The following is a 71,821-nucleotide window of genomic DNA, read 5'->3' as shown; positions in this document are numbered from 1 at the left end:
CGGTGAAAGAGTCTCTTTGGCGTAAATCACCACGCCTCTCTTCTTGACTCTGTCTGATGAGATGAATTCTTGGCCTAATCTTTTATTTGTTAACACCTTCCTGTGTACCCTTGTCACATGGGTTTCTTGCAAACAAATTATATCCAAATTCTCTTTCTTTAGGATATGGAAGATCCGTTTGCGTTTTTCTGGGGAATTCGCGCCATTAATGTTCCAACTATACAGCTGCAGAGACATCTTGTATCAATCTGTTGTTACTCTTGTGGGGTGTCCTCTTTTTTGTCCGAGTCCGAAGGTGGTAACTCTTTCCCTAACTCTGGTGGTGGCCAAATAGCTGCTCCTTTCTGTAGGTCTTCTCCGTGATCGTGTAGGAACTTCTGGCAATCCTCTTTCGTTTTGATTTTTATCTTCTTTCCTTTGTATTTAAATAAGACACCTTGTGGGAACTCCCACCTGTAAGGTATTCCGTTACCTCTCAAAAGTCCAGTTAGGTCAGTGTAGTTGGCTCTTAGATCCAGTAATTGTTTAGGGATATCTTTGTAAATTTGTGCTCTTCTATCCTGGATCACAAGTGCTTTATTGAAGTGTAGATCAAGTAGCTTGTCTCTCTCCTGTTTAGTCCTTAAAATAATCAAACAGTCTCTAGGCCTGTCCTTCCCAACGACTCTTCCCAATCTAAATGCAGTCGTTATTTTGAAATCTGTGTCTTGGTTTATACCCCAGAATTTGGAAAATTCTGCCGTTAAAAAGCCGGTCAAATCCTCTTTCTCAATCTCTGGGATAGAGCGTAATCTCAGGTTATTTTCCCTGTTTCGCAGTTCCACCAAAGACAGGTAGGCCTGCTGGTCTGTAATATGTTTGTGGAGCGGTCTTACCTCTCCTTTCAGTTCCTCCACTCCTTTGGCTGCAGCCTCTGCTTTTCCAATCGCAGCCTCCGCCAATTTTCGATTTTCAGATGTTGCGTCGTTTAAGTTTCCAATATCTTGTGAATGCTTGGCCACCTGTTCCGAAAGTTTGGTAATTGAAGATGTGGCTAAGTCAATTTTTGCAGTTTGATCATCCACTTTTTTGTTCAAAATTGCGAATTGTTGTAACATTTCCTCTAAAAGAGTGTTAGATCCTCCAGATGCCATATCCTCACCTATTGGTTGTTCAGCTTCTTCAGCTGGTGTTGTTGGCGAGGGTGCAGTCTGTAAAACAGCAGGGACTGAAGATCTACGTCCCTGAGAAAACAGGGTTGTTTGTGTCAGTTTGCCTTTCCCTGCCTTCGACGCAGCTCTTGTTTTTACCCTGTCGCTCATTCCACACCTGTCTTTGGATTCAAGGTCAGACTGTCAAAAGTTTCATGAGAAAGGCAGGCGCAAGCGTAAACAATCTAACCACAGAAAGACAAAGCAAAGTTGGTTCTCAGGAAATTGTAAGTCCCAAGTTCCACTAGAGGGAGTAATGTTGCAATTCAGGGAAGAAGAAACAAAATTTCAGACGCCATTAAAGTTCCTTAAGTTAAGTAAATTAACGATGATCCTTGGAAAAGACCTTTTCCCTCTAGCAGAGCTCTCACAATATTGCCATAAGTTTCTTAAAAGGTGCAAAGTACAGTTGTTTAATTGTATCCAACAGTAATGCCTCTAAGTGTCCATTTCAAATTTATAAATGTATCCGCAAAGTAGCCTTTTGTCCCACTGCAAGTCCGGGACTGGGGGTTTTAAAGTCTTTAGAATTTAGAAAAGTCCAGTAGAGGAGAAAGTCCCCAAATAAGGTACAGAAAATAGCAAGGAAATAAAAGTAACTTGCCTGCTTCAGTTTCCGACTTTTCCGAACGTATGATGTCTCACTTTAAAATCTCTCCGCACTGCTTCCAGCTTGTCAAATCTTTGCTTTTGATCACTAGCATCCTCGGGAGACGGACTTCCTTTTTCTCGCCTCCCGCTTTCAGCCAAATTCATAAATTTGTAATCCAATTTTGAGTAAATCTTACTCACGAGTAGTTGGTTTGTAATCCAATGTAAAAGGAAGAAAGGTCGGCGCTCATCCGCAACAGCCGCGCGGCTTCACTCCCGCAGAAAGAGCGATGAATCCACAGCACCGCTTCCCCTCCGCGCTTCCGGAGCCCCTTACGGGGTCCCTTCTTCGTTTTGGGGGTCGCTCTAGGTGCCCGCCGGATCCCACGGCCACGAGCTCACTCTGCTCGTGGTTTTTCTTAGTGGGTCGTCGCTTTGCCGCAGCGAACGACCCTTTTCTGCGGAGCCCCTCTTCGCAGCGCAAAGAGGACCGCCATTGCTTGCTTCGCGCCGCCTCCGGAAGTCTGTTTTTGTGGGTTTTTAAAGCATGATGAAATCCTAAGAACTCTGATCCCAATGATGGTGGGATAAATCAATGAATAAATTCACCACGAGCAACAATGGCTTGCCACATAGCTTTCAGTTGTAAACAGAGCTATAACCTGCCTTACAACATCTGATCTAAGTAAATCACATTTTATTTTTACAATACCCTTTATTGCTAGGCCTGATTGCTTTCAGACAGAGAGGAAAGCATGGCTTTTAAACTAGACACTGACATTATATAACAATGGTAATAAACCTATGTTTGTTTATTTACAGGAATAAGTCCCATTTGAATAAATGGAAGTTACGTTTGAGTAAACATGAATAACATTGTGCTATGAATTTGTAAAACCCAGATTATGCTAGAGAAAGAATAACGGTTGCATGACCTGCTTGTCAGAAGTAGTTAATGCAAAATAATCATGGGTCTTGAATATGTATTCCTATCCAAACTTTCAACTGTATGTGCAATGTCAAGGGCAAAAAACACAGGACTTAGCAGCTGTTTAAAAGAAACACTGCCTAGCATTGGTTAAGCTTGCCTAGGCCATGGGCAGTGTTAAAGATGACTGACTCTGGAAAGGAGTCTATGTAAGGTGGAACTGGAGCTAATTCAAATGGTCTGAATCCTTTTCCAACTTGTTCTATGGCGAGTGACATATTCATTCTATAAAATAGTGAAAAGGAAACTGAAGACCTTTTTGTATTTCATTCTAATGTGACATCTTAATGCAACTGAGAACAGATGCTTCTGAAAAGGAACCGAATGTGCACAGTGTAGCCCAGGCTTCACTGTTCTGCCAAAGTGCCACAACAGTGACTTGGAGAAACTTCCTCCAGGGAAATTAAGGAGTAGCTTGTTCTCATCCTCAATCACTTGTTCTTCTGAGATTTCAGAGGTGCAGTAGAACAGAAATAGGGAGGAGTGCAGATCTGGGAGCAGAAGTGGTGAAGCCATCTGCCACTGATAGAGCAACTAACTGAGGGACTTTCCTTACTCTGGAAAGTGAATGAGGTGATAATGGTGCTTTTAATTTTTGCTATTTGTTGTGAAATATTTGCATCTTTGTACTCTAAGGGCAGATTCACACCATGCACTTAAATGGCTTTCCCCAAAGTATCATGGGAAGGTTACACAAATAGATTGTTAAAATCAGCTATATACTCTCTAAGCAGCCAAAATTACAACAGGAGGAGCTTTGGTCTCAAAGGAAGTTTGTACCTAGTAGCTGGGCTGGGTTGTGGGGGAATTTGGCTTGAGTGGAGTTTTATTGAATTTGGCCTGACTTATAAGCCTCTTAGAAGACAAGACCTTAGAAACTGCTATCAAGCATGTCTAAGATCTTAATATGAATATCAGTATTCCCATCTTAATGTATAAAATATTCCTTTAATAAACAACCTTAGTTCATAGTTCATTATGCTTGCTGTTAGTGCCCATCTAGTGCCTAACATACCAAGCTACTAGGAAGTTTCTAGAACATTGTCAGGAAATGGGCAGCTGCAGGAAAAGGGTCACATGAAGAAACTCTTGAGTTACTCTGGCTGGGAATTCTAGGTATAGAAATTAATGAAGTTCAAAGATCTAGACTCGTGTTTATAAGAACTGGGGCTGAGAAACCATTTCCCTATACCACCTTAGTCTATGATTATATTTTCTTATTAAATATTCAAGGCAGGGGTGAAACTAGGCTTTATTTCACCCAGGTCAAAGACCCAGTTTGGCACACATCCCATGCACATTTGCGTGTGTGTGTGTGTGTGTGTGTGTGCGCGCACACACACACACACACACACACATGCTGGGAGCCTCAATGGCGCTCCTCTGGAGGCTTCACCTGGGGCAACCCCCCGGCTAAACCCCCCCCCCATCATAGCAGTGGAGAAGGGGAACACCAACAGTCCAATCATTACTAGCAGATGGAAGACCTGGGGGAGAACTTTCAAAAAGCACACCAACTTTTTCTAAATGTTTGCTGAGAAAACTCATAAACAATGATTGAACTCATTATTTCTGAAGCAAGCTAAAGAGAATTCATTGGCTGCTGATATAATCCCACTTTGGCTGAGATCTAGTAATCTAGAGTTCACAAGTGGCCTATTACTCCTAACTAGCACAAACTTGAGATAATTTGTTTTTCACACTAATTGTGGTAATGAATTGACAGTAAAACCATTTATAGCCCCTGGCAAAGGCCATAATCCAGTCACTGTGGTGCTAGTTTATCTTATGTTCCTTTCTGTCACAAAGCATAAAATAAGTTTTGCCAGGAAATAAAAGATCTTGGATACGGACGCGGGTGGCGCTGTGGGTTAAAGCCTCAGCGCCTAGGGCTTGCCGATCGAAAGGTCGGCAGTTCGAATCCCCGCGGCGGGGTGCGCTCCCGTCGTTCGGTCCCAGCGCCTGCCAACCTAGCAGTTCGAAAGCACCCCTGGGTGCAAGTAGATAAATAGGTACCGCTTACCAGCGGGAAGGTAAACGGCGTTCCGTGTGCGGCTCTGGCTCGCCAGAGCAGCGTTGTCACGCTGGCCACGTGACCCGGAAGTGTCTCCGGACAGCGCTGGCCCCCGGCCAATAGATGTGAGATGGGCGCACAAACCCCAGAGTCTGTCAAGACTGGCCCGTTCGGGCAGGGGTACCTTTACCTTTACCTTTACCCATAAGAACAACAAAAAGGGGTGGGGGTGGGGAAAACCAGCCGCATGACCTCAGCTCCATCTAATGGAATTTTATTGTGAGGCTTGTTAAACTTTTCCAAGCAGAAATACTGACAAAACAAAAGCTTCTACAGCCACCTACACAAATCTCTTTGCTTTCGAAAAAGAACACTTCTTCAATCATCTTTGCTCAAGAAAAAAAGAAAAAGAAATTATTCTTACAAGTTCTCAAGCCAAACGTCCCCCACCACACTGTTTTCTAAGTGACTGGGAGTTCCATGCTTAAACAAATGGATCTGTTGCCATCACTGTTAGTTTTGCTCTCAGACTCAGAACTAGAATTGACAACAAGTTTGATCAATGTATCAAGATTCATGGTTCATCAAAGCACTCTTATTGTGGATGGAAATAGTTTTATATTTGCTGGTGAGAGTCTGCTCTGGTATAAAACTGGACCCCTCTCATGTGAGAGTAGTATTATTAGACAGTCTAGTGCAGGGGTGAGCAAACTTTTTCAGCAGGGGACCGGTCCACTGTCCCTCAGACCTTGTGGGGGGCTGGACTATATTTTTTTTTGGGGGGGGGATGAACGAATTCCTATGCCCCACAAATAACCCAGAGATGCATTTTAAATAAAAGCACACATTCTACTCATGTAAAAACACGCTGTGAAGGTAAGCTTTGCTTCTGCACATGACTGTGGCATGATGGGAAGCTTTGCTTCTGCACATGATGCTACACAAACTGTTCTAATACTAAGACATTCCCTCATCATCCCAGAATGTTCAGTTCATATTGAGTTCATGAAAACATTACACTCTGACCTGTTCTTAATGCATAGTTGACCACATCTATCGGAATGTAATTGTTTAAGCTTTGCTATAACAATCACTAGTTATAATTTAATTAGGAGGTTTCATGCCTGTCTAGTTCTGTGCTCCCTTTCCCAGCCTTTAATCTATTGGTGGTTAATGCCTATATGTAACCTTTACTTTGTACTTGCGTTAACCAATCAGCAATGAGCACATACGTGGCAATTGCTGTAATATTCAATAAAAGGGACTCCTCGAGACTTGCTCAAGAAATGCCTCTCACATGACACTTGCTACTCGTCTGTCGGTTATTTCAACCCAACACGCTGATTCCCAGACCATCTGTGGGCCAGATTTAGAAGGCGATTGGGCCGGATCAGGCCCCCAGGCCTTAGTTTGCCTACCCATGGTCTAGTGGGTGTGAGACATGAGCCCAATAGTGCTTCAGAGGCTGGGATAGTATTTTATACATGTAGGCACTCACTGAACCTATTTCTGAGTTAATGTTGGTAGGGCTGCACTGGAAATTATTTAGCCATTTGGGAATGTGAGGTTATATAATCATATTTGTACTCCAATGTCATGTTTACTGGATTTATCTTCCTCATTCTTTACAAGATGATGGAAGCTACTAGCCCTGTAACCTGAGCTGCATTTGGAATTAACTGAGTTTTAAATCATGGGCATAGCAAATAAGATAATGAAAATAAGAGTGAAAAAGATAAGCAGAATGAGGAGTCAGTCTTGCTGAAGCCACAGGTACTGTAATTGCTCACACAAATCTCTCACTGACATAGCCTCTCCAACTTCTAGTGACTTCATAAATTGTTTATAATTGTAGCAAGGTCAGAAGAATCTCTCTTACCAGTGACTTGACTCTACAGATGTCTGGTAATGGAGTCCCTGTATTAATGGATGTTTTGCTGAAATGATGGACAAAATGTCTTGAAAGGCTAGAACTCCTATGCTTATTCTTCAAATACACAACTGGGAAAGAACTCCAAACTTAATCTCAGGAAAGTGAGATGATGCACTGTTAACACTGCTGAGCATTATCTGCTCAAATAAATTAGCCAGCTAAATCAGAGCTCTTGGATTTGAGGCAGTGAGCTGTCCCATGTGCTCCTGTAGCTGCATGTTTCAAGTATTTTCCTGTGGAATTCTAGCCCTGCTGCCTCTTCCTTTTCAATTTAAGCGTAATTATTGTTGTTGAAAGACTTGAGTTAGGATCATGATCTTTGGACTGGTGGTAGACAATAATATTGTTAACATTGCGGCAGGTAGTCCTCAAGCTGATGGTCTTGTGACGTTACATTACTGCTTTTGTGCCGCAAATCAGACTTTACTTTCCAGTGGGTTTATTGCTATTCTAAATATAGGGACAAAGGGTTGTAGCCAACAAAGTCATCCCATTAGCACAAGGACTTCTACTTGCCCTGTGCCAACCCCCCCCCCAATGTGCTCTGGAGGGTTGAAGAACGCCCAGAACAAATTGTGAGAGAGGAGCACATGGAGAAAGGACTGCAGAAGGAGAAGTCTCATGGCACAGGTAGAAGTCATTGCACGAACAGAATGACTTCACTGGATACAGCCCTATTAGTCTAAGATGTCATCCCCCCCCCCACAAAATTTGCTTTCCAATCTTCGTATTTATTTTCCTTGTTCTAGATCCAAAGCACTGTGTGTCCATGTGCCCAAGAGTGGTATGAAATTAAAGCAGCACAACAGATCTCTTTTGAAACTGAGGGAGTTTCATAATCAGTTTTGTAATATAGCATGGGGGTCTGTTATTCAAAGACCAAGATAGAATTAACTGAGCATTCCCTGGTCACCGGCAGGACACTGCCTAACACCATTCTTTAGATCTTATTCCTTTAAATAGTCTAAATTTTCTGTAAAATTGTCATCCATTTTCTATAAATCAATTAGCCCTAAATTACTGAACAATTTGTAACCCAATCCTAAACTATGTGAAGCTCAGAATATGATCCTAGGGGTAACAGGAAGAAACTAACCCAATCTGAGTTTTCCATAAAATAGGGGTCTAATAGAAGGAGATTCAGCTTTAATTCCTCCTTTGGTTCCTAAGATGCAGCCAATTAACCCAGTGAATGGTAAACAAATCAAAGTTTGAAATGAGTTTAGAGGCTGTTGTACATATAAAGAGCCGCAGGGGAGTGTTTCAAACTGGCTAGAAAATTATGCTTCTAATCCAAATAATCAATATTGCAAATAAAATAATGCCTGCTAAAAACAACTTCAGTTCAAGATCACTGCAGCACCAGATGGCACTACCAGATCACTACATGTTCATTTGGGAGGCAATCATAGTTAACTGGAAAAACAAAATAAAGCTTTGTGTGGCCATAGAGATCAGAGGCAAATAGCATGATGGGGGAGGTGCTCACTTGGTTGAATTGTAGAGTTGGAAGGGACCACAAGAGCCATCTTGACAAATCCCCTGCAATGCAAGAATCTTTTGCCCAGCATGGGGCTCAAAGCCATGACCCAGAGATTAAGAGTTGCTGCTGCTTACTGGCAATGGGGAGTGGGGGAGGCAATAGGGAGGTTGGTGTGATGAAAATGGACTGGCGAAGCTAATCTGGAGCCCGTCTCAGTTTCTTTCCTGGGAAGCAGCAGTGACTCAGCTTTCAGAAGGCCAGGGGAGTGCCATCAAGCTGTCCACTTCGGGTTACATTTTCATATCTCATTGTGTTGGGAGGGTTGTGTGCCCACATTTATTCTAGGGCAGTGATTCCCAAATGCCTTCTCTCCCCCCCCCCCACTACCGCCCAGAAATTGCCAAGGGCCTTGGTGAATCACTCCATCATTTTTCTGCCTGCTGGAGAAATTGTATTGTGCTGTGCCAGATACACTGTGATTTATAAATATTGTTATTATTCCTGCTTTTATTTCTTACATATTGTATTCTATTGCACGACAAATGGTATTCCATAGAAATTCAAATATTTTGAATATATAGCAGTAACAAGTAAGAATGGGAAGCCTGAAGTCCATGTGTCCTAATAATTGACCACCAACAAGCTGTCCCTTCAGAAGTCTCAGACAATTCCATTTTCTTATTCTCCTGACCTAGGTTCACTGTGCAGTATCAAATCAAGAAGAAGGCTTGCCATAAAAATGCAAAATGAGCTCATTAGCTGGTTTTCAGCTGCAGTTTTTCACTCTTAACTAGATGCTAGAAAGACAGTTATCCATTACAGTCCTGAAAGAAGCTCAAGTTGGCTGATAAATTTATCATGCAGTTCAATACTGAAGCTTCCTAACATTAAAAACTATTAGGGTCTTCATTGGATGGTTACATAATAAGGCTCTCAAAAGCAAAACAACAACTTATGCTGCTGAAAACATTTGGTTTGTATCTTCTTTTTAAAGAGAGATTTACTAAATGCTGTGATAAAAGAACAAATATGCTGCCTACCAGAATAGACCTACCACAGTGATGAGTGGCAGGCCTGTGCAATTACGCAAATTGCCTACAATACTCAGAGCTTTAGGCCAATGTAATTATCATCTTTCCTAAAACACACACACAAAAAAACAAAATTCCCATCAAGACTTAAATATATTTTTGTCTTGCCAAAGTTATAGTGACTGTACATATCATTTTCTGTAACTGTGCAACTCTCAATGTGTCTTCTCAAATGTAAATCACATAGCATTTGGTGGCATTACTCCCAAGAAACTTGGTACAGAATTGCAGCCTGTGAGCCACATAAACATTGAAAGCATGCAATTGCAGAAACTACAACTGCCTTCCAGCATCCTAAATCCATGAGGTCAAAAGATCACATCTCCATATGCCTGAGATCTCTTGATCACATGGGTGCATCCTTGAACTGTAGTTTAACCCCTCATGGAGTTACAATTCCAGTAAAATTTCAGATAAGGATCTTTAACAGGAAACCAGAAGGCTGGGTAGAAAAGGCTGCGGGCAGCTTTAAAAATTATAATAGTGAGCTTGTGCTGGACATCAATGAGATGGTGAGCCAGTTTTGGGAACTGAATTATGAAGCAGGTTAATTATTTTCATAGTGGAATTTTGGATAAAGGTGAGTAGGCTGAGCAAAGCAAGGCCAGAGAGGATAACATTATAGAGGTTATGGAGGGAGAAAGGCAGAGCATGAACTAGAATTTTAGGGATGGGACAGAAGTGAATGGGCAGGATTTTACCATTTTGTGCAGAGAGAATCAATTTGAAGCAGGCGTAGATAAGCTGCTTAACAAAGAATAGGGAGCTTTTCATGGGGAACAACAATAACAAAAAATATAAGCACTGGAGAGAGAGAGACAAAGGGAAATTAATCTGTGAAGAAGCAGTGGGAGTAAGAAGTTAAGGGAATATAAAGGCAATGCTTAATTTACAACAAAACCCCAAAAAACTGAGAAAACGTCCTGAAATAAGGTTTCCAGAGCATGGTGCCATATTTTATCGTGGAAAGGTTTTGTCTGGTTTTCTGGGCTGTATGTTGGGCACATGAGTTGCCATATTGCATATAATTAACTTTCAGTTGTCTAATAATATATAACAAATCTCCTCCTAGTCACAATTCTTAAAAAGTGACCAAGAGACAACCATTTATTGCACACCTTGAAGTAAGGATTGTATGTTCACTCTCTTTTTTTAAAAAAAAACCACACACATTACTATCAGTAGAGAGTGAGGTAACTGGAATCGGTAAGACCAATGTTAACTATCAGCTATGTGGCCTGTCAGATAGTATCAGTTAGAAATGCAAAAGGATCAAACTTTGTGTCCAGTCTTGATCACAGATGATACCAAAGGCAGCAAGTATAGGGAGAGGAATGAGCTGACTTAGGTGAGTCATAGAGATAAATAGGTCAGAGACCGTAATCACATCCATCTGATGAGTTATGTGGCATCAGAATAATTTTTACTTACCATTTTAAATGGTTCTTCTTTAAACATTTTTTTTTCTGGAGCCATGACATTATAAAAAATGTAATCAATCTGCAACTACCTTGCAAGAGAAATCGAGGAAGCAGATGCATTACTGCTGTAGCCAAGCTATAAATTGGGTTGTTATGCCCCATGACTTTCTGTAGTTTGCTTAAGTACATTGGTCTGAAGTGCAGAATTGCAAAATATTCCACAAATGTATTTTTCCTTTTCCCCTCACTTTGCAATGATGGACTTTATATTGTGCCCCTCCTTCGGTGTTACTTTCTGGTTTAGCTATGTGGAAATTCGGAGCACCAGGCTCTTAAATAAGGTATGTATTATGTTTGCTCCTGATTTGATAAATGATTTAAAGCAGCAACTCCACAACAACTTGGAGTGCGTTTCTCAGATTAGTATAGAGTTAGTAACGCAATGAGTTTCCACAGCTCTGCTTCATTAAAATGAGATACAAAAGCATAGCATGTACTTACAGTCAAAATTTCAATGGATTAATAGCTCAACAAGTGTTGTGAGACAAAACAAAATCTTCTATCGGAGAGACAGTTTGATTCGGGGTAAAAGAAAAAATAATTAGGAGCAAAGTCTCCTAGGCTTCTTTTCATTAAAATGTTAGACATGTACTCTTTTGTCATGTTCCAGATTTACAAAGCATGGTTATTTTCAGGGTCTGTGCACACATACTCCAGACCTCCCCCTTTGCCTAAAGCAGAAACAAAACAATGTAGAACTTGAAAATTCATTTTCTTTTACTTTCCAACAGATACATTGATTCAGTAAAGGGTATATAGTAATTAACCCTAGCTTTTGTTTTGTAGGATCATGAAAGCAATAACATCCAAATCTAATAACACCCAAAGATTGGCAAACCTTGTTGGATAGTGGATTTTCAATATTAGTCTGTGCATTAAAAGAAACTGCAAAACTAAAGTGATAGGATTGTGTTGTTGTTGTTGTTGTTGTTGTTGTTGTTGTTGTTTATACTCCACCCATCTAGCTAGGTTTCCCCAGCCACATTAGGCAGAGTGAGGTAACTGTCTCAGGTGGCAAATGGTGGAGGACGGGGCAGTCACAGTAGCCCCCCAGTTGTTTGCCAATACTGAAATAAGATATAAATTGTCACTCTAGGTATGTGGAAAGGGTGTGTGTGTGGCATACCACTCTTCACCCCAAGGAACAAACTATCTTGGTCCAGCTGTGAGTGTAAAAAGCTTTTAAATGTACCGTAAACTAGTGGTTTTGCACAAAAAGCTATCCAGAAATGTCTACAAGTACATCCATGAATCAAGGCAAGACAGCTGGGAGACGGCATCGAGGTCATAGATTTGCTACAGGCTCTTGTGTTGTTGTTTAGGCCAAAGCAAGTGGCAGCCTGAGGACATTTAATAGGAATTATGCACAGTAGTGAGCCAATCAAGAAAAAAGAGCTCACTGTAAATATGTCATCCGAATAAGACATCTGCCACTGGGTTGTGGCAGGGAAATGTGCCCTTATTTCTTGCTCTCTCTGTGACTAGGAGAGCCACTGATAATTTCTGATCTTATTCTTTCTTTTTAAGGTTCACACTAAAATATTTCAGTCACAGTAGATCTTTATAACCCAAAGAATCCATAAATGAAGCAGCCATCACCTAAAATGAACATCCAGTTTAAATTATAGCCCTTCTGATGTTTCTACACACCAGAACAGATGCTTTATTTTGACAGGGTTCAGATTTCCTGAAGGACTTTGTGTTTGGCTAACTGACTTCCACTACTAACTGTAAATCATAGTATACAGCCCTACGAACAGTGTTTGCATAGGTGACAAGGTGAAGGGACATTCACTCTCCCCACTCATTGAGCAGCCCCTATGAAGTCTGAGAGCAAGGCATAATAGATCGACTGAGGTGGTCATACCTTTGCTATGGTCATTTGGAGACACATCAAAATGTGCTCAACCATTCAAAGTACAAGGGTAATTCTTCCCAGACCAAGCAACAGTACAGCTCCATTTGCTCAGCACACATTAATTCTCAGACTCCTGCTTTAATAAAAGTAGTAAGGCTTCAGGCAATGCTTCTCTAAGAAATAAAAGCAGTTACCAAACGCAGGTAAAGAACAGTCTTTCTGCAGAAGTGTTTCAAATTTAAAGGCTAATTAAATGGAATCTGCAGGTTAGCAGAATCAACTATATTGCAAACAAGGAATCACCATACCGGCTGCAAAGGCACCTGAAGGTCATACATTCTAAACAGATTTACTGTTCCAGCATACACCATATGTCACATTCTTAAAATGTGTGCAAGCCAAAGCCCAGTCTACTCAGAAGTAAACCACATTGGATTAATGGTGCTTCCTCTTAGGTAAAGGCCTACTGAACTAGCCAATTTATTTATTTTTATTTTTATTTTAAATGGCTCTTTAGGACAAGGACCATTTCTAATTACATCAATAGCCTATTATGTAAATCACTCAATGAATTTCTACTGAAGAATAATATAGGAATGTTTAGATATTATACAAGCGGTGGCCATTTTGCATGCATTCAATTGACGTGTGTCCAACGCGTTGGTCATTTTGGACCTGGAAGAGGGCAGAACGGGGACAGGACAGAACAAGTAGGGGCGGGTTGTAAATAAATATTACCAGTGGCCAGCTTCCATATTAAAAACAGATTAAAGCTTAAAATTACAAAAATAAATAAATGGTGGGTCCTAAAAATACACATTTCAGCTCGCTGAAAGCTGTATAATGAAAGTACCAGACCCATGCCTGTGAGGACTTCCACAACTTAGGGGAGGCCACAAATAGCCCCTCCTGGGCTGCTACCCTGAGCTTCTGAGGGCAAGAAGAGGGCATCCTCTGCAGATCTTAGCACCCAAAAGGGTCTGTAGGGAATCAGACACTCTTTCAGGTATTTGAGCTTTGAATCATTTAGGGCTTTAAACACTAATATGATCACCTTGAATGGGCCTGGAAACGAAATGGCAAAACAGGGGTTATATGTGCTCTGAAATGAACCCCATCCAGCAATTCTGTCTGCTGCATTTTGGAGCAATTGAAGCTGAAGCATTTGCTGATGATCATGCTCCTCTGAAAGGTCTTCTCTTTGTTAGTAAGTTCCACTCCTGGGCTCACTTACCTGGGAGGAAGCCCCATTAAAGTCACGCTGACCTACATTTTATCCTCTTCTCATTAAATCTGTAACCCGCCTGTAACCAGTCCAGCAGGTCCTAGGCCTAAAAAGTGCATGAAAGCAGATGGTGCCATCTGGCCTCGTTTATTTACTTCTAAGTAGATGTGTAAAAGTTTGTGCTGTTAGATGCTTTTTGTACAACTATCTCTCTGTTTTTCACAGCCCCCTGGAGGGTAGGAGGAATTTGGGCAAGATAATTGCTTCCTCCCCCAGCTTTTCCCACCACAGCAATTTATTGAGAAAGCATTAGCATGAAGGCTACAAAATGAAAAGTGCTTTCTTCCACTGTGCTGGAGCCTTAAATATGAATAGATCATGCATTGGGGTGCTGGAAGTAGAACAAGACTAGGAATGGGGGGTTTCTTTGGTGGAGAAGGATTGTGAGCCCACCTGTGATTATGAAAATGTGTCTTTTGTAACAGAGCCTCTCCTATGAATGGCCTTACTATGCCATTAAAATATGGGGAGGGAGAAGGAGAAGCTGTTCATAGTCAAACTGCTACTGAAACCAATGTGTCTGGGGAAGCAGGAGACGGAAAAGAAAGGAAATACATAGCTGTCAAGTGTCCCTTATTTGAAGGGACAGTTCCTTATTCCAGCGCCATGTCCCGCTGCTGTCCCTTATTGATGGATGTCCCTTAAATGTCCCTTAAATGATGTCCCTTAAATTTCAAAGGAAGCAGCTCCTCTCCCTCCCTCCCTGCTGGCCAGGGAGGAGGGAGGCTCCAACTGTGTTGCTTGGCTGCGTTGCTCACCCAATAAGAAGTCTAAGAATGACTGGGGGTGCAGCTTGCATGCCTTGTGTGTGGTTAGTTAATGCAAGCTGAGGGTGTTTTTGAATGCTGGACGGCATTTTGTTGCACGTGCTGCTGCAAACTTTGCAGTGCAAAGCCAGGCTGGGGAGCCATCTTAAGTTGAGGCTGCATAGGCCTTGTGGTGCATGTGATTCAGATTCTATTCAGTTGAACCTCTGGTTACAAAGTTGGTTGGACAGTGTTCTCGAAGCTACCAGCATGAGTTTGACCAGACTGCAGGACAGGAAGACTGGAGTGCCTGGAACAGGTGAGGCTGCAGGTCCCTTATTTTGTTTTTGTTTTTTTAATATTTATTGAATTTTCACAAATTATAAAAACACACACAATACACAATACAAACATACACACACAAAAACAAACATGTATAATTTCAAATCCTTTTTTTCTTGAAACTTACTTCACCGACTTCCCCATACCTCCCCTTTCTGCATTCCAATTCCCAAATTTATTTCAGCAAATCCTCCCCCTTAATTTTATCTAATTTTTTCCTTTCCTTTACTTTTACTTAAACTTTTACAGCTATAATCCCATACTTTCTATAACCACAACATTTTAACACTCATTAATTTTGCAATATTTCTTAAGATAAATTTTAAATTTCTTCCAATCTTCTTCCGCCGTCTCCTTCCCCTGGTCTCGGATTCTGCCAGTCATTTCAGCCAGTCCCATGTAGTCTATCACCTTCATCTGCCATTCTTCCAGAGTGGGTATGCAGGTCCCTTATTTTCAAGGCTGCTGGTCCCTTATTTTCAAGGCTGCAGGACCCTTATTTTCAAATCTGTAAGCTGACAGCTATGGAAATATCACTTGTTCAGTGGTGAGAGGAAAGCATATACAGTAAGCCCTCAAATTACATAGGGGTAATATTTCAGGGTTCATGCCTAAAGCCAAAATCGCATATAGTCAGAACCCATTGGGTGCAGTGGTGGGTAGGATTACCAAAGTCTTTTTTGCCTGGTTGCCTGCTTATTTTCTGCCCCCTTTATATATTTATGTATATACTTTTGCCAAGCGCTCAAAGCTGAATGAGCATGAGTCAATTGTGTGTAAGTTGCAGGCTAGCTGTACTCTGAGAAATTATTTTATTACTCAGCTGTTATTCTAGTGCCGTAGATTTACTGACTGATCTTGGGCTGGCCATGTATTTCTAGCCTCAGTATTCATTGGCTGTAAAGTGGGACTAATGTAGTCTAAATGGTGTATATACAATACAGTGCATATATGTTATCATGACAACAAAAACTAGCAACACCAATCCAGCACAAAAAGGGTGTTTTCAATGGAATCACAAATAACCTTAAAAGCAACAGTAGGGTTTTGAAAAATTTATGATAGTTTTGAGAAAAGAGGACATCAAGTGGTAGTTGTTTGCAATTGCAGCTGGATGCATATAGCATACAGTACTTATTATTGGAATAGTTCCCTACCTCTGTGAATTTAGCCCAAGGATAAAACTCTGTTGTTATTACACACACACACACACACACACACACACACACCATTTTTGTTCTCTATGCTAAGGAGTGGGAAATGGGTATTATATTCTTGGGAAAGTATTCTTGCCAGTTTTGAGATTCACATTTAGTCACATATGCTTTATATTGAGGTAGAAGTGTAAGAGATTAATACTGCATTACATTGTTTAAACTACATGCTATGCAACCCTCAGAGCAATTCACCATCACAGTCTGCATATGAGTGAATGGAAATCATATTATGGAATGTGCTATTGGAAAGCCTCTGATTTCAGAAACTACAGACTTGATCCACATAGGTTTGGATTTTATGTGCTGGTCATAATACTTGAATCTTGATTCACACAAGCCTGCATTCTATATGCTGTTCAGCTAAATAATGTCCATGGTGCATTTTCAACTTCAGCACACACCATTTACAAGTGCTGCTGCTTATCTTTAAGGCCCCGCACAGCTTGGGATCCAGGAACTAATGAAACCTATGGTCTCCAGAGTGATACCTGTGGGTTCAATGACACTCTTGAGAACTTCCTCTTATGCCCACGAAGTCTCCAACCCTCCTGTTGCATCCTGTGTTATGTTTTGCCTAATACCCTTTCTTCAGATTTCAAAGTAGAACCTGGGTACTGCCCATGGGCATAGCCAAAGGGGGGCAGCTGCCACCCCCCCAATCAAGTAAAAGAACAGATACTTAACTGACCAATCACATTGGTTCTGCTCCCTCTAACAAAAGTCCTGCCCCTCAGCCAAGTCCTGTCCCCCCCCCCAACAAAAATCCTGGCTATTCCCATGGTGCTGCCCTGAAGTTTTTTTTAATCAACTAAATTTATGATTAATTAGTATCACACTGTGCCTTAATAACAGAATGAAAACACAGGACACAAAGGTAGAAAAGCTACAAACTCATTTCTTAATATAAACTTGACCAACCTGATTATGGGCCATGAATTACCAGTCTGAGTTGATATGCTGGGGAATTAAATATCTGCCTGAAACAGCTACTGAATACTCTGGGTCTGCTCATTTAAATGTTTCAAAAATCTGAGATGAAAACAGAAATTATATATTCATAATTGCAAAGCCCTCATGTGGGGGCTTTGGCCTACTGTTACATAATTACAAGAGCCGGTGTGATGTAACAACTATGAAAACAGCAGATAATGACAATTACAGGGTGTTGAAAGCAAACAAGATGGTCGTGAAGAAAAGAATTAATGTGTTGCTATAGACACAGAAAGCACAAAGGATTCAGCCCAGTGGTGTTAACTGCTGATTGAATAAAGAGGAAGGTGGTCCAGCAGCTAAAGTAACATTGCTAGTTTGCTGGAAACTCTCATTCATATTCACCCAGATGGACCAAAAATTGAAAGGCCATATTTTTCCCCAGAAATTACTGACTGAATGAAAACAACAATATATCCCAGAATCCTCTGCAACATCATGGAGTTCCAGACACATTATTGGTTTATGTGGGGCTGTCTAAACCTCACCTAGAGCAGTGTTTCCCAAACGTTTTTGGGCAACGGCACACCTGTTTACCGGAAAAAAATCTCGCGGCACACCACCATTAAAGCCCCGCCCCGTGACGTCAGCGCGCAGCGTCACGCCGGGAGGGACACACAAAAGTGAACGTTTTTTCCCTTCCCCTTGCCGGGGTGGGAGGAGGCAGCAGAGCGAGGGACTGAGGGACGGCGGCAGCTGAGGCGGCGGCGGCTGTTGTGGTGGTGGCGGCGATAGCGGGCGGAGGAGGAGCCGTCGCCGGGAGTTGCTGCTGCTGCTGTTGCTGCTGCTGCCCGGACATGCCGGCCTCCTCCTCCTCCGCTGTCTCGCGCTCCTCCCTTTTGCGCGCGCTGCCCCGCCGCTCGGCACCACCACCGCGGAGCCGCCCCCGGCTCGACGCGGATCCTCGCCGCCGCCTCTCGCCGCCCGACTCGCCCGCCTCCCTCCCACGGCACACCAGCCGGTGTCTCACGGCACACTAGTGTGCCGCGGAACACCGGTTGGGAAACACTGACCTAGAGATGTATAAAACTCTGAGCTGTTTGCACTTGTCCCTCCATCTGAACAAAGAGGGCCAACAGGGACGGCTTCACCCTTTCCTTCAAAGCACTGCTGTTGTCAGCAGCAGCTTGGATGAAGGAACGTGATGCTTATCTCTAAAACCCCAAAAGGCTCAGGACCCAGGTATCCATTAGAGTCCTCCAGCAGTTCTCAACCTGTGGGTCCCCAGATGTTGTTGGGCTACAACTCTCATCATCCCTGAGCTCTGGCCTTGCTAGCTAGGGGTGATGGGAGTTGTAGTTCGACAACATTTGGGGACCCACAGGTTGAGAAAGGCTGCATTAGACCAAGGGTTGCCAACATGGCACCCTTCAGATGTTGCTGGACTACAGTTCTCATCAACCCTGACCATTGGCCATGCTAAATGCTGCTTGGAGTTGGAGGGCACACCATTCGCTTACCCCTATGCTAGAGCACCGCCAACCATACCATTCTGCCTGTTCAAAGATATAATAATCAGACGGTCTCTTACAGTTTTGAATGGCATCTACTGAGAGAGCATCTTCTCTAAGCTGTCGTGTCTGGACTCTTTGGCGCATGTTTCTGTAGAATCATAGGCACTCCCATCACTCTTGGGCATAGAAGAAATACCTGTACATACATGTAAATGAAAACCAGTGCATTGGGGAGAAAGCTTATAGCTTAATCTGTTCCACATGGTGCTAGTTTGCTACTCTGATGAAGTTGTTGTTTTTAATTTAAAAAAAAAAACATGCACAAGGGAAGCATTAAAAATAATGGTGTTCCAGCTGTAGTTTCTTTCAGGATTCTGCCTCTAGCCTACAGTGCCAGGCAGACACCTCTGGGAAGCCCACCAGCTTCTGCATGCTGGCAGCTAGTAATCAGTGTCCTAATGCCTCTGATCCAGCCGTAATGACAGCCATTGCTGGATCCTTTCTCAAAGAATTTGACTAAATTTCCTCAGAAGGTACTGCAGGTCCTTTGGCTCTCTAGATGAAAATGTATGCAAAAGAGCAGCCACCCCTTTAAGCTTCGCTGTACGCTTTTAATAACTTTCGTATCACACTTTGCCAACAGCAGCATACAGTAGCTGGTTGAGTAATTATCAGCTCCCTGCGTTCCCCGAGGTTCATAGCCAATCTGACATTCAGAATAATCAGATGAGATTGCTTGGTAGTTCAGAGCAAGTAGGACCATCTGTATCTACATATATTATTACTGCTTGGCAGGTCATAGAAGATTTCTGACAGCTTGAACCACAATTAAGTTAAGCAGAAATGTTCAGTGGCATTTGCTCCTAGATGCCTGGGACTGCAGCAACAGGATCAGGCTGCATGAAATCCAAACACACACCCTCAAATGATGTGTGTATTCTTTTAAAAATTTCAATATATCTAGTATGCATGCTTCGGCAGTATGTTATGTAAACTGTCGTTAGAATCCCTCTAGATCAAACGGTGGTACAGGAGTAATTTGGGCAATTCAGTCAAATTTGCTTTGTTCAGTAAGGAGGTACATAGGCAATAATTACAGTTAGGGAACATTTGCTTACCTATACAATATTATGCAATGAAATAGTACTGCAGGATTTCCACTTATGCAATGGAACCTCTCCCCGCTGCGCCCTCCAAGTCTCCTCCAGAGGGTTGAGAACCCGGGAACAGATTTGGTGCGTATGTGGGGAAAGGAGAGCAATATTCCTTGTGCAATAGAAAGTCCTTGTGCTAGCGGATCTGCCTTATGGGATATGCAATCCTAGCACGGTTACACACACATTTTTTAAACAATTGCGTTGGCAGCGTGAAGTGAACCAGGGGATCAAGCCTTTCCCCATCTTCTGAATCTGTGAGGGGGGGGGGGAATAAAAAAACAGATAAAAAATTTGATCAGGTTTCTTTAGTCCCCAAAACAGTAACTCTGCTCCAGAAAGAACCTTGAGAAAAGTTCTGCTCGCACTGCTGCCTGCCTACCGGTATATAATTTTGTTGCTGCCAGGCTGCACTCCTATCCCTGTTTATCTGGTCTCAGGCCCCAGGGTATTTTCTGCGTAAACTGGATTGCGCGCCAGAAAGCAGTGCCTCCCGAGGCAGCTCTCTACCAGAGAGGGCGCTGTGGTTTCAGAACGCCTACTTGGTTTCCTCTTGGTTCAAACCCTCTATTTCCTCAGCTACTGGCGTGGACGTTAGGCGACGTGATGCTTCCGCCCGGCGCCCTCAGCTGCTGAGTCCGCCCTGCGAAGACTCCGCGCGCGCTTAAGGCGCACGTTGTTTACTTTGGCCGCATGGCTTTGCAGAGCTCGGCGGTGAAATTCCGCAGGATCCTGGCTCATTTCCCTCAAGAGCTCAGCCTAGCTTTTGCTTATGGGTCCGGGGTCTTTCAGCAAGCGGGGGCCTCTGCCGCGGAAACGGGGGTAAGTGGGGCTGGAATAGACTCCTAGGACGGGAAGGGGCGAGTCCTATGCCTATTATTTAGCTGTAAAAACTGCGAGCGATCAAGCGGCGGCGGCCGTTTTTGAAGTTCTTCTTTCTGCAGCCTTCCTGAGCAAGGAGCTGGGATGTGTGTGTGTTTTAAGAATTACCCACCCTTCCCCGATTCTACCCTCATGAGCCCAGGAAAACAGAATAAGAGTTCCCCTCGTTTTTTCACCATATGCTTCATAGCACCATCCATGCAACACAATCTTTAATTGCAGGTAAAACCAGCACCTAGCAGCTTCTATCAATGCATGTTTATTTGAAAATAGCTGTCGCTGTCTATAACGGGATTTGCTTCCAATAAACTGTGCAGCCACAGTCTCTTAATTGAGGTTAGAGTCTGGCAGTCTTTAAGTTTAAGGCTCATTCTAAGGTTGCAATCCTATCCCTCTTAGCTTCAGCTGTTTTTAACCATTTGTTTCTTAGATGGTTCCTAATACAGCCATAGTGAATAATGAGTTATGGCCTGTGGTGTTGTATTGATTGGGTTTTTCAACCTTTTTGGGTCCACGGCTCCCTTGACCAACTGCATTCTTTCTGCAGCACCCCTGTGGGGCTCAGGAGCCCAGTTAGGTCACCCCTTCCCTGCAGAGCTGGCAGCCTCTCACCCTTTTTTGAACACCCTCCCTTGTGGAGTTTCAGCCTCCTCTCCTCTCCTTGGGAATCCTCCCCTTGTGGGAGAGGATGCAAGAGGGCATCAGAGGAGGGAGAGAAAGAGAGAGGGGCAGGGGCCCGTGGCACCCCTGACCATCATTCAAGGCACCCCAGGGTGCCACGCCACACTGGTTGAAAATCACGGTTGTAAGTGAACATCTTGGGCATAGTATCAGATTCAATTTTTCCTTTAAGTATCAAAACACTACTGAGGCTTGAATTTTATTAAGTGCCATCAGATGCTGATGCATCATGTACAGTGGTACCTCGGGTTACAGACGCTTCAGGTTACAGACTCTGCTAACCCAGAAATAGTACCTCGGGTTAAGAACTTTGCTTCAGGTTGAGAACAGAAATTGTGCAACGGCAGCACAGTGGCAGCGGGAGGCCCAATTAGCTAAAGTAGTACCTCAAGTTAAGAACAGTTTCAGGTTAAGAACAGACCTCCTGAACGAATTAAGTTCTTAACCCGAGGTACCACTGTACTCTATAGTTAGCCTGTGTCCAATCCAAAGCCTGCACTTAAATCCCATTGAATTAAAGTGGGGACTAAATTAATGACTAACTCTTCGCACTGATTTTAATGGAAACCTTAGTCTGGATTTGAATGGGACCTAATTTAATCTGGATGCAATATGGAATGGACAAACATGCTTTGTGAGCTTTTGCTTGCAGGTGTGTGTGTGTGTTATGTGTTTCTTCGTTGTTGTTGTTTTGTTTCAGATCTTTATGTTGCCTTCTGGTGTTTAACATGGTTCAGGAGTGTCTTGTGATTGTAAGCAAAAAAACCTATGCATTCTGTTGTCTTTTTTATTTTACAGAACAATATGCTGGACTTTGTGTTTGCTGTTGATGATTCTGTGACATGGCATATGATGAACCTGTTAAAGAATCGTAATCATTATTCCTTTCTAAAATATTTTGGGCCCAAGCCAATCAGTAACGTCCAGAACTATGGAGCAGGGATTTACTACAATACACTAGTGCCTTGTAATGGCAGGGTAAGTAATATAGGTGGCATCTTTGCTGTTATCTGGGTTTGTCCCCAGTGTACAAGTTTAGTTATTGACTCATTCAGGCTTTTGCTCTGTGAGAGCTTTATTACTGAGACGAAAATTCTTTTGAAAGGCAATATGTTCCATGAAAACGGGATTAATTGATTTAAATTGTGGTTATTTTAATCTTTGTTTTAGATTTTGTTAAAATAAAACAGCTTTTATGACTCTCCATCATGAAAGATAGGTTCAAAACTAGGTTAGTTTTGGGACTCCAAGTGAGGTAACTGTTTAAATATCAAGAGGCGCCTTGAAGATTAGATAAGAGACTCTGCAGAAAGGCTTATGGGGAGAACAGGGGAGATAAGTGATTTTCCCATGGAAAGTTTCTGATGAAAAAGACTTCACAGTGTGTGCCCCTCTGATGCTTCTTAGGATGGTTCTTAGCAAAAGAGAGAAAAAAAAACACTACCTCTCTCGTGCGTTGAGAATAATTTCCCCAAAAGAATTTTCAAAAGATTCCGCCTTTGTGCAAACCTATTTTGCTTTTGGCAGATGTATATTTGTCTTTTATTTACACTTAATGTGATCCAGCTCTCATTTTTGCATGTTCCAGGTTATAAAATATGGTGTTATTAGTACTGATGTTCTGATTGAAGATTTGCTTCGCTGGAAGACACTCTATGTAGCTGGACGACTGCAAAAGCCGGTACTGCTAAGACTCGTTTTCTCATTTAAAATTACCATAAACCATAACCACAGGAAAACTATTTCAAAAACATGGTGGAGGGATAAGTGGCCATAGGCTGTACTCTTACTGTGGTGTTTGGAATGTAAATTTGTGGCATAAGTAAAATGAAATGTTGATAAAGTTGTTATTGTGTTCTATCTGAGGGTTGAACTACATGTTACATTGTTCATGTTAGTGTTCAAATGGCCACTTCTGTTTTGGAGAAAAAGCAGCTGTGGGACTACAGTCTGAATTGGTCCTCCACAAATTCCTACCTCTATGTGGCAGTTTGCTCAAGGTGCTGTTTAATTTCAGTGAACAGCACATTTGAAGGCAAATAGCAGTGCTGGGTAGGTGAATTTTCAGCAGGGAGCTACCACAGGGGCCAACACAGGAACACATTCCTAATCGGGGAGCTCACCGCTACTTTTTCTTTAAAATAAGAGTCTAAACCACTGAGCCTCTTAGACTTGCCGATCAGAAGGTTGGTAGTTCGAATCCCCGTGACGGGGTGAGCTCCCGTTGCTTGGTCCCAGTTCCTGCCAGCCTAGCACACCAAAAATGCAAGTAGATAAATAGGTACTGCTCCAGCGGGAAGGTAAATGGCGTTTCCATGTGCTTCTCTGGTTTCGCCAGAAGTGGCTCAGTCATGCTGGCCACATGACCCAGAAAAACTGTCTGTGGACAAACGCCGGCTCCCTTGGCCTGTAAAGCAAGATGAGCTCCGCAACCCCAGAGTCGTCTGCGACTGGACTTAACTGTCAGGGGTCCTTTACCTTTACCTTTTAATGAATTATACCTTTTAAAAACAAAACCATGCATCATGTAGTGTCCTGGTTTGAATGTAGCATTAAACCATAGTCCGATGTGAATGAGCAGTGCGGTGGTGACTGCTGGTCAAAAGTTCCCATGGCTCTCCTCTTGGTGTGCAACTGAGTCTGCCACCGTGAGTGACAGGCAAGAGCAAGCCTTGGGAGGAAGCGCACCGTAAACTTGGGTTTGGATAGCACAGCAAGCTGGACTTTGGCTTGTTGGATCTGTGGTGTAGTAGCAGTGGAAGAGAAGTGCCTTGGGAACACTTGAGCTGCATGCGCCACCACACTGTTTATTTGTATCAAACCATAGGTTGATTTGAATTATGGTTTAATATGTGTGTGTGGAACTAATGTATGTTTGACAAGTAACTTCAGAGTTTTGGAACCAGATTGTACTGTCCTTTGCCAAGCCATTGGAAGCACATGCGAGTTACCCTGCAACAGGTACACTGGTATCCAACGGGAGTGCCGCTATCACTTGGCTCTCAGTTCCTCCATTCCCACATCTCTTCCTGTGACCTTTTTGCACTCTTGGGAAAGAATTTGGAAATGCCCGGTCTATATTTAAACATATTATTGATCATGTTTGTATGCTGCCAGGAGTTCAGGGTAGTGGAGGCAGAGTTAAGCTGAAAGATAATAATTTCCCAAAAGTATTGTGTGAATTTCATATCTGATGGAAGATCTTAACCCATTTCTTCTTAACAGTTGGTCACACCAGTTTATCGGTGTCTTTAAGTCACAGGTGGGTACTTGTGGCTCTCTAGATGTTGTTGGACTCCAATCCTACCTCTGACCATGCTGGCTGGGGCTGATTAGAGCTCAACTGCAACAATATATACAGTACCACACTCCCATACTCCGAATCTGGTGCTTTCATGATAAAGAGTAAAGGTAAAGGGACCCCCGACTGTTAATTCCAGTTGCAGACGACACTAGGATTGCGTGCTCATCTCGCTCTATAGGCCGAGGGAGCTGGTGTTTGTCCGCAGACAGCTTCCAGGTCATGTGGCCAGCACGACTAAGCCACTTCTGGCGAACCAGAGCAGCACACGGAAACGTCGTTTACCTTCCTGCCGGAGCTGTACCTATTTATCTACTTGCACTTTGAAGTGCTTTCGAACTGCTAGATTTGAACCACCAACCTTCCGATCGGCAAGCCCTAGGCTCTGTGGTTTAGGCCACAGCACCACCCACGTCCCATAGGATAAAGAGTACTGAGCTTTAAAAGTGCCTGGTGAAATGTCAGTGACAACTACACGAAGTTCATATCAAGTGTTCCAATTGACCACTAGATGGAAGCAGAGTTAAGTCAAAAGGAGAGAGAGACTCTAAATTCAACTTGGAATTCTGATGACAGAAAGGGGTGGGCGGATGGGGTTGTGAATCTGCTTTGGGTATAGTCTTAAGTGATACTTTTTAGTTGCCTACAAATTCCCAGCTGACTTCTTTTTGTATTTTAATGTTTTTAATATATATTTAATATTCTTCTGCTACAACATACGAAATCATTAGTGGGAGTTGGTGGAAATTATTCATTGGTCCTTTCCAGTAAAATTCATGGAAGATACTTTTTCTTGCCTTTGATTTTGAGAGCAAAACAAGCCCACTCTTCTTAGTTTGTCTGTGTTACAAGATCAGAAAACAAATGAGCATTCATGTTGCTATTCTTCTGGGGACTAAGTAAAACTTAAGTTTGCGATTTCATCAAATATTTAGTTTTTTAACTTCAACTGAAGTTCCTCAAGCAGTGTACAATTTTTAGTAAAAACATAGTTACATATTTGGGTGTTTGTTCTATGTCAGGGAACTGACATCGGAGGAAAGGGAAGTGGTAGGGCTCCCAGAGACTGGGAGAGAGTCAACAGCTAAAGCAGGGACCAGTAGGGGGAGCGCGGGGTCTCTGGAGGAGGATCTCAGTAATGCTGAGAGAGATGCAGCAGCCCAGGCAGGAAGCAGAAGGGGAGAGAAAGGGGTGAGAGACACTTCGAGCGAAAATAGCGGGGAGGTGTCAGAAGCAACTGCAGGGAGACCTATGCTTCGCCGGAAGCTGTCACGTCGTGAGTCCAGGAGACGCGTTTCCGTTAAGGAACTTCTTTGCTGGAAGCGCTTCCGCAGACAGCCACTGTCGGACTCTACAAGTGACTAGAGCAGACATGTCTGAGGAGCTCTGTCACACACAGAGGTTTGTGGGGTCGCACAAACTCTGAAGGGGCACTATTTTAAGCACAAGCAGCTAATCATCCCCTTGATAGCAGTCCGACAGTCTCTGTACGCTGCCTGTGCAGGAGAAGGCATCATGAGCGACCCAGCAGGAGCCGGAGCCGCAGGGGGTGGAGCTGGTCCAAGCTTGGAAGACAGATACCGAGCATTGGAAGTCCAACTTGCGCTGCAGACGGCGAGGCTCGAGGAGAGGAGGGCTCAAGATGCAGACAAGAAGGGGAGAACCACTCAGTTCCCCAGAAAGGTACCAGGATTAGTGCAGAAGTTTGGGGGGGACCCCAAGGATTACCATGCCTTTAGGACTGAAATGCAATATGCCCTGAATGTGCAGTTTGATGAGTTCCCTGATGAGGAATCCCGAGTTGCTTTCGTAATTGGGCATCTTGAGAAGGGGGCGCGGGACTGGGTTCGACCCCTGATGGCAACGCACAACGATATCCTGAAGGACGCTATGAAATTCTTTCGTGCAATGGATATCATGTTCTCCAGTGATATTGAGGAGGGGGGAGTGCGCAGACAGCTAATGGCTTGCAAGCAGGGAAGCAGATCTGTCCGTGAGTACTGGACTGAATTTACCATGCTGATTCACAGATTGGGGTGGGATTTATCGGCAGCACCCATTCAGATGCTATTTGAAGAAGGTCTTTCTTCAGCTGTGAAAGACGAGCTGGCCAGGAGCCCCAGGGCGGTGTCTATGGATCAGCTGACCAAATCTGCGCTGACCATTGGAGCGCGCCAAGAGGCAAGAGCCTTGGAGAGGCGGGAAGGGAGAGGGGAACGTTGGAAGGAGTTACGCATTCCAGACATTCCTGAGCCAGCTTTCCCGCCGGCAGAGCCAATGGAAATCGGAACAGCCCGCGCGCGCGCAGTTTCAAAGCCCAGTGAGGGGGCGAAGAAGGAGGGAAAGGGACCCCGGAAATGCTATCTCTGCCAACAGCCAGGCCACTTTGCCAGAGTCTGCCCCCAGAGGAAGGAATGGCAAGGGATGGTGGGAACTGTTGAGGGGGAAGAGCAGGGAGAAACGGAGCAGGTAAAAGCCAACGCCTGGTTGCCAGCAGGGCACTGCAGCCAGGCCAAAGAGCAGTGAAAGTGCCCCTTTCCCAAGTGCCAGTGCCAGAAGCTCCTCGACCTGCTCTAGTGATTGAAGTGTCGCTAGAGTTGCAAAATGGACACCCCCTAAAAATAAAGGCGCTGTTAGACTCAGGCAGCTCCTGCAATTTCATGAGCAAGGAGTTTGCGGCTGAACACCAGATACAGACTATCCCCTTAAGCAACCCCCTGCAGGTGACCACGATCGATGGCAGAGAACTGTTGGGAGGAGGCGTCAGCTTGCAGACCATCCCAATGATAATGAGGGTGGCAAGGCACACAGAACTGATAGCGTTTAATGTGGCCACCTTGGGAGGCGCTCCCATTATTTTGGGAATGAGCTGGCTAGCCCTACATGATCCGCTGGTGGGCTGGCATCAAAGAGTGGTTTCCTTCGGTTCCGCACATTGCTTAGAACACTGCAGGGGGGAAAAGGGGTCAGCAGGGGCCCAAGCCACCCTAGCAGGGACGGAAGTGATGGAGAAGGGGAAGGTGCCATCACAGTATGCTGATCTCAGCGACGTGTTCAGCGAGAAGGAAGCTGACCAACTACCCCCGCATAGGCCCTTTGATTGCCAGATCAATTTACTCCCTGGAGCACAGCTTCCTGTAGGCAGGTTGTATGCCATGTCAGACAGGGAGATGCAGGAGTTGCGAGCGTTCATTGACAAGAACCTGAAGAGAGGCTTCATCAGAGAGTCCAAGGCAGCGGGGGGTAGCCCAGTGTTTTTTGTGGATAAAAAGAACACGGACAAGCCGAGACTGGTATGTGACTTTCGGGCCCTAAATGCAGTGACAGAGCCGGTGGCTTTTCCTATGCCCAGGATTGATGATATTTTGACCAGGGTGCGAAAAGGAAAGATTTTTACAAAGCTGGACCTAAGGGGGGCGTACAACCTGATACGTATAAGGAAAGGGGATGAATGGAAGACCACCATGTTCACCCCTTTGGGGGCATTTGAATATCTCGTTATGCCTTTTGGATTACAAGCAGGCTCCGCGTGTTTTCAAGCCTTTATGAATCATGTACTGGGGCCTTTGCTCTACAAGAATTGCGTGGCCTTCTTAGATGACGTGTTGGTGTATTCGGAGAATGAGGAGCAACATGTGAGAGACGTCAGAGAAGTGTTGAGCAGGCTGCATGCCAACAGACTGTGGGTGAAACTGGAGAAGTGTCAGTTTCATACCAAGGAGGTGGAATTCCTGGGGTACCGCTTGTCAGACAAGGGGTTGGCCATGGACCCCGGCAAGGTTCAAGCGGTGCTGGAATGGAAAACCCCCAAGACTAAGAAGGATGTGCAGAGGTTCCTAGGGTTTGGAAACTTTTATCGTAAGTTCATCCGAAACTTCGCTCACCTGACGGCGCCCATCACGGACTGTCTCAGCAGCAAAAAGAAATTTGTTTGGACGGGGGAGGCGGAGCGAGCGTTTGAGGAACTGAAAAAGGCCTTCGCCTCTGACGAACAACTTCTACATGTGGATTTACAAAAAAAGCTGAGGGTCGAAACAGACGCTTCTGACAGAGCCATAGGGGCGGTGCTTCTTCTGCAGCCAGGGAAGGAGGGGTCCGAGTGGCGACCGTGTGCCTTCTTTTCGCGAAAGCTGAACAAATCGGAGAGAAACTACACGGTGTATGATCGGGAACTTCTTGCGATTTATGAGGCCTTCCGGAGATGGAGGCACCTACTAATTGGTGCACAACAGAAGGTGCAAGTACGCACGGACCATAAGAATCTAGAGTATTGGAGAACTGCGCGAGTGCTCAACCAACGGCAGTTGAGATGGGCCCAGGAGTTCTCCAAATTTAACTTTGAGATTTGTTACGTACCAGGCCAGGAGAACGTTAGGGCGGACGCTCTATCACGCAAACCTGAATATTTGGAGGGAGAGGGTGCACCCGAAGAGACCCATGTCATTCCCGAGGATCGCTGGGTGTGTGGGGGGGCACTGGTGGGGCTAAGGGAACTGATAGAGGGAACGGTGCAGGATGAATATGCCCAGGACAAACTCAGGGGTCTCAGGAGGGAGGGAGACAAACCCGGGGGTTTTGAGGAGAGAAACGGGGCGTTGTACTACAAGGGAGCGTTATACGTACCTGAAGGAGAATTGAGGGAAAAGGTACTCAAGCAACTGCACGATAGCCCCACAGCAGGGCATTTTGGGCAACACAAAACCATGTGGCTGGTTACCAGGGAATTCTGGTGGCCCAAGGTCAGGGAAGATGTGCGGGAGTATGTGAGAGGGTGTGACCGATGTCAACGAGCCAAGGGGGAGAGGCGGGCACCGGCAGGTTTATTAGAACCACTACCCACGCCGGAAAGACCATGGGAGGCAGTAGCAATAGATTTTATGACTGATCTGCCCAGGTCCAAAGGGAAGACAGCCATTATGGTTGTGGTAGACCTGTTAACCAAGATGGCCCACTTTATAGCCTGCTCACATGCGGTCACAGCAGAAGAAACCGCTAAATTGTTTGTGGAAAATGTGTTTAGATTGCATGGTGCCCCCTTGAGGGTGGTTTCGGACCGAGGGAAACAATTTACTTCCAGGTTCTGGAGGAAGCTCATGAGCTTATTGCATGTAGAGGTGAATTTCTCAACTGCCCGTCATCCAGAAACCAATGGGCAGGCGGAAAGAGCTAATGGTGTCCTCCAGCAATATTTGAGGTGTTATGTGAATGACAGAGAGAATGATTGGGTGGAGAAGCTGGCGTTGGCAGAATTTGCCTATAACAATGCGGAGAACGTGTCCACGGGAATGAGCCCTTTTTTGGCCAATCACGGGTGTCATCCCCGAGCCTTCCCAGGGGGGGAGGGGGAGAACTGGAGCGTTCCAGCCGCAGAACAGTTCGTTGAAGAAATGGAAGCGATCCATCGCCAGCTCCAACTTAATTTAAACAGGGCGAAGGAGGAATATAAGAGGCAGGCAGACAAAACCAGAAGGGAAGGAGAAAGCATTAGGGTGGGGGATCAGGTGTGGTTGTCCACCCAAGGGTTACCATTTAAAGGAGGTTGCAAGAAGTTAAGACCCAAAAGACTGGGCCCATTTGAAGTCACGCAACAGGTCAACCCAGTGGCTTTCAGACTCCGGTTACCTAACCACATGAAGTTGCACCCAGTGTTCCACAGATCATTGCTGTCACCGTATATAGGGGACAGAGAGGGGAGGGTCAATAGGGGACCAGCTATGGAGGAAAAAGAACACAGCTACCATGTAGCGGAGATTCTCGATTACAGGTGGAGGGGAGAGCAAGTAGAGTATTTGGTAATGTGGGAAGGGGAGCCGGAGTCGGAAAACACCTGGGTCAGGGCAGAGGATGTAGATGACGAGGTTTTGATTGAAACTTTTCATCAGAGATTCCCTCGGAAACCCCAGCCAGTGGCGAGGTTCCGGAGGGAATACTTCGCCACCACCGACGAAGAAGAAGAGTTGGAGGGGTTCGCTGATTCCGAGGTGGAGGAGGATTCAGCGAGTCGGAACGAAGACCGATGGAGGGAAATGTTCGAGACGTCGGAAGATGAGGAGGATTCTTTTAGGGGTTTCAGCTCCTCACCGCCCAGAGGAGAGAGAAGGGGCGGGGGAGAGGGGGGCCCTGGAGGGGAGGTGGATGTCAGGGAACTGACATCGGAGGAAAGGGAAGTGGTAGGGCTCCCAGAGACTGGGAGAGAGTCAACAGCTAAAGCAGGGACCAGTAGGGGGAGCGCGGGGTCTCTGGAGGAGGATCTCAGTAATGCTGAGAGAGATGCAGCAGCCCAGGCAGGAAGCAGAAGGGGAGAGAAAGGGGTGAGAGACACTTCGAGCGAAAATAGCGGGGAGGTGTCAGAAGCAACTGCAGGGAGACCTATGCTTCGCCGGAAGCTGTCACGTCGTGAGTCCAGGAGACGCGTTTCCGTTAAGGAACTTCTTTGCTGGAAGCGCTTCCGCAGACAGCCACTGTCGGACTCTACAAGTGACTAGAGCAGACATGTCTGAGGAGCTCTGTCACACACAGAGGTTTGTGGGGTCGCACAAACTCTGAAGGGGCACTATTTTAAGCACAAGCAGCTAATCATCCCCTTGATATTCTATTTCCCCTATTCACTTCTCCCAGGATTCCACCATTTTGGAATGTGCATGGGAATCACTTGTTCAAAGTCCTCTTATAAAAAATATATCAACTTTCCATATGCAGGGAGATCTTGATGAGTAGTGCTTCCATTCAGTCTAACCTAGTGAATATTTTCCAGTGGAATGATCTCTGGGAGGACTGTACCGCATAGGACATAGCATGTCTAAATTTGTACCCAGTGTCTCTTTGAAACTTTTGTAAGATCCTTCTGTCTGAAGAGGCATTTTGTGACTTGGCTTAAGTGTGTAGGAAGGTAGATAGCATTTTTCACACTTTACCTATCTTAAGCCTGCTTTGAACTTCTGGGAATCAGTAAAACGAAAGGCAGTGTTCGGTGATGTTAGCCTGCTTGTGCAATAGAACATTGGCTTTCTCAACCCCCCCTCCAGTCCTCAGTGTCTCTAAAGTTCAGAGCAGATCTTGCTGGTGGAAACTGCAGGGTGGAGGACAGGAAGGAGAAGTGAGCAGATGCCTACTCATGCTACATTCAATCTTGCCCTAGAAGTATAAATAAAAACAGACTGCAAATCCAATAAATATAAATGCTTTCTCTGGTTCTAGGTTTTCTTTCGGTTGTTCCATTCTGGGTCAACATGATCTTCTTGTTCTTCTTGGAATTTGCGTCCAGATCTAAACTTGCAAAATTAACCAGTAATTTGTAGTTGCTGCTGGAAATTTTAACTAATGTCACTCGTAGATATTGTTATTTTAGTTGGATGTTGGTTTTTCAAACCTTGGTGACAACAGCTTTAGGGCTGATCTTTGAAGCCTTTGAAATATACCACCCATCTGAACATGAAAGCATTCCCATCTGATGTTTCAGGTTTGTGAGGCAATACCTTTTTATCGACTGTTTCCACTGTGTGATTTACAGTCAATACAAACCTGAATGTTGAAAAACAAACCCTTTGCGCAAATCTGACAGTGATATATTAAACATGACTGAACAGCTCATATGGGTTTCCTCCTGTTTTAGCAGGGATTCAAGCAGAATAATTCCTAGTGTTCTGCTACAAGATTGTGTCCCAGCTAGTTAATGTTTCTGTGTTTTTCTGTCTCTATGGAGTGGGCAATATAAGCCAAGTCCCGCTCTCCGATGTGTTAATTTCCCTTAGTTTGGTATACTCTTGCAGCAGTGCTAATATGAGCCACATAGTTCAGATGAGGACATCTCTAGTAGGACACAAATGGCTATTGAGAATTGTGAGCTCTTTTCTTCTTCCCAGGCCTCTCTGGCTGTGTCTCAAGAGTTTGCTGGCTTTTTGCTTTGGACACCACATAAGATTGATTAGCCAAGTTCTCATCTAACCTCATGTTGAAGAACTGGGTAAACACAGGGCTTTTCTGCAGCCCAATTGAGGCTTGTAGAAAACATCCATCCTGTTAAAACTTTATGATCTGCTGTCCCATCTTCAGACTATGTAAAGTTTCCTGGCTGCTGAGGAATGGCAGATACTTCTGGTGTTTCCTGAAAGTGGGAGGCACTATCCAGCCAGCCAAGCCACTTCTGTCACATAGTCCCAAGCTCCTTCTACTTATAGCTCCTCCTACCTGTTCCACCTCAGCTACACTTATGAAAATCCACTTACATGTCCATGATAGCTTCAGAGGCACTATACCACTATGGATGAAGCTGTCTTATGCAGAATAAGATCATTATTCAGAATAAGATCATGGTTCTGCATTGCCTGGCAGAGCTCTCAAGGATCACAGTAGGAGGTCTTCTTAAACTATGCTATCTAGTTGTGCGGTGACAAACTTCGAAGTGCAGGAGTCCATGACAACCCCATCCCCCCCAAAGAGAATACAAAAATGCAGGCATCTGGTGTTCATCCATTATTACACACACACCCCTCACCCACAATAATACAGCAAGCAGACTTAACATGGACACTGGTACCAGAGCCTGCAATAATCCCAGATGCCAACTTTGCTGCCACATACACCCAGACAACACCATCACTGACCCAACAACATCAAACATACCATCTCAGGCCTATTTATTTGCTCACCTTCTAACATTGTATATGCCATCAAATGCCAGCAGTGCCCTTCAGCTCTCTATATTGGACAAACAGGCCAAACCCTACGCCAAAGGATAAATGGACATAAATTTGACATCAGGAATCACAAGACGAATAATTATAATTATAATTTATTATTTATACCCCACCCATCTGGCTGGGTTTCCCCAGCCACTTTGGGAGACTTACAACAAAATATTAAAATACAATTGTCTGTTAAACATTAAAAGCTTCCCTAAACGGGGCTGCCTTCAGATGTCGTCTAAAAGATGTTTTTCTCTTTGACCTCTGGTGGGAGGGCGTTCCACAGGGTGGGTGCCACTACCAAGAAGGCCCTCTGCCTGGTTCCCTGTAACTTGGCTTCTCGCAGCAAGGGAACTGCATTCGCGAGCGGCGAAACCTGACAGTAAAGCGTTCCGTTACTTCCGGGTTGCCGCGGTGTGTAACCCGAAAATGCTCAACCCGAAGCTACTTCAACCCGAGGTAACACTGTATACGGGTCTGGTGACTTCTGTTTCAGTGTATCTGAAGAAGTGTGCATGCACAGGAAAGCTTATACCAAGAACAAACTTTGTTGGTCTCTAAGGTGCTACTGGACAATTTTTTTATATATTTCAACACAGAGAGAGCGCGCAATACATAGCACAATACCCAGGGTTCTATTCCATTAAGTTCTACTCACAGTGGGCTCATTGAAATGAATGGCCCTAAGAAAGCTATGTCTATTAATTTCCACAGATCTATTCTAAGTATGTAGTACTTATCTTGACTGCAACCCCACCACCACCACCACCATATATTAGCATCTGTATGACTGCAATTTTATGTATACCTTATTTACCCAAAACTAATGCGCACTTTTTGGGCCAAATTGCATTGCGGAAATTAAGGTGCGCATTAGATTTGATGACGCATTATACTCGAGTAAATACTTGAGAGTCAGCTCTATCAAGCTCAGTGATGCTTGCTTCCGACTGTGTAGGTTCATCTCGTAGAGCGCATTTGGCAGCTGAAATTTAACTGCTTGCTTCTTGCAAAGAATTGTTGCCCTTTAAATTGCTAGCCGGAAATCAGAATCCCATCCACATACAAAAAAAAAGGAAGAAAGCATCTGGTCTCTGATTATCTCTGCAGATTTGTCATAAACAAACTCACACTTCTGATTACCATATTAATTCACTTGCCAGAGCAAGGACAGTCCATCAGTTATCCTGTCACTTTGGCTGATGACGTCATTGCTCCTGCTCTGAAAAAAGGAAGAAGTCCCACTCCGGGGCAGTCTCAGATACTTAACTGATTATGCCACAGATTAACACTCTGTGCAAAGTGTGTTCTTCCCTCCTTTAACTGGATCCTTGTTTGCAACATCTCTTCATAAATTTTGCCAAGCCAAATCATTTGTGATGAAAGGATAATAGGCCCTGAAAATACAGTATTTTTAATAGACCCCCCTTCCCAGCAGAAATGCAGTATGATATAACATGCCACACCTTGTGACTGGACTTTTGAGGAGAATGAACATCCCAAAGCCCCTAGGGGGGGGGTGCATGCAATTTAAGAATAAATAGGGTCTTTATAAGAAAATGTTACATAAGGAACCATCAAACAGATGAAACCTCTACATGCTTAATTTAGACTAAGGCCCACTGTGTTCAATGGAGTAAAATGTTTAATAATAATAATAATAATAATAATAAATTTTATTTATATCCCGCCCTCCCCAGCCGAAGCCGGGCTCAGGGCGGCTAACAACAATAAAACAGTACAAAGGTACAACATAAACAACATTCTAAAATCATTCATTATAAAAATTAATTAATTCAAGCCACTAGCAACCATTGGGCCAGAGCTCTGCGAAGATTGCCGAGGGAGGGAGTCAGGCTGTGCCCTGGCCAAAGGCCTGGTGGAACAGCTCTGTCTTGCAGGCCCTGCGGAAGGATGTCAAGTCCCGCAGGGCCCTGGTCTCTTGTGACAGAGTGTTCCACCAGATCGGAGTGGGTTTAGGAGTGGGTTATGGCGAAGACCCCTTATAATACATTTATATTGGATTCTCTCTCTAACTTACATCCGCAGGACATGGTTACAATGAGTCTTGCTGAATCAGACGTTAAAATGAACATATTAAAAAACCCCAGCAAACTCTGTTAGTTTTGACTCTTCAATATGAGATGGCAGGTAGTGTAAATCAAGTAAAAGAACTGAGTCAGAAGACCACATTTCTTCATTTCCCCCCTCTCAGTCAAGCAGATAAGCTATCATATGTCGGGCTTTTCCCTAGCATATAAACACAGTTGTTCTCAATAGAGGTGAACTGGCTGTTTGGTCACTTGACTATTCAACTGGCTGTGTAATTTGGCCGTTAGACAGACAGCAAAAGCAGCTGGTCTTTCACTGTATTCCCCTATTGTCTTCTCAGCTGCCATTTTCAGCTCTAGAAGATTGTATTGACTTTTTCCCCCCCTCAAGGAGGAGGAAAAATGCTTGTTTGTAAAATTAGGCTTTTAAAAACATGGTAGGGAAGCAAATTGAAAGCATGTGTTCAAATAGACTCTCCCAGGACCAGTTTACCTTTAACTATTCAGATGGTTCAGATTTTGTGTCGCTAACAAAAACCACACTTCAAATGCAGGGGGGAGATAATAGAAGAATAATGATATTGTATGCCCCACAGATTCGTTTTGGGTCTCGAGGGTTGTGTTCAGAAATATATATCATCGGCTCTGGTTTAAGCTTGTGAGGTTCTGGATACAATCATCTCTTTGTCATGGACTTGCTTTTACCCATATACCTTCTAAATGTTTGCAAAAACTGCACACTGTAATAATATCAGTCTATTTGTTTCATTGCAGTCTAGCTCCAGCTGTCTCCTTCACTCTAAAATCATCTTGTGGAAACTTAAAAAAAAATAGAAGAAAAGGGTAATTTGGTTAGAGGCAATACTTATTCCTGCATTGTGCAGGGCAAAATCTGGAGGGAAATTGCATAACTGTGTAAATATGTTTACAACATTGATTATTCTATGGACAAATGCAACACAGTGGTGCGCAGATTGCCTCAAATTAAATCACACACGCAAATGAGAAACAGGAAGCATCCAAGGAAAAAGACAAAACAGGAGAAAGAATCTCAAAGATGCCCAAGAATAATGTTCAAATGACCATCACTTTTTCCACCTAAACAGACCTCCCTCAGGGGTTTCCATATGCAAAAACATCATTTTTGAAATTGCTGAAATTGCGAAGGAAGATAAAAGCTACTGAGAAAGACCTCTCTGTAGCAATATAAGGTAGGCATCAATGTATTACTCTTCAGCATCTTTGAGACTGGTTTTCCTTTTTTGTCTTTTCAAATCAAAGCCACCTACAAATGTGCGAGGGTTCATGTGTTCATTTTATCCAAGTAAATTGCAAAGGCCTCCGAGAGTGTCTCTTGTTGCTACAGCAGAAGAAATATATGCTGGGATCCAAAGAGCTGCTTAGGAAGGCAACTTGTGCTACTTCAGTGGAATTTCTGACGGTGAACTGCTGACCACTACCCCATATCAAACTTCAGAAATTCTCCTTGCTTTCAAAAGCCATTTCCATGGTGGGTGTGGGCTGTTAATGTTCAAGAACAGGTCCAGCTCTCCTCCCATGGGCTCCCTTGTTCTAGTTTCACAGTTCTTTGGATCTCGATCACAGACAACAGAAGTAAGTTTGTCGCCTTGTTTGTTGATGACTCAAGCGGTAGAAGAATGTGCTTAAATTGGAGCTTTTCCAGCATATGTCAGAACTGGTTGCAAATGATGACATTTCATCAGTATTGCAGCCAAACATTGCAGTACAAACGTTCAGGCCAGACTAATAGTGTGTTAGTGCCATGAGTGATAACCTTTCAACCATGGCATGCCTTTCTATTCATGTCTATGTAGGTGGAAGCGCCACATGTGCCAATACATTCCCTTTCACCTCCATTTGGAAAGATCAGGTAGAAAGTGGTGGGAAAGGCTCCTGTCAGAGACTCTGGAGAGTGGCTGCCAGTCAGAGTTAGCTATATGGCCAAATGATCTGACCTGTTATAAGGCAGTATCCTTTTTTTTTTTAACTGAATCGTCAACAAAATTCTTATATGATAAAGCAAAGCAAAAGCCATGTGTACATGGCATCTATGGAGTATTTGTTTTTTTAACTTCATCAAACTCAAATATTTGGGCATTTTCTAAAATGGAATAGAAATTGATGCAGAAGTGTGTGGGTATTGTTATAGGGCTGGATTCAACCAACCCCTTCTGCTTGTGGAATAATAATAATAATAATAATAATAATAATAATAATAATAATAATAATAATTTATTATTTATACCCCGCCCATCTGGCTGGGTTTCCCCAGCCACTCTGGGCGGCTTCCAACTGAATATTAAAAACAGTACAGCTTCAAACATTAAAAATTTCCCTAAAGAGGGCTGCCTTCAGATGACTTTTAAAAGTAAAATAGTTGTTTATTGCTTTGACATCTGCTGGGAGGGCGTTCCACAGGGCAGGCGCCACTACCGAGAAGGCCCTCTGCCTGGAAGCCAGTGGAAGGACTTTGTGCAATGAGGCTTTCTCCCTCACCCCTGTATCTTCTCCAGATCTGCTCTGGAGGGTTGGGAGCAGAACAGTGCATGGGGGAAGGGGAAGGAAGATTTGTTCCATTGGATAAGCAGAAATGCTTGTGCCAACAGAACAACCTCTTTAGAGCTAAGTTCTGCAATTAATCCAGAATGCGGCAGCTAGACTGGTGACTGGGAGTAGCCACTGGGACATCTGAAGGCAGCCCTGTTTAGGGAAGTTTTTAATATTTAATGCTGTATTGTTTTTAACTCTCGATTGGGAGCTACCCAGAGTGGTTGGGGAAACTCAGCCAGATGGGCGGGGTATAAATAATAAATTATTATTAAGTTGAATTTTATCCTCCGTGTCATTTCTGATACTCAGTCTTGTAGAAGCTGGGGAATCATGAAACTAGGACTAAGTGGCCTAGAAATAAGTTATTTAAATCAAAATATTTATACCCAATAGTGGGTGTTGGCATGGGCCACTGGCACTCACCTGACTCCAGTTGTCAGCATTGCTCCTGAAAACTGGGATGGAGAGAGGAAGGTCAGCGTGGTGCAAACACATAGGTCCATCTCCCACTTGTATGTTCGCTAGGGTTGCCATGCGCCTGGAATTTCCTGGACTTATCCAGAATACCACATTTATCAGCAGCGTCTGGGCAGAAATTGGCCGAAAATCCGGATGTATGGCAGCCCATGTCGACAGTGCTGATTTTTCTGCTTTCCCCTTAAAATGGCTCAAAAACAGCAATTTTTGTTGTGATCCTGCCAAAAGAAGTCCGGATTTTCGCTGTTTGAAATATGGCAACCCTAGCATTTGCTCCATACTAACCTTGACAATCTCTTTGTATTCAGTGATGCAGGCACCAGGAGGTCAGGTGAGCACCACTGTCTGCTATTGTTTCTACCTCCAAGAACAATATGTTACAGAGATGCACAGGCTTTACATTGATGTATTCCATTGATTATAGGTGTTTATTGCCGCCTGTTTTTCTGTAAATGTTTTATTTATAATGTTGAAGATCTGCTTTGTTGAAAGTGGAGCTCGACAAAATGGGAAAATCTCTAAATCATTGTGCCTTCATTAATATATTGTGACATAGTTCTGGGATTTGCAGTCAGTTATGAAGCACATAAATCCCATCATAGATTATAATACCTCTGCTGAGGGAGCTGCAGTGCACTGGCTGCCACTGTGCTATCAAGTGCAGTTCAAGATTTTGTACCAGAAACCAGGCTTTTGGCATCGCAGCTTTTGCCCTCTGGAATGAGCTGGAGTTAGACCGGCATTTAGTGCTTTGATGTTTAGGTGCCTGCCTTAGACATTTTTGTTTAAGAAAGCTCTCCCAGTCATTTTATGGAATATTAATTGTGCAGTTGTAATGATGGTTTTATTGTTTTTAGAATCTGTATTTTATCAGATTTTATCTTATCATATAATACTTTAGCTATGGCTTTGAAGCAGTTTGTAAATCAGTAAAATAAACAGAAATGCTTTGGTGTTTGTATGTTTAATGCTTGTAATTTCTGATGCCCTACCCATTCTCTTAACTACTTTTCAGGTGAAAATCCTTACTCAGAATGAGAACGTTAAGCTGCAAGCTGCCCTTACTAGTAACTTGAAGAGCGCAGTCACAGCAGCCTTTCTTATGTTACCTGAAAGTTTCTCTGAAGAGGATCTTTATATGCAGATTGCTGGGCTCTCTTATTGCGGTTAGTAAGACTTTCATATTGTGGTTAATATGACTTTCAGTGTATTTTTGTTGCTGTTGCTGCCAGGGTTCGAAAAGGACCCTAAACCTGGATGAAGTATCGCTATATCCTGCTCTGTGCTTCCTGTCTTACTTGCCATGGGTTCCCATAAAAGCATTAGTTGAGCATATACTGATTCACTGTCCAGAAAAGAAAAAAAGAGTGTTTAATTTGGTCCTACACGAAGCTTGCCATTGCCTCATATATTGCTTTCTCCCTTGTGAAACTACCTCTATTAAAAGCCAGTGTGGTTCCGAGTGTTGGACTAGGACCTAGGAGACAAGAGTTCAAATCCCTGCTTAGCCATTAAACTCACTGGGTGACCTTGGGCCCGTCACAGTCTCTCAGTCAGTGCGGTTTAATGACTCTCATAATGTCCTATATTGCTCTGTATTCTTTAACTTTAAAATTATATTGTAAGATCCAAATGGCAGGGTAAAAATGTTTTCACAAATAAAATACAGAGAGCCCATCCTTGCCATATGAAAAAAAACACCCTTCTGGACAAAAACCAGACACCAGTACCCTTCAGCAACATCTCAATAAAACTTGAAGCTTGAAATGAAATATGTACAGGTCAACTCTTAAATTGTGGGTAGCCAGTATGTTGCCATCCAGATGTTGCTGGACTATACTTTCCATCATCTCTGACCATTAGTCATGCTAGCTGAGGGAGGGCTGATGGGAGTTGAGGTTCAACATCTGGCTACTCCTTGGTTTCAATGAAACCAAATCTCAGCAAGGAAGAGCAGCTACATACACTGTATATTGCAACTTTTACTTTATTTCTCGGGCTTTTCTGTGTTTCAACACAATATAGTTGAACTGACAGGCTTTGGCTTGATGTATAACCTTTTAATCTTGGAGGGGAAAGCCCAGGCTTACATAGTGCATTATGGCAAAGGCTTGACTAAGTGGTCTTGGAATTGCAGAGAAACCTTGTTGGCACAGCATGGTTCGAAGCTGAGTGAGTATATTATGCTTTTATGTGGTAAGGGAAATCCTTTGACAAACTACCTCTGACCTTCCCTGGGGTAGCCTTCTGTCAGACGAGGCTGAATAATGACCCAGGTGCTTTGTTTTAGGAAAGCTTAAGGCACATTCTGCAGAGTAGCACAAATGTTATAACATGTAACTGTTATGCCTTTGTGTTGGTGTCCCTCACTTAGAAACTAGACATTGGAAATTTTGATTATATCCCTAGTTATAATCCCTAGATCATGAGAAAAAGCCTCCTCTCTTTGTTGTTATAGGCTGCCGCAGCCCTTTTGTTTTCGTGTTAGAGAAGGCTTCCCTACTATGGAAAGCTTAATGCGGTCAATATTCTGACTAGTGTTTTAAAAACTGTGTTCTTCCCTGACATTAGTTCCTCCTGTGTTTAAAGCACTCAGTTCCACTTTCCCCTTTACACACATGTGTGAGTTGCCACCTTTCCTGTTTCTCTGAGCATAGAGCAGCCTTCTAAAAAAGCGATCCTGGCATGTAATGTTTGCTAACGGAGCTAGAAATGAGTCAAAGCACATCAAACTGTTTTGGGGTGGATAAAGCCTTCCTTGTCTCCCACGTTTTGCCCATGTAAGGAATGAGTGGTGGATAATTGCTTGGTCTCAAATGAAGAACAATTGCTTGGTGTCAAAAGTGAATGATAAATTAATTATAAAATAATTATAAAGGACCGCCACTGCATAATTATTTCCAAAAAATCAGACATTGGTTAAGATTTGGACCTTACTTAAAATTTTTAGTGGGACGCTAAACTAGTGTGCAACAAGAATGTGTTTGAGGCTGTACTTCCCTTGCTGTGCCTGTTGGCAGGTACCATTTCTGACATTTCCACCTCTACAGATTGCATAATGCAGAGAGAAGAGCAGTTCTTACCATGGGAAAGAAAAGCAAAAATTTAGCTGGGCAATTATCCTCCTGAGGCAGAGGAGTGAGTGCATGATCCTCTGGCCTCCATTGGGCACATAATGCACTACATGAGTGCTCCATGCAGAGGCAGTTGCACAGTCCCTTTTTTGAGAGAACTGGGTAAGGGCATTGCAGCAACTGGAAGGGCGGTATGCTCAGAAGTCAAATGGAGGCCCAGTTTTAAAGTGTAGTGGAAATAGTTGTGTCTGTCAGCTTCTCTATTTCAAGAGAAATAGGAACTGGTCAAAGTGAATCTGTATGATCCTGTGCTTAGTAAACACCTAAGTGGGAGTCCCTTGTGTGACGAGCTACAAAAACTACAAATGGGGGTGGTCCCCTGAATGTGGACAGACACAAACAAGTGTGTTGCCTAGCAGGTGCTTCATATTACTTTCTTCACTTAAGCTTATCTCATATTTATCACGCTGTTCCTCCAAGGAGTGACCCCATTTTCTCCCTACAACAATCCTGTGATAATATTGCTAACAAGTGTCCCAAGTCTGCCCTGTGAAGTTGGACTCTCCCTAATCCAAATCTGACATTCTGTCCCTTATCACTCCAGTCAAGTGCATCCCTCACTATGAGCCACAAATTGCTAACTAAACGATAAGCATCTTGCACTCCATTTTTTCTTTTTTGGTTACCAAAACATTCTTTCTTTCTTTAATGGGGTGCCAACATGCCTCTTTACACTAGCTCTGTACATTTGGATATTTTGATTGTACTTGCTATATAGGTAACAGTGCTTTATCCTACAAAGAAAAAAATGGGCTATCTTTTATTGTTAGACTATGATAATCCTTTGTACCCTTTATGCTTAGTGTCTTTACATATCTGTTGTCTTGTAACTGACTCCCGTTCATCAAACATAATCTATTTTTCTTCCAGGCTACACATACTCGTGGGGAACAAATAATGTAGAAATCAGCCTCTTAATATTGTCACGTTTCCTCCCTGTGGCAATTGACAGCTGCCTGAGGTCTCATGCCCTTCTCCCCCCCCACTTTTCTCTTCTGGATAAAAACTTGGTTAGCATTACGTCTGCAGGAGTGGTTTCCCTAATAATAATTATCCACCCCATATTTTGCAGACATGGTTAGAAGTCACACCATCCCTTCCTCAGATTGTGTGCATTTTCATTGATAGTATGTATGCTGACCATCTTGGTTTGTTTTAGGTGACTTCAGAATGATAATTGGAGAAGATAAGTCAAAGGTTATGAACATAGTGAAGCCTAATATGTTGCATTTTCAGAAGCTCTACAGTAACATATTAGAGGATTGCCCACAAGTGGTGTACAGGCACCAGCAGGGGAAGCTGGAGGTAAGCCATTAATGATGAAAAACTTTTTATACAAAAACTGCTAATGATGGCGTGTCTATGTGTCCTTCCCTCTCCCTTTCCCTGGTTGGACTGCATGAATGAGCTCATGTTCAGCATAAGTAGCAAATGTGCCAAAGGAATATCCCACACCAGTTCGATTCCCATTTTTTAATGTGATAAATAGCAGTGAAACAGACAACAGCAGCCTCACGCAACTTTTCTAGATTCTGAGAATTGCATATTCAATAGGCTCTGGATTCTTTTGTGCAAGCATGCTGTAATAACTGTAGGGGTTACTCGTGCGCAAGTTGGTGCCACTCCTGGCTAGTTTGCCTTGTTAAACCTTTTCTGTCTGGACAGCCCTACACTTCGTGGCTGTTCAGTCGCTGGCAGAATCCGTCAGTGGGCGTTTCTTAAACCTTTTCCAGCATAAAAGTTGTTTGACTCCAAGTCTCCTCCTACTCTCCCTGCGCGGAAGTCTTCTGCGCAGGGAGGGCGTGGGTAGCGGAGGACCCGTGCTCTCCTCGCTGATCTCCGGCGAGGAGTCCTGGAGCCGCCTCGCCGATTCCCCCATCTGCCCCCCTTTATCCCTGGTGTTACGCTGATTTCCTTCCCCAGCTGGTGAGCCGCCTCTCCCCCTGCTGGGCCCTTCTCCAGCATCGTTTGAGAGCCTCGCCTCCGCCTCTGGCTCTGATGTCAGTTCCCTGACACATACCATTATTAACAGCCCTTCAGGTGTCCGTCATGTAATTTCTGTACGCCATGGACCTGAAGTGATAAAAATGTGTTTCTGCTATTCATCTGGTTGCTGTGTTGCTCGTTGTCGTATATGCTTTTCATTTATGCTTGAAGAACTTGGTTAAGGTGAAAAGTTTGTAGCCTGTTTTGCCAGGAATACTCCTCCAATAAACTGCATTGCCCTGTGATTGTTCAACTGTAGCTAAAGTGAAGGTGGGGTTGGGTGTCTGCACTGTAGATTAGCACAGGGCTGCCGGGAGGCTGTTACCTCTCAGAAGGTACTAGAAACAGGACAATTCGGAACTTGATGCCTTGAGAGCCAGGTGGTAGCATTGTACTCAAAAGGTGAAATAGATGGAGGGGCTGTGGATCAGGGGCCGAGCTCATTATTGCATGTAGAAAGTCCTAGTTTAACCTCTGACGTCTCTGGGAAGGGTTGGAAAATAACCCTGCCTGAAACTCTGGTGAGCTACTGCCAGGATGTTCCAGGCATATCCAACTCCCAAGAGACTGTGATCTACTCCCAGTATAAAAAAAATGGCAGTGATCTACCCATTGTCATTGGAGGAAGGAGGAGCGTGCGTGGGGTGGGTGGGTGGATTGCTCAGAGTTGCTGAGCTTTTTAGGGGGAGGATTGCACAGAGGGTGTTTTTTGCTAATAAGGATCCCGTGATCTACCAGGATCAGCCGGGGATCTACCGGTAGATCATGATCTACTGGATGGACATCCCTGAAACTTTAGACAGTACTGAGTTAGATGGACGAGTGGTCTGTTTCAGTATAAGCACAAATCCTATGTTCCTAATAGAAATTCAAGCTATAGGTCTTTTCAGTCTTTAAACAGATAGCTAAAGATTAAATAATTTGTGTTCTTATGTTTCCCAAATAACCCTTATTGTGGAAGTTCATTGCTTTATGCTTTTCACCCACCAGGTCTCATTCTGCTTTCAAAATTCTGCATAGTTGCAAAAGTGATTGTAGCTCTTGTTCAAGAGTAGTCAACTTCTTTGAAAATAAATTTAAGAAGAAGCCCATAAGAGCAGATTAAATAAACCCTCACTGCAAGAAGTGAAGTTGCAGGGAACCAGGCAGAGGGCCTTCTTGGCAGTGGCACCCTCCCTGTGGGACACCCTCTCATCAGATGTCAAGGAAATAAAAAACAACACAAGGCAGCCCTGTATCAGGAAGTTTCAATGTTCGACTTTTTACTGTGTTTTGTATATGTACTGTAAGCCTCCCAGAGTGGCTGGGGAAACCCAGTCAGATGGTGGGGTAAATACTTAGAGAATTGCACCTCTCTCTTCAGCTTATAAAGTCCCTTCATGGTCTTTTCCTGGTTCCTTACTCCTGCAGTATCCAACTTTCCAGCCTTCCAGCTCTCTTCAAGTGTTTCAGCCCATTTTTCTCTTCAGCTCTTCTCTCCAAGTTTCTGACTCCACAATAAACTGCCTTACCTAACTTTCTAGCTTGACATATTCTCCTCGCAGCCAATCAGAAGAGTAACCTTCTATTTCCCCTTAATTGTCAGGTTTGTATGCTGATCCTTTGACCCTCCTGTGCAGACCTTCCTTAACAAAACATCCCCTTAAACTTCTAACCTTCCTTTGAACTTTTCACCCTCTTATGCAGGAGGAGAGCCTTGAATGCAGAAAGCTACCATTTTACAACCCTAATTTTGCAACCAAAAACCAAACACAAAATGGCTACTCGCCATGATGGCTATGCTCTGCCTCCACATTTGAGAGGCTGTATGTTTTTGAACACTAGTTGCTGGAAACCTGCTCTTTGCTTGTGGGTTTCCCACAGACATCTGGTTGGCTCCTGTGAGTATAGGATGCTAGACCATTGAGCTGATCTAGCAGGGTTCTTCTTGTTCATACTGTGTGGAGGGTTGCACTCTTATAACGGCAATATGTGTTGCAATTTATGGATGTGCCTACAGAGCACGGTATTAAAATCTTTTGCAGCGTTGCTCAAAGCAACAACCCATGTCCGTTCATTTTTCTCTCTCTTTAGATAGATAAGAGTCCAGAAGGTCAATTTGCACAGCTAATGGCTCTGCCAAGGACCCTACAGCAGCAAATAACATTTCTCATGGATCCTCCGGGAAAGAACAGAGATGTGGAAGAAATTTTATTGCAAGTTGCCCATGACCCTGACTGTGGATTAGTGGTACACCAGGGTAAGCTTACTGATGAATAATAGTAGTAGCTTTTTATAGGAGTCAGTGCTTAACAATCACTCTTTTAGGTAGGGAGGTAGAACAAATTCTAATTACTGTTTGAGATCTAATGTTTGGGCACTCCTGGTGAGATTTTTCCCTCCCTCCCCATTCTGCTTAAAATCACATTGCTTGGTTTTAAAAACAGCTTGTCATGTGATACTACTCAGGAAAAACCAGCCCCAATCTTCTTTGGGGGTGCAGTGTTAAGTTTCACAGTTCCTCGAGTCTTAGCCAATAATTGGTGCCCTTCTGAGCAAACTGCAGTTCCTGAGAGCTGAGCCAAAGAATTAGTTATGCCAAATAGACGATGGGTTGTACTTTTATCCCAGGATCTGTCCTTGAGTACCTTCTGAATCAGAGACATCCTAAATGACTTTGAGGTTGACGGAGTAAAAAAACCCCAGTTTTCCTCATCTGTAAAATGCCCCCCAAAAGTCACTACCTTGATAGTTATTGAGAGTATATGCATAAGTTTAAAAAATGTGCTTCATAACAGTGTTGTATAAGGTGCAGTTACTTAAAATAATGGGCACAATCCAATTAAAATTCAAGCATATGAACCCCCAGTTTGGAGGCAATGAAACTAAGGTAAAAGGGCTTAAACTTTGGCTGGAGTACACCTACTGTCCTTTGTGTCTTGGATCTTTTAAAGAGGTCCATTCTTGAAATATGGCAAAGTATTATATTGTTGTTGTTATTAATTATTATTATTATTTATTGAATTTCTATACCGCCCTATACCCACAGGTCTCAGTAGCATGCATAAATATTCACAGTGGGGGGAAAGTATGTGTTGCTGCTTGCAAAAGTACTTCCATGCATGTCTTGGGCACTATATTGTTCTCTACTTGTAGAAAGTAGCTCATTCCCAAAGGTGTGGCATCCAGTTTTCTGGAAAATATTTTAATGCTAATGAACAGCACTTGAGGCCTCTTCATACTTTATGGTCAATCCAACAAATGTGCATTTGTGAAGATGTGCCTCATACCAGCAATACTCACTGATGACAATTACTCAGTAGCTGCATGAGAATAATCAAAGAACTGTGATTAGCTGCGACTTCTTATTGGGTATATATTTGATTGCAAAATCCAAGTTTTTCTCTGTGTAGTGAAATGGCCTTCAAAAGTTTTTTTTTTAATGTAAATGTATGTGTTAAATAGGGACGCGGGTGGCGCTGTGGGTTAAAGCCTCAGCGCCTAGGGCTTGCCGATCGAAAGGTCGGCGGTTCGAATCCCCGCGGCGGGGTGCGCTCCCGCTGCTCGGTCCCAGCGCCTGCCAACCTAGCAGTTCGAAAGCACCCCCGGGGGCAAGTAGATAAATAGGTACCGCTTACCAGCGGGAAGGTAAACGGCGTTCCGTGTGCGGCTCTGGCTCGCCAGAGCAGCGTTGTCACGCTGGCCACGTGACCCGGAAGTGTCTTCGGACAGCGCTGGCCCCCGGCCAATAGATGTGAGATGGGCGCACAAACCCCAGAGTCTGTCAAGACTGGCCCGTTCGGGCAGGGGTACCTTTACCTTTACCTTTATGTGTTAAATAGCATGAAATAATTTTAATGAGCTTTTGAATCTACTTGATAAAAGCAAAATAAACAGCTTTTGTTGGGGTAATTGGCAAGTAATATTGTCATGCTGGGTTTACTGTGTTACTGGAAAAATATTTGACTTGTAACCCCACCACCACCTTAAAAAAAAAGAGGAGTATCATGGATAACATCTGTTTTTGTTTATCCTCTTTCTTTCTTTCCCTCCCTCTCTCTCCAGGCATTTCAGGAATTGTGAGATCGTCCAGCCTAATTCAGAGTGCTAAAACCACCCTAACAGCTGGTAAGAGCATGTGGTGCTGGGTTTTCCTGATGGACCATATCCTTGAGGAAGATACACATGCAAGGCTAATTCTATTCCAGAAATTAATAAAAAGAATCTTGCATATCTAAGGGTTGGAAGTGAGGGAGCCTGTTGGTTCAAGTACCTTAAGAACCAGCACTCCAGTTGAGTTCAGGAGATGCTCAGCATCTGCTGTGTGCAGAACACTCCGCATGGGAAGTTCTTGTCTGCCATTGAGAGCAGCCATTCTAATCACTTTGGTGAGCATCATATTGCTGTCTCTGCTAACAGATCTGTGCTATGTACTCTTGGGCTTCTGAGAAATATTTCTGCAGTTACTTGTTGAAATGTAGGCTGTCTGAGTTACTGGCTCACTAAACTGGGCATTGCATAGTTAAAGCAAACTATCTAAATGAGCTGAGAGTATTATGACAATTTTAAAATTCACGGAACTGATTTTTGATACATAACCATCTTACTCAGCTACAAGTGATCACCAAAGAAGAAGACTTACACTCCAGATTTTGTCCAGTCCGCCACATCAGTCATAACTCTTTGGAATAGCAGGAAGCAGTAGTAAAGGTAAAGGGACCCCTGACCATTAGGTCCAGTTGTGACCGACTCTGGGGTTGCAGTGCTCATCTTGCTTTATTGGTTGAGGGAGCCGGCGTACAGCTTCTGGGTCATGTGGCCAGCAGGACTAAGCCGCTTCTGGCAAACCAGAGCAGCGCACAGAAACACTGTTTACTTCCCGCCGGAGTGGTACCTATTTATCTACTTGCACTTTGACGTGCTTTCAAACTGCTAGGTTGGCAGGAGCAGGGACCGAGCAACGGGAGCTCACCCCGTCGCGGGGATTCGAACCACCGACCTCCTGATCGGCAAGTCCTAGGCGCTGAGGTTTAACCCACAGCACCACCCGTGCCACTGCAGGAAGCAGTGCCTCCCAAATATTGCACAAGACCCTTTGAAGTGATTCTGTCGATGGCTGTATGCATCTCACTGTTCTATAGAGAAGCGAACCCCAACAGGATCACTTCCTCAACTAGAAAATCCATCAGAGTTTATATATATATCGTTGTATATTATATTTGATCCTCCCTTTCTGCCCATCCCTGCCCCTCCCCTCAGTCCCTAGGATAGGCTGTCCTGCTGTGGCTCCATCAATATTTACTGCCCCCGGCGGTGGAGCAAGCCGATTGGGCGCCTGGGGTGAGCCAGGGCAGGACACTCCATGGGGCCTCCAAGGAGTCTGCCTGCCTCCTCCCACTCAGCCGCCCTACAGCTGAGGGGGAGGTGGCGGGTGGACCATTTGGGCAGCGCAGAGCCTGTGGGCACCCAAGCCACTGCGTCACTCCCAGGAGAGATGCGTGGCTCGGGTGTGCTGCAGGCCCCGTGGTGAGTGCCGCCCGGCATTTTGTCACCCCCCTCAGTGGTGACACCTGGGGCGGCCCCGCCCCCACCGCAGCCCCCCTGACTGCCCCTATGCAGATTCTGCCTACAATCACAAGTGCTCTGTCTGCTGCAGCCACCTAACCACAAACTCTCTTTAGTCAGTTCACACTTACAGGGCACTTCTTAATGATTCAAACCACCCAGTTGATACTAATTCTTTTCACATGCGTGCTACAATCTTTTATCTTGTGAAGCACCCTGAGATCTTTTGATGAAGAGTGGTATATTAATAAAATAAATAAATTCTACCCTATCTGTCATTTGAGATATTGCAAAAAGAAAAAGAAAAGAAATCTCAAGGCCAAATTACACATTATACCTGCAGTGATACCTTGTCATGGGCTTGCAGTATGTTCAGTTCTGGGTTTTTATTTGCCTGCCCACCCACACCCCATCCAATTATCCCACATTCTAGTGCTGTTCATGAATTGTGTAGGAAGCTCACCCGGGGAAGTTAACTTTGTTACTCCTGTTGACTTAGCTGTGAAGCAACAAAGGAGCTACTGAGCTTCCTTCTCTTTTCCTTTGCATAATCTGCAGATCATGAAACTTTTGTTTCAGGCTTCTGAAGAGTTAAAGTGTACTCTGCGAGGGCCTCACACCAGCACAGTTGAGGGTTCATAAATGCATGAGATGTTTGCCACCAGAGGCCAGTTGCTAACACCTGCATCCTGGCACATTAACCATCTGTTTTAGAACTGTTTAATTGGTGGGAATTCCTGGGCGCCTTGACTTTCAGCTCTTAACACACACTAATTTACTAATAGATAAGTTTGTGGCTTCCCCACAGAAAAGCATGGTTGATCGCAGTGCAGCAGATGTCTTAAGAACATAAGCACAATTAAGTTGGGTTGCTGTGTGTGGGTGTTTTTCATATATTCAGCAGTATACAAAGATACCGGTTTAACCACTTAACCATCCTTCTCCTGTTACAACTGTAATTCTCCTAATGAATCTTTGAACTAGCACAGACTTGTATGAGTATTATTTATCATTGGTGTATTATCCACCCATCTCCTACGCCCTTTTTCCTCTTTCCCACACAGACTTTATTCAAATTTTAATGGCAGGCTTGAGGCAGAATTCAAAAGCCAGACGTTGTTGCATTAGCAACTTGCATTTTCCTTTTATGTCCCCCTTTTCCTTCTCTCTGCTTCCCTGGCAGTTATATGGTTGTTATCTAGGGAGGACTTGCTCTATGTTGTCAACATTTGCTGTTGCTCAACTCACATTCAGCAATCTCAACGGTTACTTGTTTCAATATGATGCCTGCATTTTTATAAACCGTTTATCACATGCTGAAACACAGGTAACATAGCCCTTGTTAAACCCTGAAATATCTACAGGCCATATGGTAGGCAGTTGGATCCTCGATGGCACTCATTATGTAGCTGCCGTGCTCTGCTTGCAAACATTATTTGGCAGGGAGCACAACAAGGACTTTTAAAACAACTGGTAATGTTTCCCTTCATCTTTTTCTGCCAGCGTGGTTTTAAACTAGTTTGAGCCCTATATTTTTGTTTACTGTCAGATGCCCTATTTAGCTTTTCAAGAAAAGGGGCCTGTGTGTTTTCTAAAATCTGTGGCAAGACTTCTGGTCTGGTTTCTATTAGAAGTGGCACCATCCATTGATTTAGTTTTCCTCTTGGCCTTATGATCTTTTAGAACTTTTAGAAGCTTTGGAAATGTTTTATATTTAGTTGCTTCTAAGGAGTGTGTGTGTGTTACACAGTTATTGCATTTGGCAACCTTGTGTAAAATAAAGCCATGTTTTGTTATATTTGCAGTAATGATCTAGCGATGCTTAGCTTTCTGCCAAGGCATGCATTGCTATTTAATTCCAACTGATATCTCTTCTAGGTATTCCTGAGTATTCAGATTTTGAAGCTTTGAACAATGCTAGGCTACGTTCAGACTGCTGCATAGGAAAAACGCTGATATTAGCCCTCCCCATTTAGACTGATAGTTAAAGACCAGAAAATTCCAGTAGCTTGGGGTAGCCCGCCTCCACCACACCCTGGCCACCCAGGGTGTCACCACCGAGGGGGGGTGTCAAAATGGCTTGTGGCACTCACCGCGGGGCCTGCAGCATGCCCGAGCCATGCATCTCTCCTGGGAGAGACGCGGTGGCTTTGGCGCACACAGGCTCCACGCTGCCCAAGCGGCCCGCCCACTGTCTCCCCCCCCCCAGCTGTAGGGCAGCTGGGTGGGAGGAGGCAGGCAGACTCCAGAGGCCCTGCGGAGCATCCTGCCCTGGCTGGCCCTGCCCCTGGGTGCCGCCCCAGGCGCCCAATCGGCTTGCTTCACCGCTGAGTCTAAGACTACCATCTGGCTTAAGTGCCACATGTCCTTTTCTAGGATGTGCCTTCACTTCCCCCTCCTTTTCTGTCTATCAGCCTCCCATGCCCACTCAGTATGCCCAAGTCCTCATTGGGTAGTTTTGGGGTTCCTCTGAGGTTTTGTGCCTTAAATATTTTTGGTACTTTTGCAAACATTCTGGTTCTCCTAAGCTTGCTTATTATTTGTGGGTGTTAGCATCTACAGAGAATGAATTCGCTATTAAAACAGTAGGATTTAAGCATGGACTCCAGCAGCACCATCTCTTCAATTACAGCAGAACAACAGTGCAGTATTGTTACTAACAATATAGCCAAATATTTATTCTACAAAGCTTGTCATATTGGGTGTTAACCAATAGGTGTCCCTTTGCTTCTCCAGAGCACATGGGAACAGGTGCGAGTAGGAGGGGTAGACAAAAATGGTCTCTCTCCCCATTCTGCTGCTGGATCCCTCCAATTGGTGGGGTAACACTCATTATCTGTTAATGTGAACTCTAATGACTGTTGGGTTATACAACAAGAGGAATACTACTTCCTACCCCTTTTCATTATACCCTTTTTCAAAGGTGCAATCAGAAAATACTATTGACTAGGTAGAAGAAAAATTCATGACAATTTGGTCTTAAGGTTCTTAAAACATATTGTAAAAATTGCGTAGCTTAGCTGGAGACAGATTCAGCTGCCCGTCTTCATCCATCCTTATTAGTGAAAAATTGCTCATGAATTCTCAGGAACACAATGTCGTCCTAAAATTAAGAAATTCAGAGTTGACTTCCTCCCTTTCTGCTTCTGGTGAAAAACCTCGAAGCATATCATTGTGTATCTCCTTGATGGTGAAGCATATTAAGTGTTGTGGCCCTCTGGGGCATGCAAATCTAAAATGAGTGAGGTGGTCAAGTTCTGAGCTCAGAGTTTTCAAAGGAAGCATGAGCAGTGCTCATTGCAAATAACCTGTGGTTGTCCTCCCCTTATTCTCATAGTTACATAGGGATGTTCCCATGTAGGCAATCGTGTTTGCCTGCCATGTTGATTGCTGATGGCTGTTTCTTGTCTGAGTGACAGATTTTGATAGATATTGGTCTGTGTCATTCTGAGTGAACGAAACATCCTGCAGTGCTTGCGTGTAGCATATATTGCAAGGTGCAGATGTCAACCATGAAACGTGGCAGCTGTTTTTCCAGGCTATATGGGAGTGAGAAATAGAAAGCAAAGGGTGCTATATCAGGCAACAGATCTAGCCTGAAAAAGCCTGGGGGGTGGTTCCATTTTCTCTGAGTGAAAATACCAGGAAGTTTTCAAAGTGACAAATGGCAGCGCTAGAAGGAAGCACTAGCATGTGTGGTATTTAGTTACCCAGCACCAGCAGACTGCTGACGGAAATCTTGAAGATGGTCAGCTTTTGCAGAAAGATTACAGCAAACACACCTACCTCTGTGGAGTCTCAAGTCATGAGACATTTAAAGAGTAGGATTTAGTAAGGAGAGTCTTCAAAAATGCATTGGGGACTAGTTAAAATAGATTAATTAGGGGATGTATACTGTATTGTCAAATTCTCTTGATTTAAGAACTGGCCATAAAGTTGTGGGATGCCTCTCCAGGTAGCGAAGTATAAAACGCTAGTTACTGAAGCTGTTCTAAATGTCTGGCTTCCTTTTCCTACTTTTAAAATTAGTTAATTTCTTAGTTATTGCTATTTATTTATTCAGTGTTTTATTTGTTGTTCAACAGTCTATTAGTTATTGCTATTTATTTATTTATTTAATCTATACCCTGACCTTCTTCCCGAAGGAGTCCAGGGCAGGAGACGGGCCCAAAATTTACAAACAAGTAAAGCATTATAAAACAGCCAACACATTCTTAAAATAGTTAATGGAGAGCAATAATGAAGAGTATTTAAGGGGGGGGGAATAAGCATTGTGAAGTTATTCTGCTGTGCCTTTCTGTTTAAGGTGGCTGACAAAAATACACTGACATATTTACTAACATAAATAATGCAAGAAAATGATAAAGCCAATAAACTGTGATTTAAAACAGCAGCCAGAATGTAAGAGCAGAGGAGCCCTCCAATAACCTGAGCCATGTTAGCATACCTCCTCGGCCCTTGAGAACCCTTGCACTCTGTCATAGCCAGGGAGAAGCAATGTCTCCCCATGTAAGGGGCCCACTGTAATTCATTTTTTTCTTTTCTTTCTTTTAAAGGAATAAAAAAATCTGTGACTTACAGCATGAAGAAGATGTACAAAATGTCAAAAGGATGGCTGAGGAAGACATGACACCCAGAGGGCTGGACTTTTTGAAAAATCAGCTGGTACTCTTTGTGGCTGAAGGTTATTCCCATTTGACCTGTTGCATCACCTTGCCTTGGAAAATTAAGAATATGCAGAAACACGTTTGTGCTATTTATACACCAACAGTGTTGCACAGACGATAAACACAGGAGATCACCAGTTTTGGTTTCTTCAAGAAGTGGGTTTCCTTCCTTCCTTGTGTCTGTTAGAACTCCCTCCCCCTACCTTTCCAGAGTGACTGTTTCCATATGTGCTGTGTTATGTTACAGTCCTTAAAAACAGGAGCCCTGTGTGATCAGGGTTCCAGTCGTGTGGAGGACTGTAGGCCTGCTCAGCTAAATGTGCTTTCAATCTCCCTCATCAGATCTTGATGCTCAGGGTAGGAAGGTTGGAGAGGGTAGTGCTCATGGCCCTGTGGCCCCTTCATGGATCCTGTTAATGAACTTCTAAATAGGACTCCTACAAAAGTTTATTCTTTTACAAATATATATAGGGAGAGTGTGTATGTCCTTTGAGCATGCAGTTTGTGCTAACCACTCTTCTGCAAGAGCGGCTCATACTCTTGCATCTTTAAGTTCACCAAGAACTCTTAAAGGTCTAATCACACAGCTTAAGAACCGTTGAATGGTACTGAATTATTTTCCTCTTGGCCCTCTTTCTGTGTAGAGTTACATGCCAAGTAACTTTGCAAAAGGTCAGCCATTTGTTTTTAAGGCATAGTTGACAGCAGTATAATTCACAGCCAAATATTGGTGAGCAGGTCATATTTCAAAACAAGGTCGGGTTATAGTTGAGCTTCTGGGTCCAATAATGTGTGGGTGTTTAGGTATATAATTTAAGAGTCCTGCTGCACTGCTAGTGCTTTTAATGTCTGCCTGTGGTTAAAATCAGGGGACAGTTTTCTTACTGGTAATAGACTGTTTCTCCATCCCCACCACTTGTGAATTTTAATTACTGGGGCACAAATGAAGACAACCAAAGAAAGGGGGTTCAGATAACAGCATTTGACCTTACCACTCATTTCTCTTAGGGCAAAGTGAAAATACGTATCAGTGTTTTTTTTTTTGTTGGGGGCTGTATAGATTTGTTTCCCTTCCTACCCACCCACCCCTCCATTTGCTTAAAGTTGCTTTCTCATCCAAACAACTTTTCACAGATGGCTACCATGCAAAAAGGTGTGTTTGGGCTGCAGCTCACATTGTAGTTGCATTTAAAGGCACAGTCAGGAGGAACTAGGGAAATAAAAAGGAAAGTTCTGTTAAAGATTATACATGTTTTGAAAGCTTACAAGAGCTCAGGTTAAAACATAATTTTAATTTGATTATTTTCCACTCTTTCTCATGGGCTCAAGGCAGGTAAATGTATACAGATGTATTTTGCAGCCCAGGTGGCACAAGAGCTTGATGACTGATTGTAGAAAAACACACACGAAGGCTTTAAATTCTGACATTAAATACAATGAAAAGCTGTACAAAAATAAGCCATTTTTCATTTAAAAATAGTCAAATGAGCTTATTGATGTGCATATTTTGTCTCTGAGAAATGGCAGAGGTTTACTGCATTCTTGATCAGTTCTAGAAAAACTTTCTCATATTTTAGTCCTGTTGAAATATAGTGAGGTCTTATGATGGAGAGCTTTACATTTCCAGCTTCTAGGATTATTGTGTTCCCAAACGATTAAAGTAGAACAGATTACTAACATAGTAAGGAACTACATGGGAGAGTTTCTAATGCTGGAAATACACTGTTGACACTTTTTCTCACAACAAGCTCTTTTGCAAAATCCTGCTTACTTTTTGCACTTGAAGGCATCTAAGAAGCAATTTGGGGGCCAATCTCACTCTCTGCATGGATAAGTATCTTAGACGGAGTAGTACTGAACAGCTCTAGAAAGTAGCTGTGGCCTTTAATTCAGAATTCAGGAGCTCTTGCAGACTCTTAAACATTTGAGCTTTCTAGATCATTTTGCTAAGGAATCTGAAAGCCAAAGATTGCAATCCTGTGTGTGCTTTTCATGTCAGTGCCGTTGATTTTAATGAAGCTTACATAGCATTGACTCTGCCGTGGGATAGCAGCAGATGCATCATACCACATGTAGGGGGCAGACCCATGTTTGAGGTGAGGTGAGAGATACAATTTAGACGTTACCGTATTTTTCGCCCTATAGGACGCACTTTTCCCCCTTCAAAAATGAAGGGGAAATGTGTGTGCGTCCTATGGGGCGAATGCAGGCTTTCACTGAAGCCTGGAGAGTGAGAGGGGTCGGTGCGCACCGACCCCTCTCGCTCTCCAGGCTTCGCGGACCTCTCCGCAAGCAGCGGGAGCGCTCCCGCTGCTTGTGGAGAGTTGCCGGCATGCCAAAGCCTGCGCGCACTGAGATCAGCGCGTCCAGGCTGTAGAGTTTGGAACTGACAGGGTTAAAACTCACTGGTGTCCTGTATCTGGATCTGGGAGGAGCTGGGAGGAGCTACATGCCAAGAAGTGCGTCACAGGATGTTGTTCTGACGCTCTTCAGATCTGTCTCTGCAACGGACAGAGAAGCAGCCCAACTTAGAGGCTGCTGGGCGAGTGCTTTTGGAAAAGCACAAAGATGCCGGAAAGTTCCGATGGTGTCTGACTGATTTATTGCTCTGTAAATAAAGCTACTAGAGATTAGAACGGACTGTCTCTGGACCTGATTTATCCCTATTCTCACACGGAAGCAGGACCGCTGCCGCTACTCTGCTATCTTGCCAGGTCATTTTTTCCCAGCAGAGTTCTCACAGGGAAGAGTGACTGGACGGCAATTTATCTTCACTCTAAGAGGTTATGGATGATCCGCGTCTCCTGATAAGTGTGAGAAGGGAGGAAGGCTGCCAGCTTTGAGTTGCTGTGATCTCCTGCCAGGAAGGGCAGTGAGGAATGCTGGTGATCGGAGCCAAGAGCCAAGAGAGACGGCTGCTTCAAAGGACCAGCCTGCTGGCAAACGTGTGAGTACGCTTGTGAGAAGCCCTGGGGGGAGGAGATGGCTGCTGCTCAGGCACAGCAGGGCCATGAAAGCTTCAACATCCCCTTCGAAAGGCTCAATGGAGCCAATTGGGAGGACTGGTCCAAGCGCATGTATTATTGGCTGGAGGGAAAGCAGCTGTGGGAATGCACACAGGCCGATCCAGTCGTGGCCGGGCCCAATGCAGCAGCTGCAGAAGTGGAGAGGGCTGCAGCAGCGGCAAAGAAAGATAAGAAGGCCATGTCCCATGTGGTGATGGCGATTGAAGCGTCGCAGCTCCCCCATATTGATGGCTTACATACCTGTCATCAGATATGGTCTGCTCTGACTAGAATACATCAGAGGACCACAGCTGGGGCAAAGATCCATGTGATACGTTCTCTGTTTGAGAAGAGGCTGTCCCCAGGGGAGCCGATAAGGGATCACATTGCTCAGATGCTGACCATCTTCAGTAAGCTGCGTCAGCTCAATGTGCCCTTCCCAGATGAACTTAAAGCTTATACGCTTTTAAGCTCTTTGGACAGGAGTTATGAGAACTTGGTTCTAACGATGGAAACGATGCCGCCGCAGGATCTTACGATCGAATATATTAGCGGCCGCTTGATTGACGAAGAATCAAAGCGCCAGAGGGCTGTGAAAGAGGGCGCAGGCTGCACCCCAAGAAAGAGCGGGGGGGCAGCAGCCAGGAGTGGCGAAGACTGTGTGAGAGCCTTTGTTTCAAAGAGATGCTATCGGTGTGGCAGCAACACACATCTGGTCCGCAATTGTCCGCTAGAGGCGCAGGATGGCGGCAAGGACTCTGGCCGGCGTGGAATGTCAACAAAGCAGGTTCCCAGGGCCGGTTCTCACCAGAGACGTGGGAAAGCAGCAGGCCACAATAAAGACAAGGCGTCTTATCACCTCACAGCTGCATTGGTCTCTCTGGGAAGCAGCGAAAGCCCTAGTCGGGGGAAGGCTGTGGCCATGGCAACCAGGAAGGGCACAGACAGTGGGGGTGCAACCAACGCCATGGCATCTTTGGAAAACAGCCAGAGAGACACCTTTTCTCTGATCATCGATTCAGGAGCTTCGCATTGCCTCGTTAACTACAGAGAGCTCCTGAGGAACTGCAAGACAGTTAAAACTGCACGCTCTGTCATTTTAGCAGATGGGTCAAAAAGACCACTGACTGAATCTGGGTCTTTGTTTTGCTCTTTTCTAGGTTGTGAAGTGCCAGCTTATTATGTCCCAGAACTCGCCCATTCTCTTTTGAGTGTGTCAGCATTATTGGCTATTGGAATTGATGTCTTATTCTCTAACAATTTGTGCTCTTTTTACAGGGATGGGAAGAAGATCTACAGTGTTGAGAGGAAAGACAGGCTCTTTCTGGTGGAGCTGCCCATTGAAAATGGGGCTGGTGGGAAAATGGGACTGGTGGAAAATGTGGCTAGTGGGTCCATTGATAATGCCCAAGTGCAGTGTGCTAATGTCCCACCACACAATGATTGTATCCATCTGTGGCACAGGAAATTTGGGCACGCAGCGTGGTCGTATGTGCGTAAAGCTGCAGAGAACACAATTGGGTGTAGGTTCAAGGCATGTGACAAATTCCTAGATTGTCAAGCCTGTAAGCAATCAAAGGTCACAACATGCACATACCCCAGGTCAGAGAGAAGGACCAGCAAACCTTTTGAACTGGTCCATGCAGATTTGTCAGGGCCCATGCCCACACCTTCTTTAGCTGGGTCTAAATGGATTCTGATTCTGATTGATGATTTTTCGAGACACACCTGGCTGTTTACGCTTAGATGCAAATCAGAAGCAGCTGCACTGATCAGAGATTGGATCACAGCGGTAGAGCTGCGTTTCTCTACCAGGGTGATTTCCTTTCAATCTGATCGCGGGGGGGAATTCACAGGTTCTGCGCTGCAATCGTTTTTCAGGCAGAAAGGTATCAGTCATCGTTTGACTGCCCCCTACTCTCCGCAACAGAACGGGTTGGCGGAGAGGAAGTTTCGCACTTTACAGGAATCAGCGCATGCTATGTTGGCAGACTCGGGATTGCCACAGCGTTTTTGGGCTGAAAGTTATAAGACAGCATGCTTTGTGCAGAACAGGGTGTTCAATTCAAGTGTAGGAGACACACCGTACTTTCTGCTTCATGGAAAGAAACCGAAGGTGGACTTTCTGCACGTTTTCGGTTCACAGGCTTGGGTTTTGGTTCCAAAGGCCATGCGCAGAAAGGGTGAGCCAAGGTCTAGGAAGATGATCTTTGTAGGCTATGAGCCGGGTTCAAAGGCGTGGCGTTTCGCATACCCTGCTGGCGACCAGTCTAAGCTGCTTATTAGCGGCAGTGCTGAGTTTTGCGAGCAGAGTGGGTGGAAACGTCTTCACGGGAACCCAGATATTCTGTTAGACTCAGGTGATGATGAGGAGGAGGACGAGGCTGAACCTGTTGCTGAGGCGCACGGTCAACAGCCACAGAGTCCAGAGCAGGGATCTCCAAGGCAGAGGCCCCAAACCTCCCCAAAAGGGAGTCCCAAGACCCCTCCACAGGTCTCTGTCAAGTCTGAGCCGAGGAGTGAACCATCCTCGCCAGCAGAACCAGCTGTACGCCCAAAACGGCGCAGCAGGTCAGAGGGGGAGGTTTCTGACACAGGAGATGGTAGGGCTGATCCAGGTGAATCAGGCACAGGTCCAGAATTCACGCTGAGGAGGTCAGCTAGGTCAACCAAGGGTAAGCCTCCTGAAAGGTATGAAGCCACTAGTGTTTGGGTTGGTGTGGCTAGGTGTGAGCCTGAATCCTTTGAGGATGTTCAAAAGTTGCCTCAGGAAGAAGCTAGCAAATGGCGTGAGGCGATGCAGAAGGAAATGAACTCAATGGAGTCTCTTGGTGTGTTCTCACTCACTCAGCTGCCGGCTAACCAGCGAGCTGTTAGTTGTAGGTGGATTTACCGCTTGAAACCCACAGAAACGGGAGAACCACAGTACAAAGCGAGATTAGTGGCACGTGGATTCACACAGAAAAAGGGTGTCCACTTCACAGAGGTTTATTCGCCGACCTCAAGAGCGGAGACTTTGAGAATGCTTTTAGCGATAGCAGCACAGAGAGGTTGGAAGGTGAACCATTTTGATGTAGATGTCGCCTACCTGAATTCAGATCTCCAGGAGGAGTTGTACATGCTTCCTCCTCCAGGGTTTGAAGTCAGTGAACCAGGTATTGTGTGGCGGTTGCACAAATCCATCTATGGATTACGCCAATCTGCCAGGAATTGGAATATGTGCCTACATGAAGCCTTAGAGGAGCTAGGTTTTAAGAGGTCTGTTGCAGACAGTTGCCTGTACCTGAAGGGGTCAGGAGAGACACAGGAAGTGATTCTTGTCTTTGTTGATGATATCTTAATGATGGCACAGACTAGTGAACAGGTGAAGAAGTTTGCTAGGGAGCTTGGAAAGCGGTTCAAGCTGAAGCAGCTTGGGGATGTCAAATCCTACTTAGGTGTTCAAATAGCGAAGACTGAGGATGGTAGCTTTTTGCTTAGCCAGAAAGGTAAGATTGAACAGTTGCTTGAGAAGTTCAGGATGTCTGATTGTGCAGGTGCCAGGTCACCCATGGAAGCTGGATACGTAAAGGAATTTCAGCAAGTAGAACGCGCTGCGTTCGAAAATACTGAAGTGTTTCAGTCAGCCCTAGGGAGTTTGTTGTACTTGTCTCAGTGGAGCAGACCAGACATTGCGTTTGCTGTCAATCTGCTCAGCAGAGAGGCATCAAACCCCAGTGTGCAAGCCTGGAATGGCATCAAGAGAGTTCTGAGGTATTTGCAGGAAACCAAAGACTTTTGTCTTAGGTTGCCAGCTCAAGGAGAAGTAAAGCTGACTTGCTTTGTGGATTCGGATTGGGCTAACTCTGAAGACCGCAAATCAGTGTCAGGCCTAGTGGTGAAGTTTGGGAACTCTGTAGTTGGGTGGAGGTCCCGGAAGCAAAGTCTCATAGCGCTTTCATCTACTGAAGCCGAGTTCAGTGCGCTATCAGATGCTTGCAGAGAGCTGGAGTTCTATGTGTGTTTGGTCAAGGAAATCTGTGGAGAGAATTGTCTGCCCGTTGTGGTGCATGAAGACAATCAACCTTGCCTCAAATTGGCTGAGACGGGGCAATTCAAGGCGAGGACCAAACATTTGGACATACGTTTCCGGAATGTATGTCAGAGCGTTCGTGAGGGGCTAGTTGCTCTAAAATACTGTCCCTCAACAAAGAACCTCGCTGATGGTTTCACAAAACCATTAACCTTCCAGAAGCACGAGGAGTTCTGTGAGGGTCTGTGTATGGGGAAAGCATTGTTGACTGTTGTCTCCAGATGCAGGACAAGAGGGGGTGTAGAGTTTGGAACTGACAGGGTTAAAACTCACTGGTGTCCTGTATCTGGATCTGGGAGGAGCTGGGAGGAGCTACATGCCAAGAAGTGCGTCACAGGATGTTGTTCTGACGCTCTTCAGATCTGTCTCTGCAACGGACAGAGAAGCAGCCCAACTTAGAGGCTGCTGGGCGAGTGCTTTTGGAAAAGCACAAAGATGCCGGAAAGTTCCGACGGTGTCTGACTGATTTATTGCTCTGTAAATAAAGCTACTAGAGATTAGAACGGACTGTCTCTGGACCTGATTTATCCCTATTCTCACACGGAAGCAGGACCGCTGCCGCTACTCTGCTATCTTGCCAGGTCATTTTTTCCCAGCAGAGTTCTCACAGGGAAGAGTGACTGGACGGCAATTTATCTTCACTCTAAGCTTAGAGGCTTCACGGACCTCTCCGCAAGCAGCGGGAGCCAGCGCTGGGCTCCCACGGCTTGCAGAGAGCTGCCTGGGGGGGAAATAATTTTTTCCCCTTTATTTCCCCCCCAAAAAACTAAGTGCGCCTTATGGGACGGTGCGTCCTATAGGGCGAAAAATACAGTATTCATCCCGTTCGCAGTTTTTTGAGAAACGCTTTGTGTCTCAAATCCCAAAGTGAAGCAGGGTGCCTGGGGGTGGGGGGCAGCTTTGGGGCTTGCCCAAAGCAAAATGGGATCCCTCTGACTCTGCACAAGTCAAAAAGGGAAAGCTCTGAGGCGTTTTGTGGCACCTTGGTGATCTAGACATCAAACTCTGCAGACAAGTACCTGTGAAAAGTGGGGGGGGGAAATCTCTGATTTTACCATAGAGAAAACTTTGTGTTGGGCTAATAGGGACAGGAAGCAACTTTGCAGAACTGAAATGTATGTCTCTAGCTTGAAGAAAATGTCAGGGTCAGGAGATGGAGGTCCAATGCGACTGAGGGATCTAGCTTGTAATCAATGGGAATGATCTTATTAGAAAAGCAGGTCCATTTAGTTCTTCCCACCCCAAAATTAGCTTCAAAAGCCCTTGGAAATTTTGGTTTGAAATTTGACAGGTTTCTTAGATGCAGGGGTGCCTCCCCCATGCCTGCAATTTTCAGGCCAGGTGCTCACACAATGCTAAAACTGTTGACAGCTGCCCTTGAGGAGAAACCTTTGCAGCTTTGCTTCTGAAATTTGGCAGGATTCGTGACCTCAGAATTGGCAAGATTGCCTGATATATATTCTACGCCAGAATTTAAAAGTTAAGACATTTCCTTTTTAAAAAACCCAAACAAAAACCAAACTTTAAAACTGTCCCGTAGAAAAGCCCCTGGATCTAACTGCATGTAAATTGGCAGGCCTCCTCCACTCAATTGCTTTGCAGCTTTCATTCACATCTGCCTAAAGGAAAATAAGTTATAACTGATACTGTTTTGGAGGTGGGAGAAACAAAATGGACTCATGCAAACTCTCTAGATGAAGCAGAAAATCTTAAAAGTGCCTTGAATCAAGGTAGGCGGTTTCCTGAAACCCAGAATTGGGGTCCTAAATAAATGTTGTGGTCAGTGCACACTCCTAGTTCCAATGCTGTGCTTGCGGGACAGCTCAGTGGTAGGATACATGCATGAAAGTTACATTTGCGGCATGAAAATGTGGAGAGCCACTGCCAGTCAGAGTATGCATTTAGCAACAATGCAGTTGCAGTGTCATAAAACACACAAAATACAGAGTAGATAATACTGATGCATCATGGTCTGACTTGCACCAGTGGTACAAGGCAATTTCCTGTGTCCTCTTGTGCGAGTCAGCTATATATTTTTGTATTCGTTTACTTATTTCAAAAGAAAGGGCAATTGTAGGCTATTGAAAGGTTTCCCGTGCCCTGTGCTAACGAAGGGTTATTTCAGTCTTAAGTGGTTAATGATCAGGAAGCAGAGAATTTCTGCTTGACCTCTTCCAGGAACTTGGCAGCTTCCGTGATAGCAGTTCGGGTCAGTTGCTTAGGGATTTGGCAGTGAAGTGGGAAAGAAAGTTTATGCAGTCTGATCAGCAGATAACCGAGATCCAGAGGATACTGGGAACCAATTTTTTCTGGCCCTCCCTCGCAACATAGTGACCTACAATATTTAAAAAACTGATGTAAACATCCAAAGCCAAGAGATGGTAACACTGGAGCCTTACAGAGCTGCCCGGGGAGGTTGCTCTAAAGATATGGTGCTACCACTGATAAGGCCCTGTTTCATGAACATCTGTCTATCCTCTGATGATACTGAACACAAGAAGGGAGGGGCATCAGGAGGAAAGTTTCCAAAGGATCAGGTAGGTTTATGTGGGAGAAGAAGGTTCTTCAGATACCTTGGTCCCAAACCTTAAATGCTGGTATAGAAATATTAGTAATAAATATATATGATCGAAACCAATATGTGAATTGTGTGTGGAAGCCAGTGAAAGCACTTTAAAACAGGTAGAAGATCTTCAGGCTAGTGTGTTCCACATAAAAATTTAGCTGCTGTGTTCCAAACAGTCCCCAGTGGTAGTCCCATGCACAATGCATTTTTAAAGTCTAACCTGGATATTACCACAACATGCCTTTCATTTTCTAAGAGAGCCCAGAGGCAGCATAAATTGATGAAAAGCAACACGCAGAACACCCATTGAAAGACCGGGATCTAACAGTTCCCCAAGCTGTAAACCTCTTCAAGGGGAAGTACAAATTCACATCAATAGTGAGCAGGATACCACTTCCCATACACATTGAGCCACCTTGTCATTTTTGAGATGACAAAAATGAACCCACCTGTTTGTTACTTGTGGCATGTTTTTTAATCTGAATGAAAGTTGAATGGACCTCTGCTGGAACTCTGTAGGACACCAGTTGTCAAGCTATAGTAACAGCACCATGTTCAGGCATATGTGCATCAGGAAGGAATAGGATGCCTAACATACCTGTAGTGCCTTGCAGGCAAGTGAACTGAAGGTAACAAAGTATCAAAGGCCACTGAGAGACTCAGTAGAACTAATGAGGATGAACTTCATCTGCCTTTCTGTCCTTATAGCTCCTCTGGGAGGGTGACCAAGGAATTTCAGTGCCATATCTGGGTCAGAAACCACACAGAAATGTATTTAAGATATCAAGCAGTATCATCCCAAAGTTTCTGAATCTGAGCCGCTACCACCACAAGTGGAGTACCTTCCCCCAAAAGATTTTATGAAGGAAAGATGGCTATTCTCAAATAACTGTGTTCTTGGTGAATTAAATTGTCATGCACCACTGAAACTCCCTATCTCCCTTTTTCTCCCTTGTTCTCTCTTCCTTTCTTGATGAAGTGTACTTTCTTTGTGGACATTTATTTCTGCATTTTATAACTGCGTTTTGAGAAATGATTTTTTTAAGCAACACTTCCTCCTTCCTTTTTAAGTTGGTACTTGCAAATACACTGGTGGGGTGGCTAGTGGGTGGTAGGGCAGCACATATACACACACCAAATCTTTCAATATGTATATATGGGAACATTCACACAATTCTGTAAATGCAATTTAGAGGCATTAGTATTTATCACAAATTTTCACGGATTTCATCTTTTACAAGGTGTCCCTACATCACTACCGCCACCACCCCTGCTCCAAATTTCTTAAAATTCTCAATATTAACATGCAAATTTGGGGAACTGATGCAAGAACCTTTTAAAGCAAATAGGTGCTGTGTACTTTCTGGGAGCATTGGCCTATTCTATATAACTGGAAGCGACACTTACTTTTTTATTATTATTAAAGATTTTCTTCATTTACAAAAGTGTGTGCAATGTCTCTCATGGAAGCGAAACTTACTTGTGCTACAACCATTCTTTTTTAATTGCCCATAAGAGTTTCTCCCATACCCACTAAACCAAATGTTAATATATAAGCAATACACAGTCTTATTTGAGTGTTCCTGAAAAGTACCCAAGCATGCCACTCTTAAGCTGTTTATTGTGACAAGAGCCCCTGTGAGCATCAGCTTACTTCATCATGCAAGATGGCAGATGGTATAGTGAAGGGCAAGCGAAGCTAATAAGGAAAGATTCTTGGATACACTAAATTTACTTTGCTGAAGTATCAAAGCATAAGTACTCTGACTATTGCAATTGGAAAGACATACGTTGTTGTGCTGGAGGTATTTTTCAATAGTTTATAAATAGGTTTTTCTTTCGGAAGTGTGAACAGATGCGCACATAACATCTTATCTGTATATTTTTTATATCCAAATACAGTCTACTTTGATTTCACTTACCTTTTTTCATAAGGTAGGCAAAACCAAGACAGTTGGGGGGAAAGTGTACATTTGAGATGGACCGATCACACTAAAGACCAGTTTAAGAAGTTTACTTAAGTTGCCACTTTGGGAGACATCACCCTCCTGAAAAATATGGGCCAGAGCATTAGAAGTAACTTGATCAGATTAGAAGGAGGCTGGAGGTTAACCCCGCTGCCTCAGTAAAGAGCTTTGTTGCCTTCAACTTGAAACTTGCTAGCTGAGAAAAAGCAAATGCTACGTTCCAGAGACCAAAACGAAAAGTTACCGACACAGTTCAACAGCTAATTAAGCATTTTATATGCAGCAGATGTTCTGTGTAAAGCCAGAGCCCAGCAAGCCAATGGCAGAGTCTCTTACACATTACAGGTGCTTTATTATGGAGCTTGACTGTAACCTGAGTTGGTTTTATTTGTCTGACGTGGCTAAAGTATATAATGCATCTTTGGGCAAGGTTTGTGGAGAATTTGTTGTACAAAAACAAACAGGCCATTGCATACATTTGAGAGAGGTGGGTTTTTAAAAGTCAGTTTAATGCGGGGTGGGCTAGCTTATTCCAGTTGTGCGTTCCCTGCAAATATTGTAGGCTGTACAGTAAATCTTGTATGAGTCAGGACATAAGAAAGTTTCCCCTTATAGCAGGGACAGTCTTGAAAGCCTTTTCTTTCAATTCTCTGTAAATCATTCACGTCTCTTGTGGATTATTTTTTTAAAAAAGAAAAGAACTGAAAAAAGAAGTAGCCTACCTTTCCTCTGGAGCCTACAGACTTTCGATCTATTTAGGTTTTGGCACAGAGCCACAAGTGAATCACGGGCTATAGTAGTCGATGCTGTGAGTGCCTCCTATTTTTGTTAATAGAAAACACCCTGTTCAGTTGTAATGCCAAAGAAACCCCCATTCAGAAAAGTCTTTCTTTTAGACAAATGTGCAGACATGGGAGAGATTATACAGTGTGACTGAAGGATATGGAGAAAAGTGTGGTTTGTTGCATTAGGAGTCCCTCTAAAATATGGAAATGAACATTTACCACAGACCTTTAATGTTAGATAAGCGCATATTTAATTTTGTGCACTTCTAAAAACTTACATCATGCTGACCACTTTTGTATTCTGTTCTTTCCTTTTGTGCTCTTCTGTGTTCACTTTTTTAGATTTAGTACCCAAATTGCTGCTCCCTAGCAGTCTTGTGTGTCTTGCTCTTCATCCTCTATAGCTCATGGTCTGGCCAACATGCTGCCCTCCAGATATTGTTCATAGAATCATAGAGTTGGAAGGGACAACAAGGATCATCTAGTCCGACACTCTACAGTGAAGGAATCAAATCCACGCCCCTGGGATTAAGAGTCTCATGCTCTACCAACTGAGCCAACTTTCATCATCTCCAGCCAATGGGCCAAGATGATGGGAGTTGTACTCTTAACACATCTGGAAGGTACCACATTAGCTAGCCCTGCTTCAGTCAATAGCTTTAACTGATCCTGGTGCTTGGTAGCTGCTCTTTCCTTCCTCCTTAGCACTATCAAAGTGTTTGTATCCATTCAAATAAAGCAACATAAGCAAGCAAGCACAGGCTTCTGCCCTTGGGAACTTGCAGCCTGAAGTGAAGACCTTTGGTCCTTGCTTCCCCAGCATCATGTGAAGATCCTCGTATCCCCATGGCTTAGTATATGGTGTAATTTCATCCATCTTACCTAAAGATGAACCAGAGTCAAATGAGCGACAGCACTCAAATTCTGGCTCACCTCTCCACGCTTAATAAGGGATATTATATAAGAAGGGCAAATCCAACCACTTTATAAGAAGGTAGGAGAACACTGGGATTCTTTAGCAGTGAACAAGACGGAGAGATGGCTGCGAGTTAACTCTAAGATGCCATAGGAATAGAGAAAATATTCTGGATCTAGGCCATTTGTTGGCAAGCAGACACCCGAGAATCTCATCAGATGGGACTTCACTTTGGCAGCTACTATTAAAAGACCATTGTGAATGAGTCACCAAATGTTGAAAGTGTCAAATGACCAGTCAGGATATTGGGCGATGGCTGAAAGTGTCTATGAATAACCTGGTTGTTTGAATTCACCCACTGATTCTGTCTTAAGGATGAACTCTGCTGCTTGCATTTTTCTCCACAGCCTTTTGAAACCACCCTTCACCCAGTTTTCAAGCTGACCAACCCTAGCAGTTCAGCATTGTGCTAGAATTATAACACAGACTGCAGTCGGATGAATTATGTTCTACTGTGCTTTGTACAGAGTTGGTGAGCTACTTTGGAGACAATGCAAGCTTGAGAAATAGAACAACAAACTTTGGAAAGATTTATTGTTCTCCACTTGCTCAGTCCCCTCCCCCCCATCTAATTTGCCCCCAAAGCAATATATGGAGCATAATTGCACGGCATGTTGTTCCAGGATGTTAGATATCTGACTACTCAAGTATCCAGTGTTATATTTAGACTATCCTGAAGCTGAAACCCAGCTGCGGGCTCCTTTTTTGAACCTTGTTGCATATGTCTGTTTAGTGCTCCTCTGCTTTATGAATTAGTCCAGTATAAGGAATGCCAGCTGGTCCTGCAGAATAACTGCAAGTGATAATCAGCTAGCTGCTGTGCCATATCATTTGACCTGGGCAGGAGGGATACTCATGCCCGTACTGCATTTTCATCATTTGATGTGTGAATGTGCCATCAGTTAGAATACAACGTTATTTTGAGTCTTAGTAACTGGTAATTGGGCAGAGAGGGAGGTCTGAATGGGAGGGGTTGGGGAGGGGCACCCAGATCACCCATTCACCCTAACGTCCTCCTACACTGCCTGTGCAAATATCCATGCCTGCACATAAGCAAGAAGGGAGCAAACGGGGATTTAGTAAGCCCTGCTGGGACCCTCCATGTATGGGTGTAACTCACCCAGTGTTTTTCAGTTGGGTCAGTTTGCACACACGGTAGTCAATATTATCAGGAGTTGAATCAGCTGAACTCTCAGTACAGTGGTACCTCGGGTTACAGACACTTCAGGTTACATATGCTTCAGGTTACAGACTCCACTAACCCAGACATAGTGCTTCAGGTTAAGAACTTTGCTTCAGGATGAGAACAGAAATCGTGCTCCGGTGGCGCGGCAGCAGCAGGAGGCCCCATTAGGTAAAGTGGTACTTCAGGTTAAGAACAGCTCCAGGTTAAGAACGGACCTCCGGAACGAATTAAGTACTTAACCTGAGGTACCACTGTATACTTGCGTAACCTAATCCTATAATATTTAATGCTTAAAGGTTGACAAAATATAGTTGAGGTGCTCAGTCTTTGGGGGCCAGGGAGTACATTTTGAAAGCTAAGGAATTCTGCGGGCCACCAAAAAATACCAGTTTCACAGAAGAAACACTGACCCCCATCTGTGCTACATTGGGCAGCCCATATGTCCCTCCATCTTTCTTTAGACTGAGATCTGTTTTACAACAATGACATCTATGGAACCACAGAGCTGGAAGGCCTTCCCTGTGATAGGGCCCACTATTCAGAATGGATTCCCATAGGAACCCCTCCTTCCATACTGTGGGCACTGGGCAAAACCTGCCTGATTTACTATTGGTTGAAGATTATTGTTTATGCTGACATTGCTTAAGGATTTAACATCATTTTTAAAATCTTGTTGATTTTTGTTGTTGTTAATGTGTTAAAATAATGTTGATAAATAGATAAACATGTTGGCACATTTTAATCCATTTCCCCATTTTATTTTAATTGTTTTAAACTATTTTTGTTGATCATTTTCATATTTATGGTGAGCTACTTGGAGGTTTTACTGCAATTAAGTGATATGCACATTTTGTTAAATAAAGATTTTGTTATAATATTGTGATTATCGTATGCCTCCTTCTGGCAACTCCTGCAGCCAAGCTGGCACCAGACATGTTGCTCTCCTTTCCTTTGGTCCACGTACGTGAGGCCAAGAGGGGGTCTTGTTGTCTGGGCAGTCCAGGACCACCCTACACACTGCCCAGGCTTGCCCCTCAGAGAGGTCACTTCAGTGCTGCTGGCTTCACCCCCCCCCAGGAGGCACACTCCATTGTCTCTTGAGACAGACAATGCCAACATTTCCCCCCTCTGAACTGCTTCGGTGGTAGAACAGCTATACAGAAAACAAACTACAGTTTAAAGTACAAGTTAAATGCTAGAATACCATGTTTATGTTGTGCAGGGATGAAGTATTTTTGTTCCTTCATTTTTAATGTGTGGTCACTTTTAATGTGCTATTCTTCATTTTTAAAACTTAGCAACAAAATCCATACAGATATTAACTGCTTTGTTCTGCGGAAAGTGACCAATAAACAGCCCCAGGGAGATTAGACTGGCCTTGACCAGAGCCAGGGCCTTTTCGGCCATGGCCCCTGCCTGGTGGAATGCTCTCTCACAAGAGACCGGGGCCCTGCAAGATTTGAAATCCTTCCTCAGGGGCTGCAAGATGGAGCAGTTCCATCTTTGGTCAGGGTTCAGTCTGACTCATTTTCTCTTTGTATAAGAACAAGCACAAAGGAGGTTTCCCAGCCCGCTCACAGGTCCTTATAATATCAGTGGAAACAGTTGGTCCTGGCGAGTATTAACCACTTTCAATTTTAACCTGAGGATTGTCATTTGTCCAGTTTTAATTTTAATTTATTTGAATTAATTTTGGGATGCATTTTAATCGTTCAATTGCTTGTTTTTATGCATATTGTATTATTTATATAATGTTAGCCTCTCTGAGCCCGGCTCTGGCCAGGGAGGGCGGGGTACAAATAAAATTTATTATTATTATTATTATTATTATTATTATTATTATTATTATTATCATCATCATCTTTTAGGAAAGGGGTAAAACTAAAACAGCAATTATGAATGGCCCATTTAGGCCACATTCCAAAACAGACTCAAACATACTTCATTCTGTGTTGGATTCTGGCCAAATAGTGTTACATACAATTCTGATTCTGTGTGGGTGGTGGGGAAATGAACGTTTATCAAGTTAAAACTATAAAGAGAGTGGATGGAATTTTCTCAAAACCATGTCTGATCGTTGAGTGAAATTCCTTGGCAGACAAATGGAATTACATCTGCACACAGTGCACAGTTTATATGTATGCTGTTTACTGTTACAATATGTAGTGACTGTCGTGAGCTTTGGTCGGACCTGAAAAAGGATTTGTCAGAGTCCTGGATAAATGGCTTTATTTGGAGCTATAACCTGCGAAGTCTATGCAGAACTGTTTATTTGAAGGCAGTATATACCCTCCGAATACCGGAGGAGGAGGAGGAACAGCAACAACAGGGGATATCTGCTGCAAGATGCCTTGACCCTCTCAGAGAATCTCAGTGTTTCCACAGTTGAAAGTAGAATGGTGGGTGAGTAGACAATAGGTGGAGATCTACTGGCACATTTCTGGGCGATGTCTAGTGAATTGGCCAGGGTTTCCGATTTCCAGATACTTGATAGGAATTACAAAATTAGGCTTCTGAAATGAAGAGAGCTAACCCAGAGTGGTGTTTTTGTGTGTAAAAGGACTGCAAACTCTGTTCAGTGCTGGTACTGAAAACAAGTTCTTAGGTTTAGAACGTGTTCTGAGGTATCCTGCTCTTTAACTCTAGCTGTATGTTGTTTGTATTTGACTCTGGCTGGCTGGTCTCGGGAATTTAGTAAAAAAACAAAGTTGACCCAAGAAGCCTGAAATCTGCCCATCACCGGATTACATGAACCATTGGTATGATGCTTCAGGTCACTTCATGTTAGTTTGCCATTATACTTGCTATTTAGATTGCTTTCTTTCTAAGTCTTGCCACTGTCTGCTCTTTTTGCTGCCTCAGCACACTGATCTGACACTTTAAGTAAACAGGAAATTTAGAATCTATCAGTGTATAAGTGTAGCAAGATTGTTGGTCCCAATGTCCCTTAGGTACCCATTCCCATCTGTTGATTGTCTGGCTGTCTGATTCTCCCTTTGTACAGAACGCAGAGGCATGAGCCATTAGTTCCTTGATTCATCTATCTTTTGGAACACCTCATACGCTAAGGGGGAGTGGGGGACGAGCAATGTCTGATCCAGACGCTTAAATATGCCTGTCTAGACATTTATGATATACTCATTATAATGCTATGAGAGCACCAGGTCACGGCAGGTCACGTCTTTCAAAAACAGCACTTCAGTAATGAAATTGATATGAGAGGCAGCGTAGTACAATGGATAAAGACTTGCGGTATTATTTTGTACTAAGGGGTAGTAGAATGAAGTATGGGTGAGAGAGAAAAACAATAATAAACACTAAATCTAACCATTCCTTGGATGCAAATCTCCATTTCCAGGTACCTTCCTTCCCTTTGAGATATATAAGTGATAAATTCCATACTCAGTCCTAATGCACCTTATTTTATAGATCTGCTGCTGAAGCATTGTGCAAACATTTCCAATAAAAA

General features: G+C 43.9%; 1 protein-coding gene and 1 long non-coding RNA gene across 3 annotated transcripts; one reads left to right on the top strand and one right to left on the bottom strand.

Moving 5' to 3' along the window:
• Positions 1–20,420: 20,420 nt before the first annotated feature.
• TAMM41 (TAM41 mitochondrial translocator assembly and maintenance homolog) lies at positions 20,421–64,883 on the top strand. 2 transcript variants are annotated; one of them, XM_082211986.1, is made up of 9 exons: positions 20,421–20,639; positions 22,179–22,358; positions 22,969–23,061; positions 39,480–39,630; positions 42,758–42,903; positions 45,658–45,823; positions 47,629–47,691; positions 53,685–55,916; positions 61,705–64,883. In XM_082211986.1, the coding sequence occupies exons 1-8, from the start codon at positions 20,511–20,513 to the stop codon at positions 53,756–53,758; spliced, it is 1,002 nt and encodes a 333-aa protein (XP_082068112.1). In that variant the 5' UTR covers positions 20,421–20,510; the 3' UTR covers positions 53,759–55,916; positions 61,705–64,883. The 2 variants fall into 2 exon arrangements, with proteins under 2 accessions (XP_082068112.1, XP_082068113.1); XM_082211987.1 differs by lacking the exons at positions 20,421–20,639; positions 22,179–22,358; positions 22,969–23,061 and adding an exon at positions 36,292–36,627.
• On the bottom strand, positions 61,987–69,207 carry LOC309526072. Its single transcript, XR_014216630.1, has 2 exons — positions 68,602–69,207; positions 61,987–68,357 (listed from the first exon to the last, which is right to left on the bottom strand). It is a non-coding gene; the product is annotated as an uncharacterized lncRNA (long non-coding RNA).
• Between the last annotated feature and the right edge of the window lie 2,614 nt (positions 69,208–71,821).

The sequence above is a fragment of the Podarcis vaucheri genome, assembly GCF_965113315.1.
Source record: "Podarcis vaucheri genome assembly, chromosome: 2".
Taxonomy (NCBI): Eukaryota; Metazoa; Chordata; class Lepidosauria; order Squamata; family Lacertidae; genus Podarcis; species Podarcis vaucheri.
This window is presented reverse-complemented; position numbering and strand designations above follow the sequence as displayed.

What these genes read in the sequence shown, in the direction of transcription:
- TAMM41 (XM_082211986.1), top strand. Translation starts at nt 20,511, where the DNA reads ATGGCTTTGCAGAGCTCGGCGGTGAAATTCCGCAGGATCCTGGCTCAT. An exon ending in CCTCTGCCGCGGAAACGGGG is followed by an intron (nt 20,640 to 22,178) that starts GTAAGTGGGGCT and finishes TTTATTTTACAG; the next exon opens with AACAATATGCTGGACTTTGT. An exon ending in TAGTGCCTTGTAATGGCAGG is followed by an intron (nt 22,359 to 22,968) that starts GTAAGTAATATA and finishes TGCATGTTCCAG; the next exon opens with GTTATAAAATATGGTGTTAT.